This window comes from Neomonachus schauinslandi, chromosome 4 (genome assembly GCF_002201575.2).
Source record: "Neomonachus schauinslandi chromosome 4, ASM220157v2, whole genome shotgun sequence".
Lineage (NCBI taxonomy): Eukaryota > Metazoa > Chordata > Mammalia > Carnivora > Phocidae > Neomonachus > Neomonachus schauinslandi.
This window is the reverse complement of record NC_058406.1, coordinates 24,524,210-24,595,287: the sequence shown is the minus strand read 5'-3', so window position 1 is coordinate 24,595,287 and position 71,078 is coordinate 24,524,210. Positions and strand designations below refer to the sequence as shown.

Sequence of the window (71,078 nt, the reverse complement as noted above, 5' to 3'; positions counted from 1 at the left end):
CAGAGAAAGCTCCTTCCTAAAGATGCTTGGATGGAAATTGAGCCCCCAGAGTGAGCCCACTGACCACCCCACCACTCTCAGCCAGATTCTGCGCAGGGAGAACAAGAGAGAGCCAGGGAAGACTAGGAATGTTGTTTGATTGTTTGCCTTTTTAAAAAATTATAAAATAGGGCGCCTGGGTGGCTCAGTTGGTTAAGCGACTGCCTTCGGCTCAGGTCATGATCCTGGAGTCCCCGGATCGAGTCCCGCATCGGGCTCCCTGCTCGGCAGGGAGTCTGCTTCTCCCTCTGACCCTCCCCCCTCTCATGTGCTCTCTCTCATTCTCTCTCTCTCAAATAAATAAATAAAATCTTTAAAAAAAATTATAAAATAACTTCTGCTCATTGTTTAAAAATTCAAATAAATGTGAGACTATAAAGCAGAAAACTCCCTCATCTGGCTCCCAGAAGTCAACAGCTGTTAACAGTTTGGTTCAGATCCTTCCAGGCATTTTTGCTTATGCATAAACAAAAATAGAATTTTCTTTTATGAAAATAAGATCATTCTTCATGTTTCTATGTGTTCTGTGGAGTAAATTCCTACAAATGGAATTGTTGGTGAAAGGCTTGCTCGCTTAAAGTGTGTTGCTTTCTTGAGTAATTTTTTTTCTTATAACACGCTTATTATAGAAAATTGAGAAAATACAGTCAAGATATTACAAAGTAAAAATCATCCATCAGCCACTGTTCAGAGATAACCACTGATGGTGCTTTGGTGATAACATTTACAGTCTTTGTTCCCATGTGAGTGTGTTTATTTATAAAAGTCAGAACACAATCTCTTAGTGCGCCATAGCCTATTTTTCCCCCTTAATAACAGACTGTGTTCATTTTTCCATGTTGTCAAATAGTCTTCTGCAGCATCAGTTTAACACCTTAAGGGATGTTTGATCTCAGAGCCCCTGGCAGCCTGCTTTCCCTGACCCCCATTCTGAGTAGGGAGCCTGCTGCCACAGTTGCTCCAGGAAGTAACCTGGGTCTGCGCCTTGCCTTTCAGAAAGGGAAGGCCCTGGGAAGGCCTTGAGCACCTGCCACTTCCACCCCGCCTGAGCTGAGGCCCCGATAGCCCACTCATGGGCACAGAGCCTGCCTGCAACTTCTCCAGCACTGCCCACCGGTGCGGTAAGTAGAACCCTACCTCTTCCCTCTGCGACTTTCTTGAACACTGGGCTCCTCTGATCACGGGGTATGGAGGGCTTAGGTGGTCCTGATTTTGAGGCAGAGGAGGGCCTCTGGGCTCAAGGGGTCGGAGGGAGTTGGAGAAAAGTGCCACTTACCCTTGTACTTCAGCCAGCTCTTCAGCCAGCTTTCCCTCAGGCTTATGGGATGGGGAAGGAACAGCTGCAAGCCCGCGCCAGCAGTGGTGGGGACGGAACTGAGCCACTCGAACATTTTACGGTTCCCAAAGCAAATACCCAGCTTCCTGCCCAGGCCTGTGCTCTGCCCCAGGAATTTTCCAGCCAAATACTGTGGACTTGAGTGTGATCGTAGGCAAGACCCTTCTCCACTCCAAGGAGTCTCAGTGTCCTCACTCACATACCGTATGGTTCCTCAGGCACCTTCCCAACTCTGGAATTCTATAATTAAATTTGAAGCCATGTTTCCAAATGCTCTCTTTTCTCTCCAAGTACAAGGGTAAGTGGCACAGACCCAGGTTACTTCCTGGAGCAACTGTGGCAGCAGTAAGGATAGATATTATTATTCCTATTTCTCAGACAGGAAAATGGAGGCTAGGGAGGTGAAGTGTCTTGCCTAAGATCACCCAGCTGGGAAGTGGCAAGCCCAAGAGTCAAACCCAGGCTGACTCCCCTTTTCTCATGTCCACTAAGGCGCTTAGGTCGTAGAGGAATCCAGGACTCCTGCCTCAGTTTATGCAGCTGAAGAATAGGAAGGTGTCCTTGGAAAAGCAGTAACAGAGGGATCTTTAAAGGGCCATCCTATGAGAAGGAGGCCAGTCTTGTCTGGGGGACGCAGAGGACAGAGCTAGGACCAGTGGGGACGCAAGGGGACCCACATAAGGAAGGACCTCCTAATGATTATGGTCCGGTAGTGGGATGGGCTGTGGTAGAGCTAGTGAGCTCCCTGACACCAGACTTGTTTACCCAGGGATGCATGGTGTGGGAGACAGCAGGAATCACATTCTATGGGTTCTGTTGGTGTGGGGAACAATGTGGGAACTGCCAGCTTGCTGTACCTGTCCTCTCTGGGGCTCTTGAAATGAGGGAGTGAGGCTGAGCACTATGGCTCCAAAACAGCCCCCAGTGCTCCCAGGAGACTTCTCCCTTCTTCCGTCTTTCTCTCCAGCCCATGCTGCAGCTTTGCCAACCTTCTCCTTGCCTCCAGTTTTGCTCTACCGCATGCAAATATGACCTCACCTCTGCCCTGCATAAAACCTTGTCATGGCTCCACAGTGCCCTCAGATGTCTCACAGCATGGTGTGGCCCAGCCCTGCTTTCCTCTCCAGCTGCATTGCTCTGCCTTCTGTGTCACATTCAACCCTCTGTCGCATAACCCCATTTCTGGCCTCCTAACCCTTGCACATGCTGTTCCCTCTTCCTGGAACACTCTGCCAAGTTCTGACTCTTCCTGCAGGCCTCAGCTTCAGCAGAACCTCCTCCCACAGCCTCTTCTCTAGCCTTGCCTCTGTACATGAGCTGTGACTGCCTGGTCACTGTCAACACTTGGATAGAGACCTGGTATGCACCTGTCATTGCTTATCTCGGTGGTAGCACATAGTAGGCACTCTCTACAGGTTTGTTGGGTGAGTGATTGAATAAGAGAGAGAGAGTGGAGAGCACAGTGGGGAGAATGGAGAAGGATGGGGGCGGTCCTCTGGCCCTGCCCTCCCCCACTCCACAGGTAATGTCACCTTTTCTCCCTTTAAGACTTGCACAAAGTCAACACTTCTCTGGACTGAGCTTGGGGAGGGAGGACCCAGGCAGGGCTGAACAAACATGACCTTCCTCACCTGACCACCCCACCCCCATTCAGTTCTGGGCATTTGACTCCAACTCAAGGGCTGTGTCTGGTTCATCAGCTTCCCTCTTTGAAAATTAGCCAGTGCTGGGATGTCTGGGTGGCTCAGTCATTAAGCATTTGCCCTTGGCTAGGGTCATGATCCCAGGTCCTGGGATCTAGCCCCGCATCGGGCTCCCTGCTCTGCGGGAAGCCTGCTTCTCCCTCTCCCACTCCCCCTGCTTGTGTTCCCTCTCTCACTCTCTCTCTGTCAAATAAATAAATAAAATCTTTATTAAGGAAAAAAAAAAGAAAATTAGCCAGTGCTGGGCAGGAGGTGAGGGTAAGCTGGGAGGCACAAAGCCTGGACTTACCCAGCTCTGCCATGAACTTGCTGTTCGACCTTGAGGAATTTACCTCCCTTCTCTGGCCTCAGTTTCCCCAATTATAGCAAGGGGAGTTGATCCCTACACACATCACAGGGTGGTATGGGAATGGCAAGATAATGAGTCACACAGCCCTAAATCTGAACTCTAATTGGAAAATCATCTTAACTTTCTGGACTTAGTGTTCTTATCTGTAAAATGGGGATAAAAGTAGTACCTCCTCTCAGGCTTGTACTAAGGATTAATTGAGATGACTGCTAATAATAATTACTATGTTAATGATGTCTCAAACAAGGCCTGGTGCACAATTAGATCTTAGGCAAGACACTTCACCTCCCTAGCCTCCATTTTCCTGTCTGAGAAATAGGAATAATAATATCTATCCTTACTGTGAGGACCCAATGAGTCAAACTGATATTAATACCTAATGAGAGCTGGAATTTGTTGAGGGACTGTCATGCACCAGGTGTTGTCTTGCTGGGCTGGCCCACATGCCTGGCCCATTCTGGTTGGGAATCACGTGGACAACATGGAGACTCGGCAGCATGCAGACCTAAGTTCAAATCCTACCTCTGCCCCTTACTAACTTTTTAACCTCAGACAAGCCAGCCTTTGCATCTCAGCTTCTCCATCTGGTAGAGGGTAATATCACAGGCAGCTTGCCAGGTTGGATAAGACAAGGCATATAAAGCACCTGGTGTTATTAATATCGCTTCTCTCACTTAGAGTCCACAAAATTGGACCGAGTACAATGTACTTCTAAGCACCAACAGTGGGGGGTGGGGTGGGGGAAAGAACTATTGGCTACTTGCCCAAGGTCACTCAATCTTTGCCTCCAAGTCTGTTTTTGCCCTGTTCCTTGCCTCCTCCAGACCTGGGATCCCAACCTCGTGTGGGCACAGCTACTAAGGGCAGGGGAACAACCTGCCCCTGGGGAGCAGTCTGCTACCCCTGCCTTGACGCTTCAGTCTCTTTGGCCAGATGTGGGTGGCTTGCAGGCTGTGGTGATCATCATTCTACCCCTATTGTCCTCATCCACTCTGCTGATCCTCAGCTGCATGCTATGGAAGACATGCTACCGGCGGTCTCACGTCCCCCACTCCAGCCTGGCGTCCCCATCAGGAGCCCAGGTAAGCCACTCAAGGACTGAAAGACTGGGAAGTTTCCATTTCTGTTTATTCTCCATCTCCTCGTGCTTAACACTGGGGAAAAGCCCTATAACATCTGTATTGCCCAAAGGTGTGACATGTGACTCTTATGTCAAGAGAAGAAACCCCTTTACTCTCTTGAGGCAATAAGCAATAATGTGCTGAGCTAGATAAAGCCATGCAGAGATCACAACCTATGTGGTCTCATAGTCTCTGAACCCTTGTCCAGGTTCTGTTGGACATTACTCACAAAACCTTGGGTTAAGGAAGCCCATTCTGCAGCCCCTGTAACTGTGGCTCTGGGTGACTATGAGACCAAGGCTGCCCTTGGCCACACACTGCCCCCCTATCACCCTGAAAACCCCCCTTCCTGAGCTGGTGGGACCTCCACAGGGAACCTCACCAAGGAACAGGAAGTCCTGCTCCAGGGACTGAATGAGAGCATGAGGGTTCACCCCAGTTGGGGCGTGCCTTATCACATTATCCAAGGCTTGCTGTCCTTAGAATTTTCCACCTGTCATATATATTTTTTTAAGATTTTATTTATTTATTTGACAGAGAGAGAAGGAGAGAGCACAAGCAGGGGGAGTGGGAGAGGGAGAAGCAGGCTCCCCACTGAGCAGGGAGCCTGACGCGGGGCTCAATCTCAGGACCCTGGGATCATGACCTGAGCCGAAGGCAGAGGCTTAACCAAGGGAGCCACCCAGGTGTCCCCACCATTTGTCATGTCTTAAAACACACATCACCTGTGCTTTCCTGAGGTCATGGAGTTTCCGCTTATTACATGGTTTTTCTGGAGAACATGACCCTAAGCCCCTGACAGGCAAGGCTTGGATGGCATGAAAATTGCTGAGGCCCTGAACCCCTGCCCAGCCTGGAGCCTCCCCTCTACTCTATCCACTGCCTGATCTCTGGGATTCAGAGGGGCAACAAAGGGAGGAAATGGGTATCACACAGCTAATATAAAAGCCCAGAATTCTCACTGGTGCCCAAGATCTCAGACGTCTGTCCTATCTGCCAGCCACAGGTTCATGGCTTCTTCCACCCATCCAGTGATAACCAAGTATGTTGGGTGCTGGGTTCATAATGACAAATGAGACCCAGACTAGTAATCTGTGCTTGGAACAGAACAATGATAATGAGAAGTGCTTGGATGGTGTACAGGAGTTTGTGGAAGCATAGAGAAGAGACCATTAACCAGCCAGGGAAGGAGAGTTAAGAAGATTTCCAAGAAGAGGCATCTAAACCAAGAACTGAAGAATGACTAGCAACTTGTTAGAAGGAAGGTGGAAAAGGTAGAGGGAACAGGAAATGCAGTGTAGGGGTTGGCAGAATATGGCCCACTTCCTGGTTTTATAAATAAAGTTTTATTGGAACATAGTCATATCCATTCACTTATGTATTTGTCTCTGAGTGCTTTTGCTGTACACAGCAGAGTGAAATAGTTGTGACAGAGATACTATGGCTTGCAAAACATAAAATATTTACTACATGTCCCTTAACAGAAAAAGTTTGGTGACTCCTAGAGGTTACAGAACTCATGCTGCCCTTTAGGAACATAATGGCTGGAGGGTAGGGGGAGGAAATGTGCAGTAGGCAGCTCACAGTGAGTCCTTAATGGATTGACCCAGAAATAGACACATCTGATTTAAACTGATCTAATCAGGAGCACCTGCGTGGCTCAGTCTATTAAGCCTCCAACTCTTGATTTCAGCTGGGGTCCTGAGATCAGCCCCACATCAGCCTCCATGCTCAGTGGGGGAGCTGTGCTTGAGATCCTCCCTCCCTCTCCCTTTGCCCCTCCCCCCACTCGTGCTTGCTCTCTCTCTCTTTGTCTCTCTCTCTCAAATGAATAAACATCTTTTAAAAAATAAATGAACTGATCTAATCAGATTCTCTCTTCCTAGGAATGTGAAATGTGGAATATAAGACCCAGAAATGGAGCTGAGTTACAATAACATCTGTGAACCTCTGCTGATGGGCCCCCAGACTGATTAATCAACAATTCCTTTGAGTCAGAAGCCTCTTGCAATCAATTCCCCAAACTTTGAATTTTCATTTCTTTTCAAAGTCAGTTTCTGTTATTTTTAATAACTTTAAAATTCAGGGAGTAGAGAAAGTAGAAGCTGAAAGGGTATGTAGGTTTAATCAGCACAGTCCAATGTAAGTATAATATGAACCACATATGCAATTTCACATTTTCTAGTACGCACACTGAGGAAGGTAAAAAAATGAGTGAAATTAATTTTAATAACATATTTTACTTCACCCACTATATATAAATATTTCAGTATGTAGGCAATATTTAAAAACTGTTAATGAGATATTTTATATTCTCTTTGAATTACATCTTTGAAATCTGGGGTGGGGATGCCCCGGGTGGCTCAGTTGGTTAAGCGTCTGCCTTTGGCTCAGGTCATGATCCCAGGGTCCTGGGATCGAGTCCCATATGGGACTCCTTGCTCAGCAGGGATCCTGCTTCTCCCTCTGCCTGCCGTTTCCCCCTGCTTGTGCCCTCTCTCTTTCTCTCTGATAAATAAATAAATAAATAAATAAATAAATAATAAATCTTTGAAATCTGGGGTGTATCTTACATTTATAGCACATCTCAAATCAGACTGGCCACATTTTGAGCACTCCATAGCCACATGAGGTTGGTGGTTAACATAATGGACAGCGCAGATTTAGATCCTCAGGGCCTTGGAGGGGCAGCTAAAAAGTCCGGGCTTCATTCTGAAAGCAGTGGACATCCCCCAAAGAGATTCAAGCCAGGAAGTAACATGATTAAAAAAGATTCATTTTAGAAAGATCATTCTGACTTCCCCTTAAAGAATAGACTGGACAGAAGTTAAGGCTAGCGTTGGTGAGATCAGCTGGGAGGAGTTAAAGTCATCCAGATGAGAGATGAGGGATGATGATGACAGGATTTGGCAGCGGCAGCAGGAATACTGAGATACAATTGAATTCAAGAGATGTTTAGGAGACAGACGCAACATGCCTCATCATCACTGTTGCCCTGAAACATGAGTGCTGTATCCTACCTGCACACCTTTGTGTATCTCCTCCCCACCACCCCATCCCAAGTATCTTTTTTTTTCTCTCTGGCAACCAAAGAAGCAAATCCTCCCAATTTTTAAGGCTGTAGTCCATGGTAGCTACACATGCGGAATAGTTCACAGCAGGGGATCAATTAACAAATGTTTCCTTCCTCCCTCAAGAAAGTCTTTTCCAAGGGTGCCTGAATGACTCAATCCATAGAGCATGAGACTCTTGATCTCAGGTTCGTGAGTTCAAGCCCCACGTTTGGCTCACTTAAAACAAACAACTGAGGGGCACCTGGTGGCTCAGTCGTTAAGCGTCTGCCTTCGGCTCAGGTCATGATCCCAGGGTCCTGGGATCGAGCCCCGCATCGGCTCCCTGCTTGGTGGGAGACCTGCTTCTCCCTCTCCCGCTCCCACTGCTTGTGTTCCCTTTCTCACTGTGTCTCTCTCTGTCAAATAAATAAAATTTAAAAAAAAAAAACTGAAAAAAGAAAAAAAGAAAGAAAGTCTTCTCTGAATGCTCCTGCCCACACCTAACCCCCAAACCTGAAATATGAAAACCGGAAATATTGGTGTCCCCCCGCCCAACGAGGTAAGCTAAAGGTCCTGTTCTGGGAAGTTGTTGGCAACTCTGACAGGTGCAGTGATTTCAGCTGCATGAGTGAAGGTGGAGAGTTGTATTGAACCAGGGTTATGGTTTTGCCAAGAGAATACAACAGGGGCGCCTGGGTGGCTCAGTTGGTTAAGCGACTGCCTTCGGCTCAGGTCATGATCCTGGAGTCCCGGGATCGAGTCCCGCATCGGGCTCCCTGCTCGGCAGGGAGTCTGCTTCTCCCTCTGACCCTCCTCCCTCTCATGCTCTCTGTCTCTCATTCTCTCTCTCTCAAATAAATAAATAAAATCTTTAAAAAAAAAAAAATAAGAGAATACAACAAACAGAAAAGAGACAAGATTGTTGAGGGTGATCGTGAGAGAATGATGCTAAAGTTTGACCATGGAATTTAAGCTGGCACGGGAATCTTTAAGTGCTATTCGTAAGTATTCCAATTCTCCAACCTCAACCCTCCACCTCAACCTTCTGGACTTTGGGTAAAAATGCACTTTCCTGTTCACTTGACGTTAGGCATGGCCATGTGACTAATTTTGGCCAACTAGTAACAGATCCTAGCTGGAGCATATAATTGACAACAAAACCCTCAGAGTTCTCTTTTCCCTCTGACATAGTGACCACCATGACTTGAGATGTTGGCTTTTCTGTCAGCCTGGGTTTCTGACTACAATAAGCAGAGCCCCCTGTAAACCCACAAGGTTCAAGTTGTATGAGCAAGAAATAAAACCTTATTGTGTTAAAGCTTAAAATGTAAACCTTAAATGTAAGCCTAAAATTTTGGGATTGTTACTCCATTACCACTTAGCCTATCTTGACTGATATAGCTGGAAGAGAGATCATTAACAGAGAGAGGAAACGCAAAATATAGGATTACTAGATTTCAGTTCCTGGTATTAAACAATTGATGGAGTCAGAATAGGAGAGAGAATAACTGGAAAGATATGAGGTGTTGCTTAGAAAGTCAGATTCATGGCGAGGTCAGTGGATGACTATGAGTGAGTGGCTGAGATGAAAAGAAGACAAGATCTTTGAAGCAAGAAACGGAGAGGACAGAATGTTGGAAGGACCATCTCTGTGTATACTGAAATCATTAAAGAATGAAACAGAAGCAGTGTTGAAGAGAGTGACAGCCAGATGCTAAATATGGTATTGTTTCTCTTCCCACAAGCAAGACATGAATGCCATGAGGGCGGGGACTTTTGTGCTCATTTTTGTGTCCCCAGTGCCTGGAACAGTGCCCAGCACAGAGAAGGCACTTACTAAATATTTGCTGAATGAATGACTAGATGAAGAGGAGAGTAGCACCCCATACACTCTGACAACTAAATCTAACTCAAGGAAGAGAGTTCCCTCCAGTTCTCGCTTCCTTGACTCTATTTTACTATAGCACTTCTTCCCAAGACCACAGTAGTTGTTTTCTCTTTGTCCATCCTAGAGTCTGCTTGTTGACCTACCTTGTTGTGGCCAGAAGTCTTAAGGAACTACTCATCCCCATGGCCTGCATGCTAGCAACTCTAGCTAATACCATCCCCCACATTATTACCAAACAGTGACACTGTTCTCTCCTCTGCCTTCTCCCTCATTCCCACACCCAACTCCATTGGCAAATGTCTTCATTTTATTTCCAGACATATCTCAAATTCGTCCCCTGCTCTTCCACCCCACAGCCACTGTCCTGGTTCCGATTCTCATCATCTCTCCCCTGGCCTACAACAACAGTCTCCTCCTAATCTCCCTGCTTTCTCTCTTTGCTTCTCATCTCTCTATATTATCTAGTTAGCTATTGCTGCATAACAAAGTACTTAAAAATTTCATTAAAACTTAAAACCACAAACATATTATCCCATAGTTTCTTTTGGTCAGAAACGTGGTAGTGGCTTAACTGGGTAGCTCTGGCTCAGGGTCTGTCACATGGATGCCATCAGGAGTTGGCCATGGCCAAAATCATTCCAAGGACTGCCTGGGGAGGATCCACCTCCAAGCTCACTCACATGACTATTAGAAGTCCTCAATTCTTTGCTAGCTATTGGACAAAGACATCAGTTCTCTGACACATAGTCCTCTCCATAGAGCAGCTCATACCATGGCATATGTCTTCCCTAAGAAGAAATGAAACCAAGAGAAAGAGAGGGTACCCAAGACAAAAGCCATAGTTTTTGTAATCTAACCTCAGAAATAATAATCCATCACTTCTAACACGTTCTATTCATTAGAATGGAATAGAATCAATAAACACAGTCATGGAATCAATAAACACAGTCCATACTTAAAGGGGAAGGAATCTCACCAGGCTATGAATACTGGAGTTCAGGATCATTGGTGACATCTTAAGAGACTGCCTACCACATCCTCTTCACTGCCTCCTAGGGAGCCATGTAAAGGGCATAGCTGACCCTTTCTCTTTTCTGCGCAGAAACTTCTGTTGACCTGCTGATACCTCAAGGATGAAACATTCATAATATTCCCCAACCTCCATTTCATTCTCATCCTCCATCCAGTACTCCAGTTCCCAAGAAAGGACTCTAAATTATCACACTATTATTCCTTTGTACAGACCATTTCCCCTCCACCTCCCCTGACTTTTCTACCTGGCCAACTCCTACCCATCCATCAAAGCCCACTGCTTCTGTCCTAACCCTAGCAGGCAGTTACATCTATCCTTAATCAGACCTCCCTTGGCACCCTGTGCTTTCCACTAACACCACTTACCACACCTAATCATTATTATCCCCACTCGTAGATCTCACATGATCTTAAACTTAACATGTTCAGAAGTTCGTTTCTTTCTCTTTTTAAGATTTTATTTATTTATTTATTTATTTGAGAGAGAGAGAACAAGCAGAGGGAGGGACAGAGGGAGAGGGAGAAGCAGACTCCCAGCTGAGCAGCAAGCCTGCTGCGGGGCTTGATCCCAGGAACCCAAGATCATGACCTGATCCAAAGGCAGACCCTTAGCCGATTGAGCCACCCAGGTGCCCCCAGAAGTTCATTTCTGCTGATTTTCATATTGATGGGATTTAGCAGATGGATCTTGGAGCCTCACCCTCTTAATTGGAGACGTACAGAACAAGTTATTGAACTTCACCATCTTAATTGACGTTATTAAAATGCCCAGAGAGCAGCCATTTGGTAATAGGGTCCTACTAAATAGATACATATGCTACTGTAAAGGCAATTATGGTCCCCGCAGACTTCTATAGGGCTGGGTGGATACGATTGAGAGGTTCCTCCAGAGCTGGTCAAGATGCTTCCCAGCCTGCCTTCTGTTTTAGCCAAGCTACTTCCTATGGAAGCCTTAGTCTCCTAATTTGTAAATGGAAATAAGCAGTTGCTATGTTAGCAAGTCAGGTGCAGTTTTAAGTGCTTTAAATGTTTGTTAATTTTTTATTTATTTATTTATTTATTTATTAAAGATTTTATTTATTTATTCATGAGAGACAGAGAGAGAGAGGCAGAGGGAGAAGCAGGCTCCCAAGGAGCAGGGAGCCTGATGTGGGACTCGATCCCAGGACCCTGGGATCATGACCTGAGCCGAAGGCAGACGCTTAACCATCTGAGCCACCCAGGCGCCCAAATGTTTGTTAATTTAATCCTTAGAACAATGGTATGAGGTAAGTACAATTATTCCATTTCACAGACGCGGAAACTGTGGCACAAAATGTGAACTTGCCCCAGGAAACAGGCAATCATGACAGAACCAGGATTCCAACACAGGCAGTGAGGGGTCGGAATCTATCAAAATAACTTCACAGGCTTGTGCGGATTAAATGAAATAAAGCGAGTGAGAGGCAAGGCACACAGTACTCTTTACTATTTTAAAACGTAAAAACAGCTTGGCCTCCAGGTCAAGAATTCGTTCAAAGTCCCTGATTTTCCGCGTGAACTCATCAGGTGTCTCTCCCGGGTATGAAACGGGTGGGCAGGAAGGACACCTGAGACGAGGCTCCAAGCACCCTACAGCAATCGGGTCCTTTTCCTCTAGGATCCTCCCACTTTGTAAGTGAGGCGGAAGTAGCTGGTGGAAACAAACCCACTTCCGGTGTTACTTCGAGCCTTTCACGCCCGGCGGAGACCAGGTAGCCGCCTTCCCACGCCGCTGTCTTCCCGGGCTGACCCCTTTCCTGTGGGAGCCCCGCCCGCGGCGAAGGTTCGGTTTTCCATTGGTGGAGGGTGGTAGCTGCGTCGGTCTTTCAACCAATGGACTGCGCTCTCTCTTCCGTTTGGTAAGGTCAGCTCCTCCTCCGGGCCCGCAGAGAGCGCGAGAGCGCAGGGCTCGAAGCCTAGGAGGCTCTCTGGCACGGAAGGGACGTCACGCTACCGGAAATCCGCGGCCGCCGCGGCTGGAAGCCGGTCGTTTGAGATTCCGTGAGGCGGTGGCGGAGGGAATCGTTTCCGCCGCCGGCGGTCTCGTTTGTTCAGTGAGAAAACCGAGCTCCTTGCACGTATTCACTCGGCGTGAAACTCTCCCGAGACCAGCGCGCTCGCACACGACTTAGCAGAGGGACCGCCCCGGGGCCGGGGGTTGGGGGGCAGTTGCTCCGCCTTTGGAGTCCCCGAGGCCGGTCTTGCAGAAGTATCTCCGTTTCACAGACGGGGAAAGCGAAACCCAGAGAGAGACAGAGTAAGGTTACCAGCGTTAGTAAATACAATGCAGGACGCCCAGTAGAGCTGAATTTCGGTGTTATCCCTCCACAAGTAACGTCCGTCTGTAAGAATATCCCACGTATTTTCCGCGACGTAACGTTTCCTTAAAAAAAAATGTCCGTCGTTTGTCTGGATTCAGATCTATCCGGCAGGCCTAGGCCAAGCTCACCCAGCTGAGTGGAAGAGCAGAAAGAGCTATTGAGGCACCCTGTATGCCTTCCCTGCTAAGGCTCACCCGTGCGTCGACCTCACTCTGCCTGCGTGTACTGCTGAGGTGGCCTGCAGGGCCCCCAGCCCGTGCCAGTCTGCGGTCGGCCCTCTGCGGGATCCAGGCTGCTGTTCGGGAGCTGAGCCGAAGGGCCGGATGCCCACCCGCCTCCCCTCGCCCTCCAAAGCTTGTTTATTCAAAAGACGCTAAGCATCTACTCTCCCAGGCCCAAACCCAGGCTCCAGGTGACATTGGCAGTTAGGAGAAGCTCCCGTAGAGAAAAATTACCTTGTGATCAACTGTTCTTTAATACTGGTAGATATACAGGATACTGTGCATGTTTAAGCATTACCTAGCAAAAAGGGAGAGACCCCTAAGCTGAGACCTGAGAGAGTCCTTCCTTCAACCGTTATTTATGGAACAGCTATGTATAGAGCAGAGTCTAGGCACTGTGGACAGGCAGTGAACAAATCTCTACCTTTAAGAGCTTAATTCCAAATAAAATATATAGTATGTCAGATGGTGAGCTATGGGGGGCGGGGGGGAGAGTAAGGGTACCAATGGGTTACAAAATGCTGGGGTGGGAATGTTCGTTTTAAAGAGTGGTGGTCAGGAAGGCTTCACTGAGAAGGTGACATTTGAGCAAAGACCTGAAAGGGTGAGGGAGAGAGATCGTGGAGCTGTTCAGGGCTCTAAGGATTTTCAGGGATAATCTTGATGTGTTTCTTACCTTAAATAACGTTTTCAAGGATCTAATTCCTATAAAGTGTGACTCCACCTAACACAGATGGGGGACCACTTTGTATGGTATTCAGAAAAGGCCTTCCCAAGAAGGTGACATTTAAGGTGACCCTTTAAAATGAGAATGAGCTAGCCCAGAACAGCAGAGGGAACGGCAAGGGCAGAGGCCTGGAGGCAGGAAAGAACTCTGTAAATGTGAGGAACTGAAAAGAGGCCAGTAGGCTGGAGCATGGTGAGAGCAGAGAGGCATGAGAAGGGAGAGGTGGGCAGAGGCCTCAGGCAATTTCGCTTTTATTGGCATCACAGTGGGAATGAACTGAAGGGCTTTCAGCACAGGACTGACAAGATCAGGTTCAGATTTCAGTACAATCCCTCTGACTGCTAGAAGGCTGTATTGGATAATTTTGCTGGTTGAATTTACAAAAGTTTAGCTGCTCATCCCAGAGGTGCCAGGAAGAGGATTTAAAATGGAGCAAAGTGTTGGGGCGCCTGGGTGGCTCAGATGGTTGGGCATCTGCCTTAGGCTCAGGTCATGATTCCAGGGTCCTGGGATCGAGCCCCACATCGGGCTCCTGGCTCAGCGGGGAGCCTGCTTCTCCTTCTCCCTCTGCCTCTCTCCCTGCTCATGCTCTCTCTCTCTGTATCTCTGTGTCTCAAATGAATAAATAAAATCTTTAAAAAAGTTAAAAAATTAAAATAAAAATAAAATGGAGCAAAGTGTTGAGAGGGAAGTCCCATCCTGTGGCCTTCCTGTGGTCCCTGTACAACTGAATGAGCTGGCCTGAGCCTCCAAAGGGAGGGATGACACCCAGAGAGGCACAGTCTCCCTCCAGAACAGACATAGACAGGACAACTTGTATCCCTGGGACCTCCATAAGGTTCCCAGGCGGCCACCAGCCCACCAGCTCTTCTCCTTCTGCCCCTTTTGGATATACTTTCAATTATCTTCTCAAAGATCCTGTCATGTTTCTGTTCCAGAAGCATATGGGGCTCCCTACTGCCTACAGAATTAAGGTCAGACTCCTTACTCTCATTCAGGGTCCTTTATGACCCCACTGCACTGTGAATTCCTTGAGGACTCATCTCTGCATCACCAGCGTCTACTACAGGGCATGACCACAATAAATGCTCAAGGAATACCTTTCAGCATCTTTTACTTAGCACCTAATGATGTGCCAGGCTCTGAGCTGAGTACTTTATACCAATAGCCCTCTGAGGGAAATATATTTAGCAGCTCCATTTTACAAAGGAGGAAACAGATTCAGACAGGTCTGATGCTAGGTTTATTCACTTGTCCATTTGATATCCACTTTTTGAGCACTTACTTTGTTCTGAGTAGTGAAGACCTAGCAGTGAAAAAAGTAAAGTTCCTGCTGCCAAGCTCACATTCTGGAGGTGCTGACAGATGATGCACAGAACAACATGTAATGGAGTGTGGCGAGTGCTGATAGGTACTGTGAAGAAAAAGAAAACCAGTTGAGGGAGGTTTTCTAAAGACTGATCAGAGAAGCCTTTGCCTGGAGAAACCATTTGAGTAGAACCGGAAGTGAGTGAGCCCCACAGATAACCCGAGGAAGTTCATTTCAGAGAGCGGGGACAGCAAGTGCAGGCCCAGCATGGGTGCGATGTATGGAGTGTTTGAGGAATGGAGGGGCCAGTGTGTCTGCGGAGGAGTAAGGGAGGAGGAGAGGGAGCCAGAGAAGTAGCTGGATGAGGATTTTAAAGGTTATTCTCAATGAAATGGGAATCGCGGCGGCAAGTGGCTCCAGTGCTGAGCAGAGTGGACAGTAGAGGGGCAGGAGGGGGCCAGTCCCTGAGTGAGAGGGGTGGCAGCTTGGTCTGGGAGTGGCGGGAGCAGGTCCGTGAGCCTCCCAGAATGAGTGAGCGAGCGAGTGAGCCCACAGGAGAAGCCTCGGGAGGCACAGATGGGTTGTGGGGAGTTGTTGAGAGGAGGGTGTCCCTTAGGTGAGGTCCCAGGGCAGGGTGGGTCTGGCAGAGGCCAACAGGAAAGTGACCTCTGGGGCAGCCAGCATGGCATGCAAGTTCACTGCCAGTGGCCTGCTTAGGGAGGCGCTCAAAGGAGGCAAATGCCTGTGCAGCCCGGGCTCCTGGAGACCCAGGTCAGATTCCCCTGGAGAGGCCTGAGGGCCTTCACATCCTCCACCTGTTTACTACTCTTCTCTTCACAAAAAGATGGAAATGACAGACGAAAACAACTGAAATGACTGTTTATTATTCTCAAGCAAATCACAGCAACCTCTGTGTATATCTTTCTCAGAAAAGTATAAATTTCACACTCTTGCAGCAAATGGAACATGAAACATTTGAAAGGCTCCAATGAGAAATCCGTTCAAACTCCGTGCCAGCCGCTGTCGCTTTAAAAGCCACAGAAGCGTCTCCCCAGCGAATCTGCCTGAAGCAGCCTCGGATGGGGCCTAGGCGATGGGCTATGCCTGGATCTCCCTGCAGCCAGCGGTCTTAGCAGTGCATCTGCTGCCTTTGGAAGCAGATGGCTGGTTCCAGCAGAACCTGTGTTTGCCCTCCTTCCCTCTCCTCCAAAGGAGGAGCATGAGCGGGTCCAGATCTGCTCGGGCATCAAAACGGAAGAAGTCTCAGAAACAGCCTCACGCACGAGGGCAGAGCCTGGCACGGGAAGATGAAAAACCTGGTGGTGGGTAGAGAACCAGCGGGCAGTACAGTGACCCTCTCTGCTTGGTCCCCGAGTCTCTTGGGGCCCTGACCTTTCAGCCTGTTTATTGTCGAAGTACTACAAACTAGGCCCAGCCTGGAAAAGGCATCTCTGCTTTTGACAAGCGCCCAGTTCACTCAGAACACGTTGCCTCATGAGGTGACCTCGGAGCCACATGCAGGACCCAGGATTGGCTGAGACGCTGAAACTGGCTACCAGGTACGATATTGTGACTTACAATAACAGACATGTTTTGTTTTCATCCCCATTCCTGGCACAGAGATCCTAAAACTTCCTAAGTGCCAAGAGCGACAAAGGTGTCTTTTGTGATTTCCTACCCTCAAGCCCTGGGGAGGGGAGGAGGCTGGAGATTAAGTTCAGTCACTGATGCCAGTGATGTAATCAGTCCTGCCTAGGTAATGAAGCCTCCATAAAAGCCCACAGGACAGGGTTCGGGGAGCTTCCAGGCCGGTGAACACTTGGGAGTGCTAGAAGAGTGATGCCTAGGGGGCGCGGGAGCTCTGCACCCTTTCTCCAGAGCTTGCCCCGTGCAGCTCCTTCTCTGGCTATTTCCTTTCATAATAAACCAGTAACATAGTAAGTCAAGTGTTGCCCTGAGTTCCGTGAGCCAGTCTAGCATATTAATTGAACCCAAGGAAGGGGGTTATTGGAAGCTCCAATCTAGAGCCGGTTGGTCCAAACACAGGTCACGACCTGGACTTGGAGATCGGTGTCTGAAGTGGGGGGAGAGTGGGGCGGTCTTGTAGGACCGAGTCCTTAACCTGTGGGATCTGAAGATATCTCTGGGTAGATAGTGTCAGAATCGAGTTGAATTGCGGGACACCCAGCTTGTGTCAGAGGACTGCTTGGCAGCGTGGGGAAAAAACCCCATGTCCCAGGCTTACCCAGAGAGAAGCTCAAGTGAAGGTATAAAAACATTCATAATGATATGTCCAGAACAGGCCAGGCCACAGGGATGGGCAGTAGATTAGTGACTGCCAGGGGCTGGAGGAAGGGGGAAATGAGGCGTGAATGCTAATGGGCACAGGGTTCCTCTTCGAGGTAATGAACATGTTCTGGGATTGGACAGTAGTGATGGTTGTACAGACTCTGTGAATATACTAAAAACCATTGAATTCTGTACTTGGAAAGGGTAGGTTTTAAGGTATGTGAATTTTATACTTCAATTTTTTTTAATTGCAGAAGAAAAAAATCTTTCAGGTCCCCTGTAGCAGCTGGGGCAACTCTAACATCTGATCTCCTTTGCTAAGCAGCTCACCCCCCCGCCTCCAGTGCATCGCCTGGGACCATAGCAGTGACAATGAACTTCCAGTTGAGGGGACATCAGTGTCAGGGCCCTTGGCACTGGACGTGGTGGTGCTCTGTGGCCAGCCCTGCTTTGGCAGTTACTGCCTGAATAAGCGAACCCAATCACCCATCTCTGCATTACTCTTATTGCCTTGCAGACCTGCAAGGACAATAAGGGTGCAGGGTCTCTTCAGAACGTCTCTGACACCCATCTCTTTGCTCTTTATCTTTGGTATGAATTTCCAAAGCTGTGTCAGGTACTCAGTCGCCCTCACGTTGGGCCAGGCCTTAGGCGGGGTGTTGGGTTCACATAGAGGCCCCCCACCAGTCGGGAGCTGCAGCTCCAGGGCTGAAGGATGGCATCTCTGACCCCTGCCTCAACCCCTAACAGCTCACTCTTCCTCATGACACCAGGCATAGCGGCCTGTGCAGAGGACAGAGATGAGTCAGAGAAGCCGGGTGCTGGTGGGAGATGTCCACGCTGCAGCTGGGTCAGGACTGAAGCAGAGGGCATGGGGTCATCAGTGTGGGGTGGGAAAGTCTCGGCCCTGGCCTAGCCCAGGCTGCTTTGTGAATTGAACTGCTAGATTCCACTGGAGTATTAAAAAAAAAACCTAAATATTTATTTGCTTCATATTTACAAAGGTAAGAAGGAGACCAAGGGAGACCCCAAGAACACCCCCACACCTGGCTGACCAGGCCCCTTGCGCTGCAGAGGAGGCAGACACAGCTGGAAGGGACAGGATTTATGTTGCATACTTGAACTACAGCGAGTGTAAGACTGGTCCTATTTAGAGGGCAGAAACACTACAGGTGGAGCGTGGGGGGCAGCAGAGTGAGCACCGGAGTCCTGGCCGAAGGGTGCCCCTGCTTGCTGCCTTCCCCACGTCTCCCAGAGGCATCTCTGCGGCCCCGCTGGAGTTCTCCAGGGGGAAACGGGGTCCGCTCACATGATGCTCGCCGGGGTGAAGACAGGGCCCACGCACAAGGTGTCTGTGATCTCCCAGCCACAGGACAGAGGCTTGCACATGCCCTCAGTGTCCTCGTCCTGTTCTGCAGGCAGCAGCTGCCCTCGAAGCGCTTCCCTGCGGGTGAGAGAGGGGCACTGGAGGCAGCTAGCATGGAGCCCACAGGCCAGGGGCTCCTGAAGGCCCCTGCACCAGAAGAGCCAGCCCGCTCTGTATATATGGTTCCCACCTGGCCCCAGAGCACAGCCTAGGGCAGGAGCAGGGGTGGGTCTGCTGACCTCTTCCCCCACCGCTCTCTTCTCCCCTGTGGCCCACCTCTACAACAAGGGAAAAAGAACCCACATTTATTACTTACTACAGGCCACACATTGTGCCAGGCACCTTACTTACAGCATCTAATTGTGTCCTCCCCCAAACCATGTAAGGGCTTTATTATCCCCATTTTACCAATGAGGAAATTGAGGCCGAGAGAGAAGTGACCTGCATAAGGTCACATCCCTAGAAGGTGGCAGAACTAGGATTCAACACAACTCTCTCAGTCCAAAGCCCACATTCTTTATATCCCAGGCTTAGGACTTCAAAAAAAAATCCTCTCCTGCTCCCCTCAAAAATCCTACAAACCTACCTACCCAGGTTGATAAATGGCCCCACCGTCTGACCAGCTGCTCAGTCACAAGTCTGGAATCTTGTTCCCGTGCCCAGTCCATTCCTGCCGAGCCCAGCTCCTGAACTTCCTTATTCCTCTCTCCATTCCCAGGGCCACCACCATCTCTAGCCAGGGCTACACAGTCTCCCTGCTCTGCTCCTGCCTCCTCCAGACAATTCTGGCCCAGGTTCATTTCTCCAGGAGGCGCATTCCTGCGCTTGAGCAGCCAGCAGCTTCCGTCTGCTCTCAGGCCCTGCCCAGCCCAGGCTCCCACCTGCAGGAAGGCCTCCCTCCTTGCTGACGTGTACACTTCAACAGCAAGTCAGTGGTCAGGCTGTTCTTTCTGGTGGGAAGCTCCCAAGGCCAGGCACCCTGCACCCTCTGTCTATCTCCTTATCTCTCAAAATGGGTTGGTCCAATTTCTTAAAAAAGCATCAATGACAGACTTCCCACTGCCTTCGAGATCAAGTCCAACCTGGGCCTCCAGGGTCCTTCTTCATCCAGTCTTCTGCACAGGCCACTCCAGCCCGATGCAACTATTTGCAGTTCTTTGAATGAACGGGACTCAAACCCCCACCTCCCTCAGCCTGGACCACCCCCGTCAGCCTTCCTGCAGCTGGCTAACACCTTCTAGCCCTGACCACCCCTCCGCACCTCGCTGTCCCTTGCTCCCCAGTGACCTTTCTGCTCTCTGCGCCAGAGTCTGTGTGTGCAGGTCACCACGCCATCTCGGGTTCCCTTGTCCCCCTGAGACCTGGCCCAGAGCCAGGCTCTAAAGCATGGTGTTTGGGTGGGACACCTTTGATATGGATGGGACGCACAGCCATTTTAATACATCAAAATGTTCTGTTTCTAGCAATGAATAAACGGACTCCCCGTACCTCCTGTGCCAGTGTTTGCTTATGATGGAGCGGGGATGGTATAAGGAGGCCTGTGTGGTTGGCTTTTTAAGTTTGGTTCAGGCCTTGTCACAACACCCCTGATGTCACAGTGGCGGCATCAGCCCAATCCTGTGCCCCCGCGGGGAGTAGACACAACAAAGGTCTGTTGACTGGATGAATGAAATGCGACTTTGAGACTGAGCCCCATCAGGCTGGGGGTTGGCAGCATTGTTGGGGAGTGGAGTGCTCAAGCACCCAGCACGTCCCCCAGAACACAGGCTGCACTCACTCCTGAGGCCTGGCACAGAAGTCCCATCAACTGCTGCTGCCCCTGCAGGGCGCCTCCCAGCCCCCAGAGGGGCTCATCTCCACTGACCAAACCTCTCTCTTTGTGATAGCACGATTCTGTGCAGGTGAGAGGAGATGCCTGACAGAAGGCCAGACAGGAGGGCTCAACAAAAGTGACTTCTGTCTGTCTCGTGCCCCTCTTGCCTAACTGGATCCCAGCACTGGCCCGGTGAGGCAAGTGGGGCGAGTGTTGTGTGCATTTCCTAAGGAGGCTCAGCCAGCAGGCAAGTCTTTCCCAGGCCACAGAGCTCAATCCACGTCTGCCCTTGTCCTCCCTTATTGTCCCCAGTAGCCAGAGTGGTCTTTCTAAAATCCAAACCAGACCATGTCACTCCCCTGCTTCAAATCAGTCCATGCTTCCCACTGCTCAGAGCCCTTCACTTGGCCTTCAAGGCCCTTCCCAGCTCCAGCCCTGCTCCCTCTCTAGCCACAACCAACCTCAGGTAGTTTCTTGAAGACAGCATGCTCACTCCCTGTTCTTTCTGCCCGGAACCCCAGGCTGCCTCTTGCTGATTAACTCCCACTCATCTACCATTTTCCTTCCTCTGGGAGGTCAGTCTGGGCTCTCAGGTTCCACAGCCCGCCCTCACCCCCCCCTCCCCCCGTATTATCAGGAGTGACTGTCTCCTCCTCTGTCTCTCACAGGGTGCTGAGCTTCTCAAGGGAAGCTCCGTCTCATTCACGGCCACGGCCAGGTGCCAAGCGCAGGCCTCACTTGGAATCGATAGCCAAGAGCTCCTTGTCAAACTGGGTTACACGGAAACCAGTCTCAAATCTCAGATTTCTCTTGTTCCCCGCCTGCTCCCTTCTCCTCCCCCACTCCCTTCTCAGCAGGGCCCCCTTACCAGGCCACCCGGGACATGGCATAGGTGACTCGGCAGGTCTGGGTCCCCCCAAGGGAGGAAGCCATGCCCACGGTGTAGGCGCCCATGTTCTCAAAGACCAGCCAGTCCCCTACGTGTAGTTGCGGCAGCCACAGGCCCTCAGCCACGCGGTCACGGCCATCGGCCATAGGGCCCCACAGGCTGCTGCTGTACAGGGACTGCTCCGCGGATGATCTCTGCAGGAGAGAGGCACAGTCACATTCAGCTTTCCTGGGCACACCCTTAGCACTCCCTCCCTCAAAAGCTTTCCATGGCTCCCATAACCAGTACAATAAAGACGGGAGGGGCCTTCTAGCCTGGCATCTAAGCCCCTCCTGCTTCTCTGCATTCATTGCCTTGTACATTCTGAAGCCACAATGCCTGGTCTTCAGTCCAGGCTCCAACACTTACTAGATATGTGACCTTGGGCAAGGTACTTAATCCCTCTGAACCTCCATTTGCTCGTTTGTAAAATGGGAATAACTATAGTATCTACCTCGTAGGATCACTGAAAGGACAAATGAGTGTATGTAGGGCATTTAGGCCAGCGTCTGGCACATGGCAAGAGCCCAGTAAGATAGCGCTATCATTATTGTTGTCATTGTTACTACCTCTCTGCTTTGGTCTTCACTGGCCTATCTGCCACCTTCCAGACCCTGGGTCTGTCCACACCTCTCCAGCCCTTCCCCCTCCCTCAAATCCAGCTTGGCCTCTGGGCCCAGCCCTGGGGCTTCCTCTTCTGTGAAGGCCTCCCAGATGCCCTCTCATTCCATGCCAGGCCCCATCATAGGAGCCAGAAGTACACAGGTGAGTTAGACCCTCCCCACCTTGGCTCTCAGTCTGGGGAGAAAGATGGGCCTCCAACAGATAATCACAGGGTGACCTGGCAGAGGTCACAGAGGAACCCATGGGGTAGACAAAATTCTTCCCATTTCAGGAAAACTGAGGCTCTGAGAGGTTATGTGACTTGCCCAAAGACACAACTACCAATTACATAAAATTAAACTTTTTTTCTTAAATGACTTAAAAATGCAGAAAAGGAATCTGTAGCACAGACCATTTGCTGACAACCAGTGCAATCTGTCACGGTGTGGGATTCTGCCAGGCAGGTCCTAGAGGAGGAGTCCTGACTGAAAGGTGGATACGGAGGAACCCTGACTGTGCCCTTTGGTCCCCTTGTCCATCCCCGCTGTGCTACTGTGTTCCAGCCACTCCCGATGCTCTGGGCTCCCAGGGAAACCTCGCTTCCCTTCCCCCAACCCCAGCCCCCCCGCTCTTCCCTGAGGCCCCAACCCCACCAACTCCTAACTTCCCTTTAGATCTCAGCTACAACAGCTTCATGAAAACCTTTCCTAAAGCTCCATGCTGGGGCACCTGGGTGGCTCAGTCGTTAGGCGTCTGCCTTCGGCTCAGGTCACGATCCCGGGGTCCTGGGATCGAGCCCCGCATCGGGCTCCCTGCTCCGCGGGAAGCCTGCTTCTCCCTCTCCCACTCCCCCTGCTTGTGTTTCCTCTCTCACTGTGTCTCTCTCCATCAAATAAATAAATAAAATCTTTAAAACAACAACAACAACCATTTTCAAGGGGCACCTGGGTGGCTCAGTCATTAAGCGTCTGCCTTCGGCTCAGGTCATGGTCCCAGGGTCCTGGGATCGAGCCCCACATCGGGCTCCCTGCTCTGCGGGAAGCCTGCTTCTCCCTCTCCCATTCCCCCTGCTTGTAGTCCCTCTCTCACTGTGTCTCTCTCTGTCAAATAAATAAATAAAATCTTTAAAAAAAAAAAAAAAGCTCCATGCTCCCCCCAACAAGCTTAGCCTTCATTTGTCATAATTTATAATAAGTATTTGTGAAATGTACCTGCTCAGGCCTGTGTTCCCGTCAGACTCTAAATTCCATGACCCCAGAGATCATGACCATCTTGTTCACCCCTGTCTCCCCCATGCCTAACAGTCTGGCATAGAGTAGGTGCTTTTTTGAATAATATCTTTTAAGTGAATGAATGAATGAATGAATAGGAAATACATGAGTGATAGAGAAAGAACCAGAAGAAAGAAAGAAAAAAAAGAGAGGGAGGGAGGAAGAAAGGAAGAAGAGATTAATAGAAGCCATCTAGAGTCTAGAAGGAGGTAATGGAGAAGACCAACAGGGGAAAAAGAAAGTTATAACACCATAGCCAGCAGCAGGGATGAGTAAAATTGAGAAAGAAAAGCCACAGATTGCAGAAGCAGAAATAATATTCATGTATATGATAAAAAGCTAATAAGCCATTAGTCTCAATAAAGAAAAACATGCACATATTAAAGTAAAATATTAAAGCTATCCATATTCATTAATTGAGTCATTCAACAAATACTTATTGAGTACCTACTATGTACCAGGCTTCAGTCTAGGAGCTGGGAAGTATATATTCTGGAAAAGGGAGACAGATATATCCTTGTTCATATAACTTAATGTTCTTGTTTATGAGCTTTCTGTTAATAAATAAAATTACTCTCAGTTGCTCTGAATTATTTCCCTTAGCTCCACTTCTTAAAAAGCATTAAGCTAACTTTTAAAGCTTTTGGGGGGAAATGCTATATAAATGAATCCATGAGGATCCTGAGAAACGAGGTTCCAAAGTTTTTCCACAATTAAGTAGAAAGAAAAGACACCCTTGCATTATAATAAGAGTTCTCTTCTTATTAGTGGCATAAATAAAAATCAGTGGAAAAAAATTTTAACTTCTCGGGAAATAATGCAAAGCTACCCTTTTGCCATTTAAAGCCCCCCACCCCCACCCCGGGATGCCTGGGTGACTCAGTCAGTTAAGCGTCTGCCTTCCGTTCAGGTCATGGTCCCAGGGTCCTGGGATCGAGCCACATTGGGCTCCTTGCTCAGCGGGGAGCCTGCTTCTCCCTCTGCCTGCAGCTTCCCCTGCTTGGGTTCTCTCTCTCTCTGATCAATCAATCTTAAAAAAAATAAAGCCCCCCCTTCTTTAAGAAAAAAGTAAACCAAAAAAATCTGCAAAATAAATATTCCAAAAGCATGTGGCAACAGGCTTATTAAGTCTTAGCTCTTTTTAATGAGTGTGAAAACTGAGTGGAAATGGACAAGCCTCTGTAAAAATACAAGCTGCCCAATCTGCTACCAGGCCCTCTCCCTGAGAGAGGGCAGGGAGTTTACAGAGCATGCCCACCATTGCCTCACACCACATCTGGGAGGCAGCTGCAGATCCCATTTTACAGATGAGAAAAGTCAGAGAATGGAAGTGAAGGTACTTAATCCCTCTGATTAAGCTCTAGGTTCTGGAGGGAGTTAGTAGCAGAACTCCAGAGTGGTCCCAGACAAGGTGCCTCCTAGCTGCACCAACTGGCTGCCCTCCTCAAACAGGCCCAGTAAGTGAGTGGATCCACACAAGAAACAAGGTCAAACATTTAAAATATCTTCTGGCCCTGATGGAGTCCTTAAATAATTCCCCAACTTTTAAAGAATAAGTCAATAATCCCTATTCTACATAAAGAGCACAAAAATATTTTAAAAAGAAAAAAATGGAGTGAACCAGGGCAGCACATAAAAAGGAAAGAAAAAAGAACAAAAACATATGGACAGAATTTAACTTGTGAACATACAGGAAAATCTGAAATGAAACCGTAACTAACCAAATCTGCACTCGTAGCCAAAGATTCACCTTCAGTGATTTACCTCTATATGGAACAATATGGACAATTTACCCCTTTGGAAGACAGGAACAATATGAGCAAGGTGACCCCTGGCTTCATCATAATATGGAAAATATAAATCTACAATTCAAATCTAATTTTCCCAGTACATGTCAATATGGCATTCAATAGCCTATAGCATCTATTCCTGATTAAAACTACAGACAGAACAAAGTCAAACCCTGCAATGCAGAGAGACTATTTAAAATAAAGAGGCAACTCTAACTTAATGGAAATACGTTAGAATGGCCTCATTTCAGAACCAGAACTAACCTTAGTAATTAAGTTCAGCCCTTCATTTTCCAGATGAAGAAACGGGAGAAACAGGGTCCGAGAGATTAAGTTAACTTGCCTAAAGTTACTCATCAGCTACTATATGGTAAAGTCAGGACTCTAACCCATGTCTTCTGACTACCAAGTCTGAAGCTTTCTGTCACCATTCCTATTTTATATATCATGAGAAATGTGGTCAATAGCTATTGGGGGGAGGGGGGGAAGAAACAAAAAGGTATAATATATAGAAAATGAAAAAAATATACATTGCAGATGACATGTTTCCCTACCTGAAAAATCCAAAGGGAAGGGGTAGTTTTGGGGGGAAATCAGTGAGTCTCAACATGCAAGCCATTGTCTCAGCTCAGAAACACAGGGAAATGTTTCCACTCACGATAGTAATGAAAGCATTATGTTATTAAATTCTTGGATGTACTTGAGCCACAATAACTTATTCAAAGAAAATAAGAAAACCTTAATGAGAGAAATAAAATACAAGAGCTCTACCTCTCCTAGCTGGAAAAACTTAATAAAGCAAAAAAGAGAATTCTCCCCAATTTAATAAATAGATTAAGTAGGCTATTACTAATTAAAATTCTCAAGATATTTTTCTGAATGTTAGAAGTGGCATGATAAAAGAATAAATGTGAGGGGCGCCTGGGTGGCTCAGTCGTTGAGTGTCTGCCTTAGGCTCAGGTCATGATCCCAGGGTCCTGGGATCGAGCCCCACATCGGGCTCCCTGCTCAGCGGGAAGCCTGCTTCTCTCTCTCCCACTTATCCTGCTTGTGTTCTCTCTCTGGCTGTCTCTCTGTCAAATAAATAAATAAAATCTTAAAAAAAAAAAAAGAATAAATGTGAGCCTATCAAAGAATACTAATAAGCAATAATGACAGACTCAATTTTTGTTAAATAATTCCTACAAAAATATTTGTACCACATGTAAGATATAAAGAATAACAATAGGGCGCCTGGGTGGCTCAGATGGTTGGGCGTCTGCCTTCGGCTCAGGTCATGATCTCAGGGTCCTGGGATCGAGTCCCGCATCGGGCTCCCTGCTCCTTGGGAGCCTGTTTCTCCCTCTGCCTTTCTCTCTCGCTCTGTCTCTCATGAATAAAAAAAAAAAAAAAAAATCTTTAAAAAAAAAAAATTTAAAAAAAAATAAAAAAAAAAAAAAGAATAACAATAAAATGAATATCTGTGTACCCACCACTGGCTAAATAAATATAAAATTTCCAAGATCTTTGAAACTCCCATGTGGTCTACCCCAATGACATGCTGCTTCCCTAACCCCTCCAGAGGTACCTATTATCCTGAATTTTGTTTTCATTATTCTCCTGCTCTGTTTGGCACAATATTTAGTACACTTTTGAAATTTGTGTAAAATGAAATTATAGAGTACGTAATCTCTGCAACTTGCTTTTTTTGTTGTTGAAACCCACACTCCCAAGATTCATCCAACTGATATATGTGGCCATAATTCACAATATGCTGCACCGAATTCATTATATGGAACACACCGTAATTTATTTATTACCCTGCCAACAAATGTTAATGTTGTTTCCAATGTTTTATATTCTAAAAATAGCTCCTGTGAACATTCTTATATATATCCTCAAATACACGTGCCAAGAGTTTCTTTTCAATATATATCTAAGAACTTGCTGGAAGGTAGGGTATACACATGTCTAACTTTATGAGTAATGCCAACTTGTTTCCCAAAATAGAAATAGCAACTCCTACCTGCCAGTGTCTAAGAGATCCAACTACTCTATACCCTCACCAACTCTTGATATTGTCATGCCTTTAATTTTTTTCTAATCTAGTCAGTAGAAAATGGTGTCTCCTTTTCATTTGAATTTATGTTTCCTCGATTACCAATGAGGTTGAGCACTTTTTCATTTTCTTTTTTTTTTTTTAAGATTTTATTTATTTATTTGACAGAGAGAGGGAGAGACAGCAAGAGAGGGAACACAAGTAGGGGGAGCGGGAGAGGGAGAAGCAGGCTTCCCGCTGAGCAGGGAGCCCGATGCGGGGCTCAATCCCAGGACCCTGGGATCATGCATGACCTGAGCCAAAGGTAGATGCTTAACGACTCAGCCACCCAGGCTCCCCAACTTTTTCATTTTCTATTTGGATTTCCTCTCCTGTGAACTGCCTATTAAAGTCTTAGGTCTATATTTCTATTGCTTTCTATTTTTTACTGCTTTTCTTCTTATTTTCTTAAGATTGTTGTGTAAGAATCCTTCATATCGGGTCATGATCTCGGGGTCCTAGGATCGAGTCCCACATCAGGCTTTCTGCTCAGCGGGGAGTCTGCTTCTCTCTCTCACTCTCCTTCAGTGTGCGCACTCTCTCTCTCAAATAAATAAAATACTAAAAAAAAAAAAAAAGAATCCTTCATAAACTCTGTGTACTGATCCCTTATCCAGTTGTATATGTGTTTCCATATTTTCTCCCAGGGTGTGATTGCCTCTTTCCTTTTGCTAACAGATGAACAGAGGCTCTTCATTTTAATGTAGACAGACATCAGTCTTTTCCTTTTTTGGTTTGTAAGAGATTCTTTACTGTTCTTCCCTGTTTTAAGGTCAAACAGATATTCTCCTATATGGATGTCTGGGATTTATATTCACATGTGCATTGAGATAGGGATTCAACTTCATTTTTTGCATGTGGACAATCAGGTGTCCCAGGATCATATATTAAACAATCCCCGGTGATCTGCTTTGCAAGCCCTGTTGAAAATCAAGTTTCTAGATATATATGGGTTTTTCCTGTGCTCTCAACTATGTTCTTTGTCTATTTTTTTTATGCTGGTATCTAAAATAAACCATTTTAATTACCTTCAATGTTGGCAATTATATTATCTACTTATATAGATACATATTTCTATTACATATAATTTATTATCCATTATATTATCTATATTTATTATCTTATGGTTACTCTAAACATATACATTTTAACATGCATGCCTAACTTAAAGTCTAAAATTAATCAATATCTTCCTCTCAGTTAAAAAACTGACAACACCAGCTTGGTTCCTTTACCTCCCAATTTATATTCTATTGCTGTCCAGTGTTTTAGTTGATCTTATTTGTGGCAGAGGATGCTAATTGCCTACCCCAGCAATTCCAACCCTCCATTTTTGCTAGGCACATGACCACCTAGAATAAAGACCATGTTTGCTAACTTTCCTTGCAGGTAGTTATGGCCATGGGACTAAGATCTTAGCCCAATGGCTATGGGATAAGAACATAAGTATTATGTGGCTACTTTCAGGAAGTTTCCTTAAAAGACAACTGCACATGGGCTTCACCTCTTCCTTCCTTCCTATAATGGCTGGCACTTCGTGTTGTACCTAGCACGATGAGGCTGACTCATCTTGCTAGGTACAACTGGAAGCAATGTGGTTCCACATGACTTTAAACCACTATACCAGCTCAGAATTGCCTGTATTGAGACATTTACATAAGAGTGAAATAAGCCTCGATATCTTGTTCAAGTCATGTATTTGGGATCTGCTACTCACAGCTGAACCTAATCATAATTGAAAACTTTTTTTTAAGATTTTATTTATTTATTTGACAGAGAGAGAAAGGGAGCACAAGCTGGGGGAGTGGCAGGCAGAGGGAGAGGGAGAAGCAGGCTTCCTGCTGAGCAAGGAACCTGATGTGGGGCTCGATCCCAGGACCCCAGGATCATGACCTAAGCTGAAGGCAGACGCTTCACCGAATGAGTCACCCAGATGCCCATGAAAATTGTTTTTAACCCCATGAATTAAATGTTATTGGTGGTGGTGGTGGTGACAGTCAGTGATCCTTTGGATGTACCCACATATTTAGCTATCTTTGGTCACCATTCCTTCTTGCAATACAGACCATTCCTCTGGAATCATTTTCCTTATACCTGAAATATATCCTTTAGATTTTCTGTTAAGGAAGCTCTGTCTCTCAGTATTTGCTTGTCTGAAAATGCCTACATTTCATACTCATTCTTGAAAAACATTTTGCTGGAGACAAAATTCTAGGTTGATATATTAAAGCTGCTATTCCAGTATCTCCTACCTTCCATTGTTATGGGAGAAAAGCTCTAAATCTGTCATTCTTCTACAGGTAGTCTTCTATCTGTCTCATTAGTCTCACTAGTTTTAAGATCTTCTCTTTTTCTTTGGTGTTCAGTTTCACTAATATGTTGTCTAAGTATGGGATTTGTTGGATTTCCTAAATCTGAAGATAGGTCTTCCTCTCTCCCATCTATTGACTCTCTGCCAGTTATTAACTTTTTGCCTCTCAGTCCCAATCCACCCTTCTTTGTCTTGCTTTGTGGTACTGGAGCTGAACCCTATAGACATTCCTTCTTTGCCAGGTAGCTCTATGTTAGGCTTTGTCAACAGAAGTTGCTAGAAAGACATATCAGGAAGAAGAGACTTTCCCTCTTCCAGTGTGCTGTTTCCTGTGTGGCCTCTATGGCTCAGCATATGAGGGTCTGGTAGCCTTCACCTCAACAGTCCACACAGTGCAGCCTTGGCCCACACCCTCCAGCAAGCTTCCCTTCCACTCAGCAGCAGGCTGCTCCTATTATCCAGTTGTGCTGGGCACCCTCTGACAAGTTACTTTGCCACTGGCAGGCTGCACGTCTCTGTGACAGTCACAGCCTTTCTTCAAAGGTTTCAACCTCAGCCTTGCAGGGAGGAGCTCTCCTCTAAGGTACTTCCTTGTTCACTCTCCATTACCAGCAGTAGTAACTGCTTTTGCCCCTTTTAGTAATCAACCACCTTTAAAGTTGCCAATTCTTTATATTAAAATTTGCCTGCTCAAATTACTGGTATGGTTTCTGTATCCTCATGCAATCTCTTCCTAAAACTCTAATTAGACGTTGTGTCTGATGTGTGCTCATTCTGTCTGCCATTTCCCGTGCCTTTCTTATTTTTTATCTCCCTGTCTTTGTGCTGCATTAGCATCAGTTCTTTAGGTCTATCTTCCCACTCTCTAATTTTCTCTTCAACTGTCTCTAAGAGCTTGCTTACTCTGTGCACTCTTTCAATTTTCATATTTTTTTTTTAGAAGCTCTATTTAATCCTTTTAAAAATCTGCTGGAGAGGTGCCTGGGTGGTTCAGCTGGTTAATCAGCCGACTCTTGATCTCAACTCAGGTCTTGATATCAGGGTCATAAGTTCAAGCCCCGCATTGGGCTCCATGCTTGGCGCGGAGCCTACTTCAAAAAAAATCTGCTAGAACATATTTTTATATTTGTTTACTCTTTGACCACATTTTCTTTCTTTCTTTTTTTTTTATTCTTACGTTAATCCCCATACATTACATCATTAGTTTTAGATGTAGTGTTCCATGATTCATTGTTTGTGCATAACACCCAGTGCTCCATACAGAATGTGCCCTCCTCAATACCCATCACCAGGCTAACCCATCCTCCCACCCCCCTCCCCTCTAGAACCCTCAGTTTGTTTTTCAGAGTCCATCGTCTCTCATGGTTCGTCTACCCCTCCGATTTCCCCCCCCTTCATTCTTCCCCTCCTGCTACCTTCTTCTTCTTCTTTTTTTTTTTCTTAACATATATTGCATTATTTGTTTCAGAGGTACAGATCTGAGATTCAACAGTCTTGCACAATTCACAGCACTTACCGGAGCACATACCTTCCCCAGTGTCTATCACCCAGTCACCCCATCCCTCCCACCCCACCCCCCACTCCAGCAACCCTCAGTTTGTTTCCTGCAATTAAGAATTCCTCATATCAGTGAGGTCATATGATACATGTCTTTCTCTGTTTGACTTATTTCGCTCAACATAAAAAAATATGGAACGCTTCATGAATTTGTGTGTCATCCTTGTGCAGGGGCCATGCTAATCTTCTCTGTATCATTCCAATTTTAGTATATGTGCTGCCGAAGCGAGCACCTTTTTTTTTTTTAAGCGAGAGCACACAAGTTGGGGAGGAGGGGCAGAAGGAGAAGGAGAGAGAATTTTAAGCAGGCTCCAGGTCCAGCATGGAGCCCGATGCGGAGCTCAATGTGGACCTGATCTCATGACCTGAACCAAAATCAAGAGTTGGAGGCTTAACCAACTAAGCTACCCAGGTACCCCTTGGTCACATTTTCAATTTCTTATTTCTTTAAACATTGTAAACATTCTGTTTTATCTTTAACATCTGATAATTCTAATACATGAAATAATTGCAGGTCTGGTTTTGCTGTTTCTTACTTCTGCAGGTTTGCCCTCATGGTGACCTGGTTCTTTGTGTTTTGTGATTTTTGACTGCAAGCCCATGTACTTTGGCACTTTACTTGTGAGAATTCTTAGAAGTCTAGGCTGAAGATTTCCACTCCAGAGAGACGTTGTGTTTGCTTCTGCAAGATAAAATAAATTCTAGCCTTGAGGTTTTTCAGACAACACAGTTAATATGAATTTGGACAACAAACCCGAGAAAAGGCTAGCTTATGGCTGTAAAGTCTCAATTTTATGCCCTCTTCCAACCACTACCAAGATCTAAAAGACATGGGTTTTGTGGGGTTTTTGTTTGTTTGTTTGTTTGTTTGTTTGCTTGCTGTCCTCCTCTGTGGGATAGGTGTTTTTCTGGTTTCCCCTTACACTAATGATGATGTCCTTTTGGGAAGTTCCTAGGTTTGTGCGAGGGATCGTATCAGACTCCCCATCCTGACTGAGCCCCTAGGAACGCATGCAGCTATCAAAGCTGAAGATCAATGCCACAAAGGTTCGGCATACACTCCCAGAGAGAAAGCCAGTTTCAGAGTTAGGTTTTCTCTCTGGGTTAATGAATTCATTTACCACATATTTGAATAGTCATGATTTTACATGCTTGCAACACACTAGTGAACCAAGTAGACAAAGTCCTTGTCTTCATAGTGTTTACAGTGCAGCAGGAGGGAGGCAAACAACAAAATAAAGAAGTAAATTATATAGTAAATTAGGAGATAATAAGTGGCACTGCATAAAAGAAAGAACAGAGCAGGGGGGAGGGGCAGGTGGCAGGATTAAATAAAGCATAGGCCTCACTGAGAAGATGACCTTCAGGCAAAGATGCAAAGGAGGTCAAGGAGTGAGCCTGGGTGGTACCTGGAAGAAAGATGATCCAGGCAGAAGGAAAAGCTGGTGCAAAGGTGCAAAGGTGCAAAGGCAGGACAGTGCCTGGGGGAGCTCGAGGAACTGCAGGGAGGCTGCCATGACTGATGGGATGAGCAGGAGGGAGAGTGGGGAGGGAGGGAATCAGAGAGGAGACGGGGCAGATCATAAAGGGCCTTAGAAGCCCTCGGAGGACTTTGGCTTTAATTTGGAGTGAGACGGGAGCCAGCACAGGGTTTTAGGCAGTTTTAATAAAACTAGACATGATTTGACTTACATTTTAAAAGAATCCCTCTGGCTAGTGGGTGGAGAATAGGCTGGCTTTTACTCTAAGTGGAGATGCCTGCTTTCACTTAATTTTGACCTCTGAAGTATCCCCCGCTTTCTTGTAAGGCAGGATACAGTTTTCTTTGTTGTCAGTGGGGAGGCTGTTCAGAGTATCTAGACTGCCACATTGCTGGAAATAGAAGGCACCCTACCGGTTTTCTAAACACAGCACAAAGCTATAGCCAAAACGCTACGGAATATGCCAAACAAAGGAAAAAAAATATCAAAAGGACAGGATAAAGACAAGAGATGAAAAAAATAAAACCAGTGTACATTATGGCAAAGCAGTAATAAAACAAAAAAAGCATTAAAGATCATTACTTAAGAATTCTTAAGACAAGAACTAACCAGATCCACGCTTGACAAATGCTATTGCAGTATACTCAAAACAGAGTCACACTTTGTAACCACAAATCACTAGAATAAAATACAATAGCAAGTTAGAAAGCCCAATCCTGTCAACAGAGAGAGAGGCTCTGGACAGAGTGGAGTGATGGAAGCTTGTACTCTGAAATTTGGTTCCCAAGATTCTTATAAAACTCCTGGGGTACTTGCCCTATCTGGGTCCCTCCCCACACCCAACTCTACCTTGCATTTATAAAGTGCCAATACACAGTTACTAAATTGTATCTTTAACCCTAAATATATGTCATTTTAGACCACTCAATCAACATTTAAAGTGTTTATATATTAAAAAGTTCACCTAAATATCCGTATTGAAAGAAAACCACATCTCCCAATATGTTATTTTAAAAGTTAAAAACAATGTGTACTATGACACTTAAAAAAAAAGGAATCAAAGTAAATTTTAACAATAATCATCTCTGTATGGTGGGATTAAGGGATCACTTTATATGGCTGTTTGTACTAGATTTTCCCCAATTAACATTCCCTCTCTCTCTTTTTTAATTTATAGGACACTTCACAAATTTGCATATCATCCTTGCACAGGGGCCATGCTAATCTTCTGTTTCGTTCCAATTTTAGTATATGTGCTGCCGAAGCAAGCACTACACATTCTATTTCTACAACAGAAAAAATATGTATAAAATAAAGGCAATCTATAACTCGCAGAGCACAAAAGGTAAAGAGGGACAAATTCCCTCACTATTAATTGCAGAGCACTTAGTGAAGACACATGATAGTATGTTGAAACTTTTATGAAAGAATAACAAAGAATCACAAAACTAGAATAAGACCAACCGATTGACCAAAAAAAACTATTTGTATCAAATACTATATGAAATACACACATATCCCTATGCAAGCTTATCTTCATTTGTAAGAAAAAACTCTAAATTAGGTAAATGGAGAATATAAAAAGATATTGACATCAAAGGACATAAAACAATAAACAAAATGCTTTATCCTTGTCAAGAAGACAGAAATGAAAGAAATACTGAGGTATATACCATTTCAGATACATTAGCCAACAAGAAACAGTCACAGTGTGCACTGCTAGTGAGCTTCCTACGAAATGAGCACAGCTGCTACAGTATAGACTGGGCCAAGCTTTGAGGAAAACAATCTGGCAATTATGTATCAAGAGACCTAAAAGTGCTCAGGCGCCTGGGTGGCTCAGTCGGTTAAGCGACTGCCTTTGGCTCAGGTCATGATCCTGGAGTCCCGGGATCGAGTCCCGCATCGGGCTCCCTGCTCGGCGGGGAGCCTGCTTCTCCCTCTGACCCTCTCCTCTCTCATGCTGTTTCTCTTTCGCTCGCTCTCAGATAAATAAATAAATAAATAAAATCTTTAAAAAAAAAAAAAAGAGAGAGACCTAAAAGTGCTCATATCTTTTTACCTGGTAATCCTATTCTAGGGACTCATCATAAGAAAAGAGTTTTTTATTTTATTTTATTTTTTTAAAGATTTTATTTATTTATTTGAGACAGGGAGAATGAGAGAGAGAGAGCACATGAGAGGGGGGAGGGTCAGAGGCAGAAGCAGGGAGCCCAATGTGGGACTCGATCCAGGGACTCCAGGATCATGACCTGAGCCGAAGGCAGTCGCTTAACCAACTGAGCCACCCAGGCGCCCTATTTTTTTTTTTTTAAGATTTTATTTATTTGACAGCGAGAGAGGGAACACAAGCAGGGGGAGTGGGAGAGGGAGAAGCAGGCTTCCCGCTGAGCAGGGAACCCGATGCGGGGCTCAATCCCAGGAACCTGGGATCATGACCAGAGCTGAAGGCAGACGCTTAACGACTGAGCCACCCAGGCTCCCCGAAAAGAGTTTTTTAAAGGGAACCCACTTTCAGTGGGTAACTTGAGCCAGCCATGCAAAGAGACTCACAAAGCACATCCTAGGCGGAGGTAATACTCGTGGATACATGAATGAACATAACCAAAAATTAGCGATGTTCAGGGCGCCTGGGTGACTCAGTTGGTTAAGCGTCCAACTCTTGGTTTGGGCACAGGTCATGATCTCAGGGTCGAGGGATCGAGTCCTGCATCAGGCTCCGTGCTCAGCAGGGAGTCTGCTTCCCCTCTCCTTCTCCCGTCGTCCCTCCCCCCTCTCTCTCCATTAGCAATATCCAAATGCCCAGTGATGGGAAGATTTTATCTGGAGGCAATAATTTTATAGGAAAGTAGTTAAGAGCTTGTTCTCCAGTGACACCCAGATAACTGAAGACAAATAAGCCATGCACCATACCTCCAAGCAGCTCCCAGGCTGCAGTTTAAAAATTGTACCCTTCATTAGCGTGCGACTTTGAGCAAGTTGCTTCACCACCCCATGCCTCAGTTTTCTCATCTGTAAAATGGGTCTGATAATAGCATCCACCGTATAGGATTATTATAAAGATTACATGAGTAATGCCATGTGAAGTGCTTCATACAGCATGTGCTACAGTAAGTACATGGTGGCTTCAGCTGCCACCACTGAGCATGAGGCTTGCAGCCATGCACCACTCGGTGTGTCTGGTGAAAGAGGGGTGACATTATGGATAAATTAGGGTAGAAGACTGCAGAGCTTCTCCCTCCTTTGTTCCTTTAAAATTTTAGGTTGCTCCCATAATTTTTAAAGATTGATTCCATTCCAACATAGAGCACCTACTATGTGCCAGGTCCTGTACTGGGGAAACAGCTTCTGCCTTCAAGGGGCTCACAGTATAGTGGGTGATCCATTCATTCATCATTCATTCAACAAGTAGTTATCAAGCACCTACTTATGGACCAGGCGCTGCGCCAGGTGCTGGGAATGCAGAGGTAATGAGTAGACAAAGTGGCCGCCCCCACAGAGCCTGTGTGCTAGTGGGGAAGGCAGATGATAAGCAAGGAAACAAAATCAAATAAGAATAATCACAGATTCTGACACATTATGAAGAAAATCAACAGGGTGACAATATTATCTGAGGGGGAGAAGCAAGCCCCCTTGAGAGAGAGCAGTCAGGAAAGGTTTCCCCAAAGAGGTGACATCTGACCTAAGACATATCAGAAAAGAATAAGGAAATCAACTCAGGAGCAAGGGGAAGAGCCTTCGGGCAGGTGAATACAATGGTCCATAGGGCTGAAGGAGCTTAGGTGTTCCAGGAGCAGAAAGGAGGCCACTGGGACTGGAGCAGGTGAGTGAGGGGCTCAGTGGGGACAGATGCAGCTAAAGATGTGGGCAGGAGCCTTGCCAGCCAGGGTGAGGAGTCTGGATTCTATTCTGAGAGTAACAGGGAGCCACTGAAAGTTTTAAGCAGAGGAGAGATATGATCTTTGGGTATTTAAAAAAATCACTGTGTCTACAGTGTAGAAAATAGATAGTAGGAAGGCAGGAGTCGGGGCGAGAAGACCAGTTAGTGATTGCCACACTAGCCCAGGAAGGGGTGATGGCATTTTGTGCCCTGCCATGGTGGCAGGGAAGAAATTAGATGGATTCCAAGTGTATTTTGGAATTAGACTGAAAAATTGCAGGTGAACTGTGTGTGGGAAGAGAAGAAAGCAAGAATCGAGAATAATGCCAAAGTATTACAGCTTGAACAGCTGGCTGGCTGGCTGTGCTGTTTGCTGAGAGAAAACTGTGCGAAGGAAGAAGTTTGGGTTGGAAATCAAGAGTTCATTTCTGAACAAGTTAAATTTGAGTGCCTGTGAGACAGCCAGTAGAAATGGCAAGTGGGTAGGTGGATACACGAGTCTGGAGCTCAGGGGAACAGTCCAGACCAGAGAAATAAATTTGAAAATGATGAGACTGTAGGAGATATTGAAAGCCTCAGCCTGGAAGAGCTCACCTAGGAAATGCGTGCAGGCAGAGAAGAGGATCGTGAATGGAGGCCTTAGAGTCGACATTCAGGGGGTGAAGCCACGGGGAACGTGCCAGAGAGGCAAGGTAAGAATGACAGAGGAAGAGGCAAAGCCAAGAGCATGAAGGTGGAGGAAGATCAGTTGCTGAAGACAGAAGTGCCACCTCTGGGCTGGCCACACACAAGGAACTTTCAAGAGCATCTTCTGTATGGTTGTGCGATCAATATCCCACTGGAAAGGTTCGAAGAAGGAATGAGAGCTGAGGGACCAAGGGCAGCGAGCGCAGGCCGCTGGCTGGAGAGCGTTGGACGCGAAGGGTAGTAACTGAAGGGAAGGTTACAAAGTCTCTGACAGAAGAGAAAATATGTATGTCCAATAAATGTACAAAGAGATATCCGACTTCATTAGTAATCAGGGACATGCACATCAAGACAGGAGAAACCATCTCACATCCATTCAATTGGGAGAATGTTTGAAGTCTGACAATGCCAAGCGTTGGGGAAAACGTGGATCTACCCAGCCTCTCCCGGGGGACCGCCAAGTGGTACAACCACTTTGGAAAACTGTCTGGCACTGTCTCATGAGGCGGAACAATCATGTGCTCTATCTATGCCCAGCGACTCCACAGAGTCACACACAAGAATATTCAGAGCGGCAGATCTCACAGTAATGAAGACCTAGAAACAGCCCAGCACCTGGAGAGGAAAGTGGACGGCCGGCCACAGCATGCTCACTGACAGGGTGAAACAGCAGTCCAAGGATGGGCCTCAGGTACACACAGCAGCGGTGGTGCATCTTAGACTGTGACAGCACAATTTTTAAAAAGTCTAAAAAGGGGGGCGCCTGGGTGGCTCAGTTGTTAAGCGTCTGCCTTCGGCTCAGGTCATGATCCCAGGGTCCTGGGATTGAGTCCTGATCAGCGGGGAGCCTGCTTCTCCCTCTCCCACTCCCCATGCTTGTGTTCCCTCTCTTGCTGTCTCTCTATCAAATAAATAAATAAATAGGGGCGCCTGGGTGGCTCTTTTGTTAAGTGTCTGCCTTCGGCTCAGGTCGTGATCCTGGGGTCCTGGGATCGAGCCCCGCATCAGGCTCCCTGCTCAGCAGGAAGCCTGCTTCCCCCTCTCCCCCTCCCCCTGCTTGTGTTCCCTCTCTCACTGTGTGTCTCTCTGTCAAATAAATAAATAAAATCGTTAAAATAAATAAATAAATAAATAAATATCTTTAAAAAAAAATTTAAAAGAAGAAGTCCAAAAAGGTTACATCATTAGAACAGCCTTTTTGTAAAGTTAAAAAAAAAAAAACCAAATTATAAATACATTGAGGAATAAACTTTGATGTGACAAAACTACGTGAAAGAAGCCATACAAATGGCAAAAAGGCACATGAAAAGAGGCTCAACATCATTAATCATAAAAGAAATACAAGTCAAAACCACAGTGAAATGTCACCTCACACCTGTTAGGATGGCTGTTAGCAAAAAAAACAAAAGACAACCGGTGTTGACAAAGTCGTAGAGAAACTGGAACCCCGGTATGCTGCCGGAGGGAATGCAGCGTGATGCGGACGCTGTGGAAAACAGGATGGTGCTTCCTCAAAAAATTCAGTGTGATCCAGCAATTCTACTTCTGGGTATTCCCCCAAAAGAATTGAAATCAAGATCTCTAAGAGGGATAAGCACTCCCATGTTCATCGCAGCACTATTAACAGCTGCCAAGACCTAAATGTCCATGGATGGATGAATGGATTAAAAAAATGCAGCATATCCGTATAATGGAACATGATCAGCCTTATCAAAGAAGGAAATCCTGCAATATGCAGCAGCATGAATGAATGTTGAGGACATTATGCTAACTGAAATGAGCTAGTCACAGAAGGACACACACTGCATGCTTGCATTTATATGAGGTATCTAATAGTCAAACTCATGGAACAAAGAATAGAAGTATGGGTGTCGGGGGTTGATGGGAGGGGGAAATGGGAAGTTGATAATCAAAGGACATAAAGTTTCCACTCTACAAGATGAACAAGTTCTAGAGATCTGCTATAGCACACCTGTAGCTAATATACAGGATCATACACTTAACCATGTGTTACAAGAGTAGATCTTAATGTTAAGTATTCTTACCGCAATAGAAAAAAAAAACAAACTATATTTTAAAAAAAAAGAAAAAACCTATATGAAAAAAATGGTAACAGATGAGTCTAAATCGTGGGTACTTTGCATGGGAAGAGACAAAGGAATGAGGCGGTAAAATGACAAGAATGCTTATTTTACTAAAAAAAAAAAACAAAGACAAGTCCTCCCATGAAACTTTTTTACCCCAAAACTGATTAGGGATCTACTGAAACCATGAAATCTAACTATCTAGTTTCAAAGAAATACAGGGCATGGAATAATATATTTGATAATACCGAAGGGAAATCCAGGGAATCCACAAATCAGGAATATCCAGAATGCAGGAAACTTCAGGACCAACAACTCAGTTTCATCAACAAATAATGAAAAAAAAAAAAAAAAAGAGTGAGTTTGGGGAAACCAATAGGTTAAGAGAGAGACAATCGACCAAATGCAGTATGTGGACCTTTTTTGGCTGCTGATTTCAGCAAATCAACTAGAAAAACCATTGATGAGGAGGATGATGGGGGATACTATGGAATTGTTCATTTTTAATTTGATAATGGTATTATTTTTCTCAAGTCCTTTCCTTTTAAATATATTAAAATATTTTTGAAAAAATTCCAGCAACACTTCTTCTGTAGTTTTCTGTGCTTTTTTCATGACACTGTTATAGCCTGCGTACTGCTCACCACATGCACATGCGCACACACACACACACACACACACACACACACCCCTACCGAGCAGGACTACATTTCCAGAGCGTAGACAATTCTGTCTCACCTACTGTCCTGTGCAGGCCTCAGGGTAGGGCTTTGCATACTGAGAGTACTCAAATGTTTATTAAATTTTTAAAAAGAAAGAAAGAAAACAAAAAAGAGCCAGGAAGGCTCCAGCGATAAGAAGTATACTTTGAACCAAGGATTGATTATGTTTAATGGGACTTTCTGTGCCTGAGGTCCAAACACAAAGTCCTGGGGAACGAAGAGCAGGGATGCAAAGCTGCCACCATGACTCGTGAAGGGGACCTTCCTTGGGGGAGAAGATGCAGATACCCCCAGCCAGGCTGGGTCCCTCTAACACACACCCAACACAACTGCAGCTAATTTACTGTGTGTGTCGTCAACTGCCTCCACCACCAGACAGGGGCCCCACCCTGGATCTGGTCACATGGCTGGACCTGGTAAGTGGTTGACAGCCCAAAGTATGAAACTTCAACAGCGTCCAGAGGAGGAACAGGACTGATCACAAAGAGGGTCAGTAACATCCTTGTGTCCAAGGCAGGAATACCAACTGGAGATTAATCAAAATGGAGACCCTGAATGGGGGGTGTGGTAATGAGCTGGGCCCACAGTCCTGCTCATCTGAGTTGCTGATGAAGGGAATGCGGAGTGGGTCATGGACGGCATGTGACAGGAAAAGGGGCACTGGAAGGTGGAGGGGGTCTGGAGGGGGACAGGACCTGGGAAGCAGCTGCCGCCTGCTGTGTGACCTGAGGCTCGGCTGGCCTAGGCCAACCTGGTTCTTTCTCAGTGCGGTCGGATGTGGGAAACCACAAGAATGCAGGCAGGACCGGTGCATCACGGTGGAAAACTGAATTTCTGAGCACATCAGGGAGGCTTACTCAGACTAGCTGGAGGAAACCACATTGAACAACCCAGCTATGGAACGAGGACATAATCAAGTCATGGCATGGGCAGGTGGAGGTGGAGGTCGGGGGGGGGCTCCTTCTGCCTGTGATAGATAAGGGGCAGGAAGAGCTACAAAGAGGAGCTGACATTTGAGTGGGTCTTAAAAAACTAGACAGGGTGGAAAAAGAGAGAAAAACAAAAACACACTGAGAGCTCATGATGATCTGGGTGCCCGTTAGGCACCGAAGTTCCCTTCCAGAAAAGGGGCCACACAACAAAGGCCTGGAGATGAGAAACTACAATGGTATGTCTGATTTTCTTTCCCCTCTTTGTCCATTCCTGTTCCCTTGTCACCCTGGAAAAACCCATTAAAGATGAACTGTTTCTTTTTGCTTCTAGAAATTCACTCCAGGGCTTGATCAGACATGGACGTCAAGATAGATATACTCACAACGCTTGAAAATAGCAAACCAACTACTAGGTTAGATGGATTAAAATACTATGTAGTCTTCAAAAAGCATGTTGTCAAAGGTTAGCTGACGGCATGGAAAGAGCTATACCCATACTGAGTGGAAAAAAGCAGTTACAAAACAATACAATCCAACTTTATTTTTAAAAATAGAATACATTTTTTTAAAGACTAAAAAGAAATCTAATGTTCAAAGAGTCTATCTCTACATGGTGGGATTACGGGTGATCTTCATCATCCCGCCATTTTCTACAATGAATACGTTTTACTTGTTTAAAATGAGATAAAAACACCCCCAGAATGTTATTTAAACACACACACACACACGATTGAAAAGAGGCCCACGTGGGGTAGGCTCACCTTCTGCAGGATGGGGGTAGGGCACGTGTTGTCAAACAGGACTGAGTTGAAGATTCCATACACGCCCTCACCGAGGTGGTACACGATGGTCTTGGGGGTGGAACCATTTTCCTCTGTGGGGAGGGGAGGGGTCAGGGGCAGCACAAGCAGCAGTGTGAGGGGGTGGGAGCGGGGTGCTGGCACAATGGGAGGCTCAGCAAGGATGATGGGTAACTGAAGCAAAAAGGCTGCCCCTTCCTCAGCTATGGGGTGGGTCCTGCTGCCTCCTATGACATGAGGTTCACGTGGTGCACTCACCCCTGCAGGTGAGCACCCCTGCACAGGACATACTTCCTGCCTGCATCTGAGCTCCTGGATGCCCCAGCAAAGGCCAAAGAGCAGCCCACCCAAACTCGATACCCCAAGAGGTTAAGCCGCTCGCTCAGACTTGCAACTATAGCAAGTCCTCAGTATGTAAACCCCCCTCACAGCCCCCTCATGGGGCAATGCATGAGCTGAAATGAGAAACCAGGTCTCCTGGCTGGACTAATACGGTAATTATCCAGATTTATAAAGGAAGCCAGAAGAATGTCATCTCTACACACACACACACACACACACAGAAGACATTCTACCTGGAGCCCACCACCCCTCCAAATGGATTCTCAGGGGAAGACACACCTCAGCTCTCCTGCCTGGGACCCTGGAGCAGAAGGCTCCAAGATCAGAGCCCCAGACCCCACTCACTCAAGGGGCTGCTGGAAGGACTGATCTCTCTGGAAGGGCAGGCATGAGTGCTGATGTTGCAATGTGGGCAGAGAACCCTGAGTCAGCCCGGCCTGAGCTTGAATCCAGGCATTGCCCCTCACCAGCTATGTGACTTTGGGCTAGTGACTCAACTATGTTCTGTCATCTATAAAGTAGGCTTAGACAAATATAAGTTGTCATTAATTATTTTCATTATGTTATGAGCAGCAGTAGGATGAGTAAGAGCCTATACTTTGGAGAGGAGACAGACATGGGGTCAAATGCAGGCTGTACTTTTTACTATTAAGCAATTCACTTGTATTCTCTTTGGCTCTCAATTTTCTCATCTGTACAATGGGTTAATACAGTATCTGTTCTCCCTAAGGTTGTTTTGATCTCAATCTTCATAAAATGTAAACGTGCATAGGAAAAACTAACACTAAATAAGTGTCTTGGGGGTAAGGGGACTTGGTTGTAAGTTTCCCTAAAGAAAGGATCCATCCTCCAGATTCCCATCCCCTAAAACCAGACCTTGCTCAGCCAGCCACTGTCCCTAGCTTCGGGAAAAAACGGGGCTCTGCTGCCCACCTGGCACCTACCCTCCCTTCCAGGCTGGTCCAGAAGAACCTCCTTCTTGGCAATGATGCTGACTGCCAAGGTGAAGGCCGAAGTCACGTAGTAACGCCCCAGCCTGGCAAGGATGTCCACGCCACAGCCCTCTGGGAAGTACAGGTCCAAGGCTGAGTTGATCACAGAAGCAATCTGGTGGGACAGGGATGGGGGACAATGACATGTGTGAAATGGGGGGTTTACATACTGAGGACTTGCTATAGCTGCAAGTCTATTTCTTGAAAGCTTCTTTGATTTCAGAAAGAGGCACTTGGCAGCTACTAAGGCCCCAGACTGGGGACTAGAGACAGTTGGTCAGGCTTCCTGACGTAGGAGGCAGACGGAGCTGGGTCAAGACCCTTATGCTTGTGTAAATCACCTTCCTCAACGCCCCCACAATGGGAAGAGGTGTTCTTTTTTTTTTTTTTTTTTAAAGATTTTATTTATTTATTCATGAGAGACAGAGAGAGAGAGAGAGAGAGAGGCAGAGGGAGAAGCAGGCTCCCAAGGAGCAGGGAGCCTGATGTGGGACTCGATCCCAGGACCCCGGGATCATGACCTGAGCTGAAGGCAGACGCTTAACCATCTGAGCCACCCAGGAGCCCGGGAAGAGGTGTTCTTAACATAATACTTGGTACTCGGGTTCCAGAAGCCCTGATGTAGATCTTTCATAAATGACCAATGTGTTAAATGACACATTTTTCACAGAAAATACAGAGAAGAATGAAAATCAAAATCACCCGCAATTCTATCATCCAGATTGTTAATCACTGTTAACTTTTTGGAGTAGTTCCTTTAATTCTTTTTCTATACAAACACTGTTTTTTATTATAAACATGATAAGGCTATACATGTTTTATAACCTGTTTTACTCAACAGACTTCCGTGAATGATCTCACATGGGAGTCATACGAATGTACCATAATTTAACAACTTCCCGAGTGTTAGACGGACCAGGAAAGTCCACTGGGTTTTTGTTATGAACACTGCTACGATGCTCATCTTTGGGGCTAACTCATTGCGTCTGTGGGGGATTATTTTCTTAGGGTCAGTCCTGAGATGCGGATGTCCCAGGACTTGGCTCTTATTAGGGAGAGGCGGCCCCTAGTGGTTGGAATGGGGATTGCGGGGGCACATTTTTCTTGATTTCATCTCAGATGGAAAGAAGCAGACAGAAGGTGGGCTTTTCCTTTCCCTGCCCTCCCGTTTGATTTCTCATCAGCTCACCTGAGGGAGAATAGAGCATGCCAGGCCCTCAGAGAGTTTCAGGACTTATGCAAATAGGCCTGGTTAAGTTTCAAATATGTGCATGGACTAGAGTCAGAGAGTGTTGGATGTGTGGCCAGCTCTGCCGTAGACTCAGAAAGTGACATAACCTCGAGGAGCCTCAGTTTGCTCAGCTGTAACATGGGGCTAATAATAAGATGATCCGGGTAAAGCATCAAGCACAGCATGCCGTGCCTGGGACCCACTCAACAGTGCCGGGTATGCCCACCCCACCTCCTGCAGAGCCCAGTACCACACTTCTGACCCCGGGTTACCTCTTCGAATCTCACTTTGGCCCCCTCCAATCCAGGGAAGCCACCGCCAAGGTCCAGGATGTGCATCCCATGGCCCAGCTCAGCACCCATTTCAAACACAAGCCGGGCGTCTGCGATGGACTGAGTGTAGGCATGAAGGTCAGGACAGCCGCTGCCGACGTGAAAACTGGGAAGGGAGGAAGACCCTCGGCTTACATGCAAGGCCCCAGGTGCCACCGCCTCAGCCCCCACCGGGAGCAGCCTTGGACAGGCACAATGGGCATCATGCCCATTCTGCAGATATAGTGACTGAGGGCCCCGGAGGGTAAATGCATTGCCAAGGGTCATGGGGCAAATGAGGGGTGGGCAAGAGACTAGATCCGAGGTCCCTTAGCACTTGGTGTCCCTCCCACCCCCTCATGCTGCCACTGGGGCTAAGCCTTCTGGGATGAGGAGCAGGGCCCGAGTCAGCCAGGTCCGTACGTTCCTCTCAGTCAGCGCTGTGCTTTCATTTCCCCATCTATAAAGTAGGGATAAGGTCCCACAAGGCTGTGGGATAATGTTTCTGAATCGTTTAGCACAGTGCCTGGCATATCCTAAGCACAGAATAAATGAAAGCTATACTATTACGTCATTATCATGACTTCATCCCTATCCCTGCGAGCAAAGAAGCACAGCAGCAAAGATGTGGCTGCACAACCTGTAGCCTATAATAAGTTGGTATAACTCCTGCAAATCCAGGTACCTCCTGGGGCCTCCTGGGACAAGATCTTCTGGGGAACCATGGGGTTGAGGCAATGGGACACTCCAAACTTTCTTTCCAAAGAGAGGAAACTCTCCAATGGCAGGATTCTAGGCCCAGGGACAGGCCTTCCTTGGAGGCCCTGACGGAGGTCTCATAGAGAATGGATTCACTCCTGGGAAATGACAGCGTATTGGTGTCAGGGATGACACCAATGACACCAATGACAGGGATGGTGGGGCTTCCGGGCACTCACCTCACCCCCACCACCTCCACGTGGCTCCTCTTGGCATTTTCCAGCAGGTGTCTGCAGGATTTCAGCGACGCTCCAAACTTGAAGCTCAGGGGGCTCAGGGAGTGAGATTCATCGGTAGCAATGCACAGAACCATCCTGAGGAGATACACAGCGCACTTCTGCCGCGTGGACCCCACCCCCCCGACCCCAACCACGTCCTCTCGGAGAACAGGGGTATAAACTCAGAGCCGCCCACCCCACGGGGCCCTCACCCCTTCCTGTCCCTGCACTGCCAGTCAGCCTCCGAGGCCCGTCCTTTCCATTCCCTAAACGTCTCTGGGCCCATCCCGCGGCCCCTGCCCTGGTCCCGACCTCACCAGCTCTCCCCGGCAGCTCCACTTCCTCCGAATCAGCCTCTACACCGGCCAGGCTTTTCCAACTTTTCTTGTATGAGGGGAACCATTTTTTAAACACAGTCTTATTGAGAACCCCAATATCACGTAAAACCAACAAAATGGAAGCTGCTTTGGGTGAACCAGAGTGGCCCCCCCCGGGCCTCCCCATCGCCCCGAGGAGGCCCTCCCTGGAGCCCCTGACAGCATCAGGCGACCGCATGAAAGCCTCAGCCAGAGCAAAATGTCCAGCCCTGACCCCCGCCAAAGCCCCTGTGCATCAGGTCCCTGCCCTGGGACCGTGACCCACCAGCCATCACGGTTGCCCTCACCCCTCGCACAGGGTCTGTTCCGGCCACACCAAATTTCTGCTCATCCCTCACACGCCCCCAGCCGCTTCTGACCTCCTCTCATTCTGTGCTTTGATGCGCTCCGCTAATTCCACTCCCTCCTCGGGCCCACCTTGAAGGCCACGTCCTCCATGCAGCTTTCCTGACCACCCTCCTCTTGCTCCCTCAGCCTGTGACTTTGACTCCCAGAATCTCTGCCTTGGCCCTCATCAGGCCCTGGCTCGCTGGGTCCAGTCCAGGAGCGCCCGCCCCAGACTCCTGGGAATGTGGCCGGGTCCAGGGCAGGGTCCTCTGCTCCAGCGCCACTCCTCCCTCCCCCTCTGCCCTCACAGTCAGTACAGCCCTCCCCACGAGTGGTTCTCTGCTTACTTGGCACTGGGGTGGCTCTTTACCACCTTGGCCAGCTCCGCCTCGTTGTCAAAGCTCAGCAGCTGGACCCCATGCTTGGCAGCGTACTTGATCTGTGCGATTTGCTTACAGGGGTTGGCGTAGATGATCTTACTGGCAGGGACACCAATACGCTGGACCAACTCCATCTCTGCCTGTGGGGTCCCAAAGGTGATGGTGAGGAGGCTCAGGGCCTACCAGGCCCACGGAAGTCGAGGAAGCACAAATGAGGGGCAGAGTCATAGCTATGCAGGGGGAGGTCCCTAAGAAGTGGGCCTCATTTGTACACAACAGATATGTGAAAATCAGGACTCACGCCGGTTCACCATTCTTTGACAGACAAGGCTGCCGTAGACAGCTGTGCAGGTGGCGCACTGTAAAATTGAGAGGAGGGAGGTCCCATTCATAGAGAATCCACTATAGATTTATATATTTGTTACAACTTCCTGGCAGTAAAGCATCTCAGTCTCACAAAATCAGTATATTCATTATAATAAGTGCCTCAAGGATGGGTACATTTTCTAATTCACTCAAAGACATTACATGGAGTCATGATAGCCCTAACAATAGGCACCTGACACATTTTCCTGACAGATTTAATGTTTAAAGAATATTCCTGGGGTGCCTGGGTGGCTCAGTCATTAAGCGTCTGCCTTCGGCTCAGGTCGTGATCCCAGGGTCTTGGGATGGAGCCCCGCATCGGGCTCCCTGCTCAGCGGGAAGCCTGTTTCTCCCTCTCCCACTCCCCCTGCTTGTGTTCCCTCTCTCGCTCTGTCTCTGTCAAATAAATAAATAAATAAATCTTTTAAAAATAAATAAATAGACTATTCCCTGTTGGGGACACCTGGGTGGCTCTGTCGGTTAAGAATCTGCCTTCGGCTCAGGGGAGGGGGGTGGGAGGATGGGTTAGCCTGGTGGTGGGTATTGAGGAGGGCACATTCTGCATGGAGCACAGGGTGTTATGCACAAACAATGAATCATGGAACACTACATCTAAAACTAATGATGTAATGTATTGGGAGAGAGAGCACCTCTGAGCTTATGCACAAGCCACAAGCAGGGAGAGAGGCAGAGGGGCAGAGGGGGAGGGACAGGAAGAGAGAATCCAAAGCAGACTCCATGCCAGGCAGAGAGCCCAGCGTGGAGCTTGATCTCACAACCGTGAGATCATGACCTGAGCCAAAACCAAGAGCCAGACACTCAACAGACTGAGCCACCCAGACGCCCTGGCCATATAGGTTCCGTGACATCTATTCAACACTAAGGCAGCCAGACAGGGTGCATGAGTGAATGAGTGTGGCTGTGATCCAATAGAACTTGACAGAATCAGGCAGTGGCCTGGATCTGGTGACCATCCATCGTCTGCGAACCCTTGCTTTGGATTCACTGCTTTATCTACTCCTTACAGTAACCCCGTCAGAGGGGCCTGGCTCCGCTCTAGAGAGAAGGAACCTGGTACTCAGCGAGACGACGCAGCAGGGAGGAGGCAGACCCAGCTTGCAAACTCAAGTCTGAGATGATGGAGGGCAGGAAGTCAAGAGGAAGCCTGTTCTGAAACACCGTGGGAGACACAGGGCCATCTTTAGCCATCCTGAGTTTCTAATAAGACTAATTTTAATGTAGCAACTTCTCAGCACGGGGTACTTACGTGCATTCTCACGTGATGCCTGAACTGTCCCGTGAGGTATGCATTGGCCACACGTTACAGAGGACCACACTGAGTTCAGAGAAGTCCACCTGCCTGCAGAGACACAGCCAGCAAGCAGCAGAGTGGGACGAAGCTGGAGTTGCTGCCCCCACAGCTGGCTTCCAAAGTCCCTGAGTCTGAGTGGATGTGCAAATGCGATTTTGCTCCCAGCTTCACCATATGACGTAAGAGGAGGAAGCCACGGTAGCAATCTGGGGCTTGTGATTTAGCTCTGATTAGAAACACTTACACGGGGCGCCTGGGTGGCTCAGATGGTTAAGCATCTGCCTTCAGCTCAGGTCATAATCCCAGGGTCCTGGGATCGAGTCCCGCATCGGGCTCTCTGCTCCTTGGGAGCCTGCTTCTCCCTCTGCCTCTCTCTCTCTCTCTCTCTCTGTCTCTCATGAATAAATAAATAAAATCTTAAAAAAAAAAAAAGAAACACTTACACAATAACTAGTGTTATTCACTGAAGGATTTCCATATGACAGCCATAGCATTAAATATTTTATGTACATCTTTATTTAATCCTCATGATAATTTTATGAGGCAGGAAGCAGAGGCTCAGAGGTGAAGTGACTTGTCCAAAGTCACACAGCTTGTAAGTGGCCCAGCTGGGATTCTAACCCAGGACTGTCAGACTTCAGCACACGAGCTCTTAACCACAGTACTGTGATGGAGAATTCAACCTCGAAGCTGAGCTGACAAGTGTTTCTTGAGCAACCATTGAGATGCCAGGCTCTGTCCTGGTGCTAAAGAAAACAAGTGGTGAGTAAAGTAGACAAATTTCTGACTCTGTGGAACTTTCAGGCAGTGGGGAAAATAGGTAAGAACAAATGAGCGATAAATAATGAAGGAGTTACAAACGCAGAGCCCTGAGGAAAAAGCACAGGATACTAGAGAGCCGGATGGGGGACCCGGATGTGAGGAGCCAAGGACAGCCTTTCTGAGGGTCAGAAAGTTAAGCTGAGCTCCACAGGAGGCCTCGTCCAGGCCCAGAGGGAAGGAAAGAATGGTTCTGGCAGCAGGAAGCAGTCTGGACTGAGGGGCTGAGGCAGAATGTGCTCAGCCTGGTCAAGGAACAGGGAACACTGGAGTGACCTGGGCAGAGGGAGCACCACGGGGGAAGATAAGGTTGCAGGGAGGTGGGCAGAGCCAACAGGGAGACCAAGATGGCTGATGTGGATTTATATTTCATCCGGCAAGTCAAGGGAATCCGTTGGAAGGGTTTCAAGGAGGGAAATGGCACAGTCAGATTTGCACCTTAACTGCAAGGTTTAAACGCACATCACTCTGGCTACCGTGTGAACACGGACGCAGGAAGGGCCGAGAAGATTCTGGGGGGACTGGTCGCAATCGTCTGGGGTGAGGGAACAGATGGGGGAGAGGTGATCTGGGGGCAGGGCCGGCAAGCCTAGTGGTAGCTGGCTTGTGGGGCTGTCTGACTCCATGCCCAGCAGGCCAAGCAGCCCTTCTCCAAGGGGAAGATGGTGAGCGTGTTGGAACACACCGGGTTCCAGGCATCCTGTGGGATCCCGGCAGCTGCTGGAGATATAAGGTCTGGGCTGGAGATCAAAATGTGGGAGGTGGCGGCATACTGATGGTATTTACAGTGGTGGGAGGAGATGAAATTACCCTAAGAGGAGGGAGAGTTTACAAGAGAAAGGGAGCCTGAGACAGAATCCAGAGGAGCTCTCTCATTGAGAGAGAGGGAAGTCGGGTACCCAGGACCTGCAGAGAGGGGAGGAAGAAGGACACGTCCAGAAGAGGGGGAACAGCACATAGATTATATATTCTTGTCACGGCACAACCAACAGAATGGGAGAAGATATTTGCAAATGACATATCAGATAAAGGGCTAGTATCCAAAATCTATAAAGAACTTATCAAACTCAACACCCAAAGAACAAATAACCCAATCAAGAAATGGGCAGAAGACATGAACAGACATTTCTGCAAAAAAGACATCCAAATGGCCAACAGACACATGGAAAAGTGCTCAACATCACTCAGCATCAGGCAAATACGACTCAAAACCACAATGATACCACCTCACACCAGTCAGAATGGCTAAAATTAACAAGTCAGGAAACGACAGATGTTGGCGGGGATGCAGAGAAAGGGGAACCCTCCTACACTGTTGGTGGGAATGCAAGCTGGTGCAGCCACTCTGGAAAACAGTATGGAGGTTCCTCAAAAAGTTGAAAATAGAGCTACCCTACAACCCAGCAATTGCACTACTGGGTATTTACCCCAAAGATACAAATGTAGTGATCCAAAGGGGCACATGCACCCTGATGTTTATAGCAGCAATGTCCACAATAGCCAAACTGTGGGAAGAGCTTAGATGTCCATCAACAGATGAATGGATAAAAAAGAGGTGGTATATATATACAATGGAATATTATGCAGCCATCAAAAAATGAAATCTTGCCATTTGCAATGACGTGGATGGAACTAGAGGGTATTATGCTAAGTGAAATAAGTCAATCAGAGAAAGACAAGTATTATATGATCTCACTGATAGGAGGAATTTGAGAAACAAGACAGAGGATCACAGGGGAAGGGAGGGAAAAATGAAACAAGACAAAACCGGAGAGGGAGACAAACCATAAGAGACTCTTAATGTCAGGAAACAAACTGAGCGTTGCTGGAGTGGAGGGGGGTGGGATGGGGTGGCTGGGTGATGGACACTGGGGAGGGTATGTGCTATGGTGAGCGTTGTGAATTGCGTAAGACTGATGAATCACAGACCTGTACCCCTGAAACAAATAATACATTATATGTTAATAAAAAAATAAATTACATATATATATATATATATATATATATATATATATATATATTCTTGTCATGGCAAACCTTGTCTTGCAACCCCTGTCTGTACAGAGGGAAGGTGTCGACTCTCCCAGGGGTCGGGGGGCAGGTACAGAGCAGCACTCCCATTCAGCTGATTGACATCTGAAGTCTTTAAAACTAGCAGCATAGGTTATTGTTGAGTGTCTTTAAAAAGAATCTGTCACAAATGGGGAGTTGCTCTTCAGTGGGTATAAAGTTCCTGTCCTGCAAGACGAAGGAAGTCCTAGAGATCTGCAGAACCGTGTTTATAGTCAACAATACTGTGCTGTACACACAAATATGTGTTAAGAGGGTAGATCTCAAGGTTAGTGTTCCTTTTTTTTTTTTTAAGATTTTATTTGTTTGAGAGAGAGAGAGAGGGTGCATGTGCACGCACAAGCAGGGAGATGGGGCAGAGGGAGAGGGAGAAGCAGACTCCCCGCTGAGCAGGGAGCCCAACGTGGGGCTCGATCCCAGGACCTGGGATCATGACCTGAGCTGAAGGCAGACGCTTAACGACTGAGCCAGCCAGGCGCCCCTCACATTCAATGTTCTTACTACAACAACAGTCGCTGTGTTGAATGTTACTGAGAGTCCGAAAAATAAGAGGACCAAGGAGTGTCCCTGACAAGGTCTAAATGCATGGACACGATGGACAGATCTTCAACACCTGCCGAGTTTAAAGCTATTGCGACACAGTACCCACCACATAAACATCTTTTACATTTAATACATTTTCTATGGATCATAGTTGTACCTAGTTTTTAAACACCATATACCCACCAAACTCAAACTCATAACGGTGATTATCTCTGGAAACAGAAAGCTGAAGGCCTACATGTGTGTGTGAATGAATCAATGCATTCTTTGAATAATTCAAAATGCATGTTTAAAATCAAGTACTTACTACTGAATCTTGGAGATCGCTGGGGATGTTAGTAAGAGATTCCTTGGAGTAGTGACAGTGGAAATGGGGACGCATGGCTCAGATGCCGGGGCTAAGGGAAACAGCCAGGTGCACACATACAGGCGAGTGTAGACAACTCTGGCCTCAAAGAGGGAGCATGGGACTGGGCTAGGGGATGGGAGGATGCTGATAGAGACAGCAAGAGAAGGCAGGATGGGGGCAGGGGAGGTGACATAAAGTCCTTGGGAAGGTGGGTGGGTGGACCAGAGCCCCACGCAAGGTGTGGCTTGTGCCCTTGACCTGTCCATGGCATAACTACCGCCCCGCTCACACCGGCCCTGGGTCAATGTCGGCCAATGTTAAGCGGAGCCACTAGGGATGGCCAACCAGAAGAGGGCAGCGTCGGCCTTTCAAGAGAAGCTGTGCATCTCGATCCACCTCTCAGTAAGCCGGCTCCTCCCACCTGCAGGGAGGGGGCGTGGCCTCTGTCGGCCCTGGGGGTTAGGAAGACAATCGTCACCAGCTGGGGCTGAGCTCTGCCCTGCCCTCCCCAAGGGAAAGATGCAGTGAGAGAGTTGGAGACCCCACTGCTGCTGGCCCTACTCACGTGGCCACTTCCCAGCGAGTCGCTCTCCCCCTGCGCCCCCTTGCCAGTCTGTTAAATGCTTCCTCACTGGGCTGTTGTCAGAATCAGGGCAGTAATAATTACCTCACAGGGTTGTTGCGAGAATAAAATGAGATCATATACAGAAAACGATCGGCAAAGGGCCTGGCAGGACAGAAGCACTCAGCAACAGTACATGCTTTTAACATCCCTGCGGACTTCAAGGTCTAAGCCCTTAACACCCTCTAACTCTGCTCTTTGGAGGCCAGCCCTGAGGCCAGACGGCCAAGCACAGGGCCCCACCTCTGGGTTTCCAGACACACAGGACTAGTCAGGGGGTTTGAGTCCTGTTCTTCACCCCTAGACCAAGAAGGCTGGGAAAGGAGCCCCGCCCTCTTCTCCCAGAGCTGAGCCCCGGCATGCCCGCAGGGGGACGTCCAGGCTCTGCTACCAGCAAGCTGCGCGCGGTTGGCCCCCAGTCTCCTCGACTGTAAAATGGCCATCTCTCTCCCTACGCACCTCACGGGCTTGATGTGAGACACACGTGAATCTAGGTGTGCAAAGCAAGGGCTAATGCAAGGGGGTTTTGAGGTGACAATGGGGAGAGACTCACCTATCACTAAGAGCGTTACCGTCGTCTTTGAGAAAGGTTAACCTGCTTGTTCTCACCATCCCACCATGGTGCACACCTCTTTCCCACCCAGAATCCCTCCACCCCTGTCATCCCGCCCAGGCTAGCTCTCCTCCTTTCTCCTCCAGGGTCCCTTTCTAGAATCCTCCTCACAACACTCAACCATGCTGTTGACCAGGATTTGAAAGGAGTTCCCCTCAAAACAATCATTACTAACCATTAAAAAAAATAATAGTAATGACAATATCACAAAGCAACGCCCACCAGGTTTGTTCTCACCTCAGGGCCTTTGCACTTGCTGTGCCCTCTGCCTGGAAGCTCTTCCCCTAGTTATCCACCTGGCTTGATCCTTTGCTTCCTTCGGGTCTGTATTCAAATTTCAGCAAAGCTTTCCCTGGCCAGACTACATGAAAGTAGAATCCTCCTTCCCAACATTTCCTACTTCCCTTCCCCACTTTAACTTTCTCCCTACCATTGACCATCTAAAATAATATAGATTTTCATTGTTTAACTTATTTGGTTTTTAGAAAGCAAGTTCCCTGAAAGAAGAGCCTTTTTTGTTTGGCTTGGTTTGGTTTGTTCACTTGCTAAATCCCCACCTGGAATAGAACGTGCCCCCCTGGTAGGTACTCAAAAAAGGTTTGCTGAATGAATAAATATGTCCAAAGCGGTACTCTGAGGAAACTTTGTAAGCTTGAAGCCTTTCATCAACTAAGAACAGGAAGAAAACAGATGAGCGAAGCATTCAACTCCAAGACAGCAGAGGCTGTCTTACTCAACACTGTATTGTCAACCTAGTTATACACTGACCCGCACACTGGAGTTCAACGACTAGAGAACGACAGTAAATAAGCAAAGTAAATCTAGAGAGAGCAGGAGGGGAATTAAGTCAACAGCATTAATCTCATTAGAAAGGCAGAAAAATTGGCAACACAACAGAATTCTCAAAGGATTAGTTGAGAAAATGTACTGTCACACATTACTAAGACTATAAAAGAAAAAAAACAATGATAAGAAGGTATTTTTGTTGTTTTGTCTTGTTTTAATTAGAAGAATACCATGTATAGCTCTATGCCAAGAAGCTTGAAAATCTCCATTAAAAAGGTGACCCACCTACCCAGAGACACACACGGCTTCCCGTTTAGAACTTCCATGCTTGTTTCTCCCTCCCTCATCCCTTCAACACCCCTCCCAAGTGGGTGGCCCGTCCCAGGGGGCAGGGGCCAATGGCACGTCACCCCTGCTTCCCCAGGGCCCGCAGGCAGCACCCCAACCTCGTGCATGCTGAGCAGGCAGCGAGGGCCATTGTGCCGGCGGGGGGCAGGGGCTCACCTTGTTGGCACAGCTGAAGCCCAGGCCCAGCTCGGCCAGGACCTTCAGCACACCGGGGCTGCTGTTGCACTTGACCGTGTAAAAGGGCCGGACTCGAGGCAGGCACTTCAGGAAGCAGAAGTGCTTCCTCACCACAGCACCCAGGTCGGCCACGAAGAAGGCAGCGACGTCACCCTGCGCGAGAAGAGTGAATGTGAGACCCTCGCTCGGCTCCCTCCTGGTGCGTGCCATCTGCCGTCCTCCCGGCGAACCTGCCCCAGGCCCGGCTCTGGCCACCAAGCCACCCGGCTCTACAATCCTCTGCACAGAAGGCCTGCATTCTGGGTTCTGTGATCTGGCTCCCGCCCCTCCTCCACTCACCGCAGCTCCAGCTCCAGCCCCACACTGCTGCGTTTCCCCACCTCCAAGCTCTTGCTGCCATCATGCCCTTCGCGCAGAATCCCCTTGCCCCCACTCGGGTCTGGCAAATTCCCAGTCTACCTTCAAGTTTCACCTCCCCCAAACAATAAGGCCGTTAACTCTGCCTTTAATGCTCTCACTGCATTTTGCACATGCTTTCAAAGTATCGGAACTTTATATACATTCATCTTCTCCAGAAAAAGATAGATTCCTTGCAGGCCAAAGCTATGGCCTGCAGCCCACGGCCTTCCACACGTAGGCGCTCGCTGAAGCCTTGCGTGAGTCCCACCGCCACTGTGACCCATGCCCGTGAGCAACCGGTCATCACAGATTTGCTGAGGGCAAAACATGTACGAGGCTCTGGGTGAGACAGCATTACTTCAGCCCTCGCTGGAACTGTTTCCCTTTTATGCTACACTTCTTTTTACTGAAGCCCACTTGGTGTCTGACATGATGCTAAGGGACAGAGCTGACCAGACAGGGTTCCAGCCCTGAAGGGGCTTGGGTCTTGAAGACAGCCAACGCTTTGAGCAATGACAGGCCCATTCAATAAATGCTCCGCGGGAGTTCCTCCACAAGGCAGTGGAGGCCACAGAGAAAAGGAAATACAAAATCGGCCTGGGAGATTAGGACAAAGTGACACTGATGAGTAATGAGGAAGGACAGAAATAGATAAGGGCGAGAGAGGCCGGCAGAAGGGCATTCCAGGCAGAGGGAATAGCCTGGGCAGAGGGGTGATAACAGCACATGGTGTCATCGGGAAACAGAGCGGTCGTTTGGTCGGCTCCCACGGAGCATGGTCCGCTGTGGGCAAAGCCGGGAGCGGGGCTGTGAAGGCAGAGCTCGGGCTTGACCCTGCAGGCGGTGGGGGACCGCCAGACAATTCTGAGCTTGAGCATGGCTGTGATGGAGTCGGAGCCGGTGGGATGAGGCAGGGAGAAGGTCAGTGGGCCCCTAGAGAGATGAGGTCTGAACTACAAAGCCAGGGCCGGGCAGAGCACCCCGGCGGGTGGTGTAAGGAGCTTGGTGGTGCCCTGATGACAGGGGAAGCCGGACTCCCAGGTTTCTGACCTAGAGGGCTGGGTAGATAGTGGTGGTGCTGTTCATCAGGGCAGGGCAGGCAGGAAGAACAAAGTTTGGGGCAAAAACAAGGAAATGGGGGTCAAATGAGCCCGTCTCTGGCCAACAGCAAGGACTGAACGCCAAATATGAAGGAAGATGAGGGCCACAGGGGTCCTTCCAGAGAAGGCAGCGGGGCCTGCACAGGGAACAAAAGACCCACCCCCACTCCCAGTCCCTCACCGCGGTGGCCTGTGAGGCCCCCAGAGTGAGCTCCTCCAACAGTTCTCGGGTGCTGAAGCCCTCCTCCACCATCACAAAGTCTGTTTTGCTCAAGTAGCCAGCCATGCCGAGGAGGAGGAGCCGATGGGCTGGATGAAGCCGCCGCCAGGCCGCCTTAGAAAGTATGCAACACACTGCAGGGGGAAGGGGGTTGGTAAAGTGAGGGGGCCCGCTGGGGGGGCTGCCCTCCGCTGCCCCTCTGACCTCCCCAAGCCGGGGCGCCCGGTCCTGACACACCCCACCGCCAGCACAAGCCTGCGGAGTTTAGGTCCCCTGGGAAGGGTGGGGACGACCAGGAATCCTGACTGGGACAAGGCATAACATGCCTAAGATGTCACTGCCTCTCCGAGCCTCAGTTTCCCCATCTGTAAAATGGATGGATTATTTTGGAGATCCTTTCCAGTTATGAAATTCGGGTTTTAGCAAAAAGGAAAAGAACGAGAGGGAGCAGGAAAGCCAAGAAGCTCGGGTGGGGAAGTTTTCAGCGGACCCTCAGTCTTGACCACGCCCAACTAAAGAGGCTGGGAGTGGCCCCACCAAGGAGTCTCAGCCCCAGAGCAGGAGTTTAGGTTCGAGTCCGCCCCCGCTCCGTGACCTTGGGTACGCCCTGTCCCCTCTCCGAGCCTCAGTTTCACCGTTTGTAAATGGGGGGGGGCAGGTCCTGACGTGCTAGGATTCTAAGCGTGCATGGGGCCACATGGTGGGTAGGGGTCGTGGGCTCCCGGGCGGGAACCGAAGGCTGAGGTTCTGCCCGGGTGAGCCTTCCCGAGTGCAGGGCCGAGGACCCGCCCCCCACACCCCCTTACCAAGCCCCGTCCTCCTTCGCGGGGGCCAGAGCCAGGCGCGCTGCTAGGGGGGGTCGCCGGTGACCTCGAAACTTGTGCAACACCCCAAGGAGGAGTGGCAGTTGCGGAGCCGAGGCCCCTGCTGAGAGGAGGCAAGGGGGCCGGGGGCAGGTCAGCACTGGAGCCGAGGGCGCCTGCCCCCGGAGGCTCCCCGAGCCACTCCCCGCACTCGCCTTAAAACGCATTTACACGGCTTCGGCCCATAGGTCTCCCCAGCGAGTGAATCGGATCCTCGGCGCCTCCGCTCGCCGGCTCCCCCCGGCTCGGGCCCCGCGGCCTGCGCCCCGCCCGCCCAGCAGCCACCGACCCCACGCCCCGCCTGCCGCCTGCCGCCCGCTTATATAAGCCCCGCCCGGGCCCCGCCCCTGGCGCCCAGGCCCCGCCCCGCTCCGTAGCCCTGGCAACCGGGTGCCGCCACCCCATTGGTCGATTCCGACATAAAGCATTCAGCTCTGCCACCCTGCTCGGCAAACCTGAGTAAGCTTCAATCCTCCCAGCCCGGCGGGCTCCACCGCTACCCCACACCGTGAAGTGGGACCTGCAGAGCCGCCGCCTCAGAATCCCGAGCGCCTACACGCTGGGAAGCTTAGGTCCTGGATCTTGCATCTTAGCGAGCGGGCAGGAAGCCAGGAGGTTTCCTGATTGCTCTGGGAAATCTCTGACTACCTCCTCTCCCGGGTGCCTCTCACCTCTACTCTGGTGATCTGCTCATTCCATCCCTCAAAGCCCATGTCAAATGTCATCTCCTTCTGTTACTTTTCTAATAAAATCCTTCTTATTTAATGACCTCTCCCAGCATCTTCTCTGATTCCTCCAACTCAAAACCCAGCTAAAATGTCTTCAGAGATGTGACTTTCCCAGCTCAGGGCAATCTTTCCCTTCATCCCACCTTCTGAATGGGGCAAACTCCTACTCACCTTCAAATAAAATGTCTCCTCCAAGGTGCATTCTCTGACTTCCTCAACTCAAAGCATTTTTTCTCTTCTACACCTGACAAACTCCTCCTGCTCACCTATCAAAGTACAGTGTAATGTCACCTTCCCTGTCGAGCATCCCATGACTTTCCTAGCCTGGAGGGACAATGGAACTCACAGCAGATATATCTGTGTGGACTCCTCACTCATTTGGCTCTTGTTACCCAGAGCATGAGATTCCTGTTGTTGCTTTACACCTCTTGTTTGGTTACACTTCCCAGCTATTTTGTGAGCTCCCAAGGGCAGGAACTGAGTGCCTGACTCCTCAGAGTGCCCAGTGCCTGGCTGAAGAAGATTCAGTACGTGTGTTACTCAAAAGCTAATCCAAAAGTTCATCTGAAACAGTGATTGTACATGAATAGCTAAGACATCTTTGAAAAAAAAAAAAGAAGAAGAAGAAGAAAGAAAGAGGATTTCTTCGACCAGATATCAAAATATTTTATAAAGCTATGGTCTTTAAAACATCATGGTGCTCTGCAGAAAGAGACGGCAGTAAAACAGAACAGAATCTAGAATAATCTCATGCATATTGGAGAACTTGATAGGTAATGGGGGCAGCATTTCAAATCCGTGGGGCCAAAGAGCTCTTTAGTCTAACATATGTATTTATGTTCTCTGTCGGGCTGTAGGCTTCTTGGAAGCCCGAGGCACTTCTTGTCCTGCCTCAGTATCTCCCTAGGGCATTGTGCGCAACCTAATCAGAAGGTGTTTAGCATATATATGGTGTAGACCTTGAGAGTATGGAAGATCCATTTTCTGCTCCCCACTCGCCTGGCCACATGACCGCTGGGTGTCCTTGGCTGGGTCATCCTGCTTCGACCAAGTTCCCTCTGCCTGGCTTGGTTTCCCCACTGTGAACTGAGAGGGTTCAGACTGAATGAATTCTCTAGGCCCTTCTGCCTGGTAACTTCTTGCTTTCTATGCATTGGAGCACCCTTTCAGGGGCAGTCCGCTTTACAGGATGGGTCATTGCAGGTCCTGGCAGGTCCATGCTTTGAGAGATTTGTAGTCATTTGCACCATAATATGAATTATGACTGAGGTCTTCCTGAGACTAAACATCTACTGATTAGGAGGGGGTAGATCGACATAGCTATGGCAGAAACCTCAAAGGGAGCCCTCAAGAAAAGATGACAGTAAGAGAAGAGGAGGGGCACTCAAAAAAACTGGCTCTATTTTTTAAAATTATTCTTTGAGCTAGCTGTATTTGGATGCCATGGTCTAAGTCCACCTCACTAGCTTTTTTCATCACCTGGTACATAGTTAAGTGCATAGTGGGGCCCATTCAGTATTCTTACTGAATGAATCAAAAAAGGTAAGAAGGAACAAGCCTGAATCTACTCTGTACATTTGTAATTTGTCAAGGGTTAGTAGAGCAGAAAAATCTGTAACGCTGCACTGCATACAAATTTATCTTTTTCCCTCCTGGGTATGTGATGTCACTGAATCTCCATGACAACGCTATGTCATAGGGGCTATAATTGTTCCCATTTTAGAGATGACGAATCTGAAATTCAGAGAAGTTCGGTAACCTGCCCAGGGTTACATAGCAAGTAAAGGGGGAGCCCAGATTTAAACCCATCCGTCCCAATTCAGCCTTTATGCTTACCTGCCGACCGGTGCCTGAGCGTTTGGGCCCCAGCTCAACAAAAGTCACGCAGTCATCCTGCTGGCATCCAGACCAGAGGCTGGTGACTCCTCTCCTGACAGTCTCCGGTACCGCTCTTACCCATGCACAGCCCTCAGAACCACGCTGCTGAAGCAGAACAAAGAGCCTCTCATCTCTGGCCAGGATCGTGTCAGGCAATTTCAACCCATTCTTCCTAAACCAATCATAATTACAGTCACAACCACCGCAAAAATATAAATGCCTTACGTGTGTAGAGAACTGGAGAGTTTACAAAATACTTTCTGGTTCATCATTTCATTCAGGCTTCCCAGTGCTTCACGGGATTGGACATCGGCTCAGTTTAGGCTTGGCTGAGGAAAATAAAAGGTCAAAACTCACAAAGCGGGACGCCTGGGTGGCTCAGTTGGTTGAGCGTCTACCTTTGGCTCAGGTCATGATCCCAGGGTCCTGGCATCGAGTCCCGCATGGGGCTCCTTGCTCAGCGGGGAGTTGGCTTCTCCCTCTGCCCCTCCCCCCATACTCGCTCTCTCACTCTCTTTCTCCCTCTCTCTCTCTCTCCTGAAAAAATAAATAAATAAAACATTTTTTAAGAAAATATTTTATTTATTTAAGAGAGAGAGAGCAGAGCAAGAGAGAGAACACGGGCAGGGAGGAGGGGCAAGGGGAGAGGCAGAAGGAGAAGGAGAAGCAGGCTCCCCACTGAACAGGGAGCCAAGTGGACTGGATCCCAGGACGCTGAGATCATGATCTGAGCCGAAGGCAGACGCTTAACTGACTGAGCCACCCAGGTGCCCCTATTAGTCCCATGTTACCGATGAGAAAATTGGGGTTAAATCCTTTGTCTAAGGTCACACGGCTAGTGAGTAACAGAGCGGGGACTTAACAACTCTGGTCTGGCAAATTTGATGCCTATGAAATTGGCCCCGGGAATGGGGCAGGAAGCCTAAACAAAGAAGGCAAAGACCAGGCCAAGAGCAAACAACAGGAGACCCAAGAGAGGCTGGAACTGAGAGTCAGACACAAGATGAACTGGCAGAAAGGGCACGAACTGCAAACTCCCAGGAGGCATCAGTGAGATGGAGACTCTGAAACAAGGAAGCAGAAGCTGGAAGTAAGGTCAGAGCTGTCTTCAAGTTGAGGATGGAAATGCATAATACCAGTGGCCACCATGGATTGAGCATCTTCTAGGCCCCAGGCATGGTATTATGCGCTTAATGACAATAATAGCTGACATTGCCAGAGTACTTGCCCTCACGAGGCCTTGTGGTAAGATGGTTATAACCCCTAACCTCACAGCTGCCCTATACGGTGTGTGCTTGTTGGTAGTAGAGGGGAGGTGACATGCAGGAGATGCTAAACTCCTCAAGGTCACACAGTGTGTGTGTGGCACCACTAAGCTACATACATTTCCTCCAACCTCACCACAAGCCTGCAAGGTGAGAATTATTACTCTCATTTCATGGATGGAGGAATCTGAGGCCCAGAGAGGCCAAGTGATTTTCCCAAGACCACACAGCTGACAGATGGCAGAGCCTGACTCCAACTCAAGGCTGTACAGTGAGGAAATTGGAACAGTGTAGCCCTGGGTCATGTGGGAGCAGACTTTGGACCCCAACCCTGGGAACCCAGAATTCTAGTTATTAGTGAGGTGTCTGTGTCCCCTGACACAGAAGCTCGAGTGTGTTGACTGAAGATGGGATTATCGTCACACCCCTTCCCTAGACAGACAAGGTGTTGAGAGGCTGAATTTGGTAGTTTGGATCTCTTTACGTTTATTTTCACTCTCTTTTAGGCTGAACACGAATGTGAAAAAATAGTAATAATGTGTGACAGTTAAGGAATTCACACACCCTCTCTCAAGCCGGACCTGAGTCATTTCTGACAAATGTGATAGGAAAACAATAACAGCCAAATAAAAACTACTCGGCTGAAAATTCTCCCTTTCTCCAGCTGCTGTCCCCGGAGCCTCTGGGAGGGGACGGAAAAGGCTGTGGCCTCCCCCGCCTTCGCCTTCTCCGGTAGCTCTCAGATGGATGCGCATCACGATTACCTGGAGGCCTTGTTCGAACAAATGTCTGGGCCTCGCCCCAGAGTTTCAGATTCGGTAAGTCTGCGATGGGCTCGACAGTATGCATTTCTGACAAGTTCCCAGGGCCTGCTGAGGCTACTGGCCCAGGGACCACACTTTGAGAACCCCTGCTTCAACGAACTTGAAGCACAGCCGGCAAAGAGGTCAAAGCTGAGTACTCTTGAAAGAAGAGCATCAGGTTCTCATCCCGAGAGGTAGGATGGGGCAAAAACCAACCCGGGCTGAACGGCCGTACCGTCTCTGGATAACAAGAGAACACATTTCAGGGGTGGATAAGCTTCAGTCCATCTCCTGGCTGTGTGACCTTGGCAAACTTACTTATCCTATGTGAATACCCCCTTTATTCATCTGTGAAATGGGCACAAGAATGCCTACTTCCTAGAACTGGTGTAAGGAATTCACGAGTGTGTAAAAGCTTTTGCCTAGTGCCTGGCACATACATTCACAAATGCATCCTAAGTGGTAGCAGTTAGTATTATTACCCTGAGTCAGGGGTGCAGGAGGCCAGAGGAGAAAATCCAGAAATGTATCAGAAGGACATTGCTGGGGCAGAGTGGGAGAAGCAGCCCCACAGGGAGGTTTGTCTGGGGACCTGGGCTGAGGGACACCCAGCAGCAGTCAGAGGCTCAGGGAGAGTCAGCCCAGTGTGAGGGGGTGGGTGGTGGAATTCCATTCCATTCCCCCAAGAAATTGGGACCGAGGCCCATGTGCTGAGCACTGAGTCATGCAAGCCTGACCCAAGCTGGGCCTCTTTCTAAATTACTGTAGTAGTCATGTTCTCCTCTGGAAAACTGCTCACTCACCCCCAGGAAGAGTGGAGCCAGGCAGCCATGTCTGTACCTCAGGGCACTCTGCTCCCCTCCCCCGCTGCTGACTAAACATCCCCACAGCCTTAGGCCTCCAGCGAACACACCAATCAGAGACACAGAGACTGTGCTCAGGTGATAGGTCAGAGCCACGGTCAATGGCATCCACTCTAGAGGGAGCCAGAGGCTTCTAGTCCCTCCTGGAGTCTGAGAGAGACTCTGGGTCCTTTGGGCAGGCTCCTTCACAGAGGTCACATAGCAGCGTCCTTAATGACATGGACACCAGGCCTCCTGCCCTTGAAAGGCACAGTGTCACTTCCTCTGCATTCTATTGGCTAAAATGGGTCACCGAGCTGACCCAGATTCAATGTGGGATGAGGCTGGTTCATTGTGGCCATCTTGGGAGACTAGGTGCCCCCAAAGCCATCCAGTCTCTGTCCTGCCCACTGCCCCAACTCTGAGTCGTGTCCATCATCTCTAGCCTGGAGGTCTGCAATAATTTTCCAAGTAATCCCCTGTGCTTCTCTTCCCTCCTGTCAATCTAGGCCCCACACAGCCCCCAGAGTGTTATTAAAATGCAAATAATGTCAAAATGCAAATTAAGTCAGTCCCTATTTCAAACACTGCCAGACTATCCTGGTTGCTAATGGGGTCAAGTCCCGGACCCTTGAAAACGCCTGGGAGGCCCTCCGTGAGGGACCCAGCTCCTCACTCTCCCTGCCCCCACCATGCCCACTGCCCCATAGCTCCTCCAACCTGCTTTGCCCTTTCCTTTCCTGGGCCTTGCCGCTCGCAGGTCCCTCGGCCTGGAACATTTTCCCCACCTCTTCACCTGCGCCCCGGCTGCTCATCCTCCAGGTCCCTGCGTAAACGTCCTTTCCTCAGAGAGGCTGTCCCCGACACTTGGGAGCAGTCAACACATTTTTTGTTGCGACTAAGAAAAAATCTGGCTCAAGCAGAAAGGGAATTTCTTTTTGCCTCACGTACCGAAGTCACTGGAGGGTAAAACTTCAGATGCAGACTTCGCGTCAGGTCTCGGCTCTGCCTTCCTCGGGACTGGTTTCCTCCTCAGGCGGGCTCTTACCCCACCACCAGTCCTGGACCCCAGGACTGTCTCCTCGGCTCTGCCTCTGACTGGCCGGGTCTGGGTCCAGAGCCACCCAAATAAATAAAATGAAATCCCCCCCCCAAAAAAGAATATAAATCCTTTAAAACAATATTTTATTTTAAAAATTCATACAGAAAAATTCTAAAAATAGTACATACCCTTCACCCAGACTCCCCAAATATTAACATTTAGCACTATTTTTATTTTTATTTTTTTTTTTTTTTTTAAGATTTTATTTATTTATTTGACAGCAAGAGAGACAGCGAGAGAGGGAACACAAGCAGGGGGAGTGGGAGAGGCAGAAGCAGGCTTCCCGCGGAGCAGGGAGCCCGATGCGGGGCTCAATCCCAGGACCCTGGGATCATGACCTGAGCCGAAGGCAGACGCTCAACGACTGAGCCACCCAGGTGCCCCAACACTATTTTTATCATTCTTTTTCTCATGTATATTTATATATGTGTCCATACACATGCATATTGTGTATCTGTACCTATGTGTCCGTATAATTTATTTTTTTCTGAATTGTGTGAGAGTAAGTTGCAGACCTAATTTCCCTTTACCCCTAGTATATCAGTGTGTATTTTGCCAGGAATGTGCTTTGTCCAGCTGTCCGTGGGGCTCACTTGGATATGGCACACCTCACCTCCTTCAAGTCTTCGATCAAAAGAAACTTCCTCAGGGAGGCCGACACAATCCACCTTATAAAGATGTCAACCCACCCCCTCCATATGCACTGTTTTGACTTCACTCTCAGGTCCTACCCCCTCTTTACTTTTTCTTCTTTTACAGCACCTTTCACTTTCTAAGATACGTTGGAATTTATATATTGTCTATGTATGGTGAACTTCATAAGGACGAGGATCTTGTGTTCACTAAAATATCCCATGCTCCTAAAACAGTACTTAGCAGATAGCAGATGGTCAACAAATACTCATGGAATGAATGAATGAATGAATGAATGAATAGGGCAATCTAATGTCAGAGCAAATGAGTAACACAGTGCTTTTCAGCAGGTCCTGCCACAAGCCAGGCACGTTCTCAGAGTTGTTCTGTGATGTCCTCTGGGGCTTCCGAGGCTCTCAATGGGACCATCTGTGATGCTGATTCACAGAGCCCCTAGCCATTGCGGGGTTGACCCAAGACAAAGTTAGCAGACCTCAATTTTGCCATTGTTACCTTTGGCTTCCCTTTCTCTCTCATTCCCCTCCCCCAAAGCCCTCCTTTACCCTATTGCGCTTCTCCCACACAGTGACGATTCCCCTCCGTCTGGCAGAGACAGGACAGTGCCGTACAGAGAGCACAGGGCTGGAGTCCTTGGAAAAGTCGCTTCCCTCTCTGGATCTCAGTTCCCTCTGTGACTCCTGTGATCTCTGAGATTCTTGGCGCTGGGATATCACCATCGCCCCCGTCTCTTTATATCATTGCCCTGGGGAATCTGGACTGAGATTGTGGCCTTCTCTCTGACAGAAGAATGCACGTGGGTTTTTTCTCACAGGGAGTAGATAAGAAAAATATTTTCAGGTCTGGGGTTTGCTGCTTCCCGGCCTCTCAGCGAGGGGAACTAGACAAATCTGGATTGAAGTCTAGAGCAGCCACGCCCTAGTAGCTCTAGGACCCGGGCAGCTGGCTTCAGGGCAGCAAGCTCAGTTTTTTCTGCTGTAAAATGGGTTTAGAAATACCTAATATGGTGGGAAGAGTAAATTAAAAGATGCACGCCAGGCACTTTGCATATCACCTGACACCCAAAAAGTGTTCCAAAAATAGTAGCTGTGATTAGCTTCAGAGCCCTGTGTGGATTCCTGCAGGTGCACCTGGGCATGAGGCCGGGGTGTGGGAGGGGGATGGAGGAGCAGTTCTGGGGTCTTCTCCCCATGGCAGGTGTGGGGGGCGGGGCGCTGGGTGCAGGTGTTTCGGAGCTGGTGCGGTGGGTGGGTAGAAGCTGTAGCTATGTTGAAGACGCCAACTCCTGATGTCTAGACAGAGCTCCAGGCCACTCATCTCCCTGTTCCGGAGACTGAGCCCAGAAGTCTGAGTCACAGAAAGCGCTTGAAAGTCCCCGGGAAAGCCAGCTGGGCCAAGAGCACTTAGAAGTTGTTTTCCTCACATGTTTAGTTTATTGAAATACCATATTCATCATTTATAGCTGCAGAACAAATAACTCCCAAAACGTCATAGTTTAAAGCAACAAGCATTTATTATCCCACACAACTTCTGAGAGGCAGAATCAGGAGGCAGCTTAGTTCAGAGTCTCTCATGAGTTTGTGGTCAAGCAGCGAGCCAGGGCTGCAGACACCTGAAGGCTTTAACTGGGACGGAAGGACCCCCTTACCGTAAGCTCGCGCACATCGCTCTTGACAGGAGGCTTCAATTCCTCTGCCACACGCCCTTCTCCACAGAGATGCTCAGCACATGGCCTCTTCCAGAACAAGCCATGAGAGAGAGAGAGAGAGAGAGAGACTAAGATGGAACAGCAAAGTCTTTTATACCCCAATCTCAGCAGGGACTCACCATCCCTTCTGCCATATTCTACAGGCCACAGAGACCAACCTGACACCATCTAGGGGACAGGGTTTGCACTAGGGCATGCACACCAGGAGGCAAGGGTCCCCGGGGCTATTTTGAATGCTGCCCACCACAGGTATAATCTACACATGATGAAACTCACAGATCTTAGGCGAACCGCTCAGCTTTAACAAGCAAATATTCTCATGTGACCCACACTCCTATCAAGGTTTAGAACATTTTCACCACCTCAGACTATTCCTCATCCTCAGAACACTGCAGGACATCCATCACCTCCTGCCTCGTCCCAGCCACCCCACCCCCACCCCCAAGCGACTACTGATCTTACTTATATCTCTTTATAAACCTGGCCTAGAGCTTTATAAAGATGGGATCATACAGTCTGGACTCTTTTGTTCTGCATGATGATCCAGAGATTCATCCATGTTGTTGCTTTTTATCATTGAGTTTGCACCTCTTACCTTTGTGATGCCTACCCTTATTCAACGTGCCCTTGACCTGACACCGGGCAGTTAACACTTCACGTTTCTCCTCCCGCTAGACTGTGACCTGCTCGAGGACAGAGGCTGTATCTCACTTATTTCTGGATCCCCAACATGAGCTCAGTGTCTGGCAGGCAGTAGGCGCTGGGAACTGTCCCATTCTGGGATCTGGAGGTGTGGCAGTATGGGAAGTAGGGGTCACAGGGAAAGGAGGGGCCAGGCAAGCTGGACACTGGCCAGAGACATGTTCACTGGGGCCGGAAATCACTCCGAGACCCAGCATCCATGGGTCCCAGGAGCTCAGAGGGCTCTCCGACCAGAAGCTCCAGGACAGAGAGGGGGTTTCAGTCCTACAAATGCAGAGGGGTAGTGAGTCCAAGGCTGTCACCCTGGAGGTCACCCTCTGGCCCCTGGAAAACTCACTAACTGGGGACAGGCCTGAAAAGAAGGTAAAAATGGATTCTTCCTTTACTTGTTTCTCCTGCCCTTTCACCCAACAGCACACCTGACAACTAGCCCAAACCCTCTGGCAGAGTCCATCCCCTCCCCCTCACACTGCTCACACTGGCCTCGCCCTCAGCAGGGCCCCGAGGAGACCAGGGCTAAGGCTCCGATGGCCGATGCCCGGTAGGCTTTCTGGAATCCCAGGGCCCTAGAGCCTGGATTTTGGGGTCAGGGGGCCAAGTCCCTGCTCTACCACTTCCGGCTATGTGACCTTGGTCAGATTACTTCCTGCTCTGCAAAAGCAGGAAGTCCTAATTCTCAGCTAGTAGATGAGTACAGGACTGAATGAGGGAAACTGGTTAGCACTGTAGCTGGTAGGGAGAGGGTGGTGGGCCTTGGTGGGAGAAGGTGCCCGCTGGGACCTTCCTTGTTTATCCAGAAAGGGAAATGAGCCCCAGAATCCAGAGTTGAGAAGAAAAGGCATGCACTGCTCTACCTTCCAAGCTCAGAGGATGACTGGCTCCTCCCAGGGCTTGATAGGAAGCGCCACTTCAGCAGAACCAGCACTCTTCCAAGGGTGTTGGAGGCGTGTTGCCAGTAAAAAGCCACATATCCCTCTCTCCTGAGGGGCAGACCAATGGACTGGCTCCTCCCCTGAGGCAGGGCCCCAGCTGTATTTTGCAAGGATGGCCATCATATCTCCCATCCCACTTGTTCTTCTGCAATGTGACCTTATCACTCCTCCATCAAGAGAACCAGTTAAATCCCATCCTCTGGAATCTGGACTGGCCTTGGTGACTCACCTATGACAACAGAATACAGTGGAACTTACCCTGCTTGACTTGGAGGCAAGGCCAAAAGATCTCTCAGAAAGCTTACTCTACAGACACTCCTTCTCATGGCCCAGCTACTATGCCATGAGAAGCCACGCCACGTGGACAGGCCACATGCCAACCCTCCAGGTGACAAGGCCGACAGAGCCTTTGAGCCATCCCAGCTAAGGCTCCAGCCACCGGAATGAAGCAGCCTCCAAGAGATCCCAGCCCCCCACCATTTGAGTCCTCTCAGCTCAGGGCACAGACATCCTGGAGCAGTGTATCAGCTACCTAATGCCGCATAACAAATGACTCCAAAGTGTAACAACTTCAAACAATAAACAGTTATCCTCTGCCACAGTTTCTGACAGCCGGGAATCCGAGAGCGGCATACCTGGGTGGTTCTGGCTCATGCTGTCTCACAGAGTCACAGTCTGGCTGTCAGCCAAGGGCTGCGGTCGTCTTAGACTTTCCCTAGGGCCAGAGGAGCCATGGCCACGTCCAAGCTCCCTCACATGGCCACTGGTGGGAGGCCTCTGTTCCTCTCCAGGCTGGCCTCTCCATGGATGAGTGTCCTAATGACACAGCAGCTGGCTTCCCCCCAAGTGATCCAAAAGACAGAAAGGCAGAAACCACAATATCTTTTATAACCTAGCCTCAAAAGTGACATATGATCCCTTCTGCCATATTTGACTAGCCACAGAGACCCACCTTGATACAGAGTGAGAGTGGACGAACACACAAGGGCATGAGTCCTGGGAGGCATCTCGGAGGCTGCCTACCTCCATCAGAGTCCAGCCATGCCCCCTGCATCCTTTCAAATTCCTGGCCCACAGAATCTGCAAGGATGGTAAAATTCGTGGTTGTTTATGCCACGAAGTTCAGGGTGGTCTAGTACACAGCACAGGACAAGTGGAGCAGAGTCCAGAGAAGTATTCTTCAAGTTTGGGGTGCCAATGGGGGGAATGGCCTCACATTCCCGTGGGTGTCGGCTGAAGCCACTGTACTTCTGACCCACCTCGGTGCTAACTGAAGTAGGGCAAAGGGCACCCGAGAGAGAAGGCCGAGGGTGTGACTGGGTGGCCAGTGGGTGGGAAGGAGTGTCTGTAGAGTAAGCTTTCTGAGAGACCTTGTCCATAGGCTCCGGGATTGGGGCCACACAGGGTAGATGTGATGGGCGCAGCAGGCCTGCTGGGGGCAAAGAGGTGAGCCTGAGGCCACCAGAGGAGGAGAGCACTTTTGCACCGAGTCCTTTCTCAGCATGGCCTGTGCAGGGCCCAGCCCCACACTCCATGTCTATAGACAATGAGCTGAGCAGCTGTGACGACAGGAAATCAGCCCCCTTACAAGCTGTGAAGAAGGGGCCCGACAAGGGTCAGCAGGGGACACCTAAGTTTTCCTTCTCTTCCTCCCCACCAGAGGGCGGAGAGGAGAGGGCAGACCATGACCACCTCCCCTCTCACCACAAGTCCTGTCTGCTGGGACTTGGAGTCCAGTACGAGATTAATATTTGAAAATAGGCAAAAAAAGGACAAAGAAAGGAGGAAGGAGTGAGAGAGAAGAAAGAGGAGGAGGAAGGGGAGGAAGAGGAATAGGAAAGAGGGAGGAAAGGAAGGAAGGAAGGAGGAGGGAGGAATTAGAAAGACCAAGTTAATGCCCAAAAGAAGAGACTGCATTAATAACTAAAAATGACTGAAAGTTTCGGAACCAGCTGGAGGACCAGTGGGTAGCAGTTATTTTTCTAAAAAAAATATATATATATTTGATATTTACCTTTAAGTGTTGATATTCCTCTGTCAAGTTAGTTCCAGGAGCCATTATTATTACTCTTGCTGTCCTTGGCTCCTGCTCTCACCTCGTACATTCACGCTCTCGTAAGCACTTACTATATGCTGGTCACAGCCCTGTGCTAAGTACAGTGAATTAGATGTGTGTCTAAGTACAGTTGGTCCCTGTGTCCTGGTCCGTTCAACCTCCAACTCTCTCCTAAGCCTCTGTCTACTTCCTCCACTGCAGATGTCTCTGCCTCGGTTCAGGCCTCGGTAGCTCTCACTTGGATGATTTCCTTGGCCCTGGTCCCTTGCCATCCAGACCTTCCTCCTTCTCCCTTTCCCAGAGAGATCTTTCCAAAAGGCAAAGAGGATCGTCGCTCCCTGTTGAAGACAGCTGGTTGTTTCCCAGCCTCCATCCTTCCTTTAGTAATAGAGCCTCTGCCTTTTAGCCAAACACATGTCTGCCCAGAATAGAAACTACATTTCCCAGCAGCCCAGCCGATAGCCGAGGCCATGCGACTGAATTCTGGGTAGTACGATGTGAATGAAAGTGATGTGGGCAATTCCTGGGTTATGCCTTTCCAGGGAAGGGGTAAGTCTGCCACATCCCTCGTGCTTTTGCCTGCTGCCTGAAATGCAGAATTGATGGTGGGAGCCGGAGGTGCCCTCTTGGACCGCAAGAAGGAAGCCGTGCGTTGTATAAGATGTCAAAGCAACAAACCAGAAGGAACCAGGGTCCCTCACCATTGTGGAGCCACCATGCCCACTCTGGCTTGCCTATCTGGGTTTTTACATAAGCAAGAAGTAAACGTCTATCTTGTTTAAGCCACTGTTAGTTTAGTGTTTTTGTTACTGTACCTCAGCCTGTTTCCTAACTAATAAACACTCCAGCTCAAAACTCTTGCAAGGGCTCCTTCTGTCTTCAGGTTAAGTCCAAGCACCGAAAGCCAGCATCCAAGACCCTTTGAGATGTCGCCCCTGTTAGCCTGGTCTCTCGCCTTCTCTGTTGTTCCTCTTTAGTTTAAACTCTCTGCTTTAGTCAGACTAAACTGTTTGCACTTAGCAAACGTGCTAAGCTGATTCATGCTTCCAGGCCTTTGCTTCAAGGGTTCCCTCTGCCTGGAATGCCCTTCCCCCTTCTTTGCTGCCTCCTTCCTGCTCATCCTTCAGGACTCTCTTCTGGAGTCACGTTCTTAATAAAGTTACCCTAGAACCACAC

At 48.4% G+C, this 71,078-nt stretch overlaps 1 protein-coding gene and 2 non-coding genes across 6 annotated transcripts; all 3 read right to left on the bottom strand.

Moving 5' to 3' along the window:
- Positions 1–18,331: 18,331 nt before the first annotated feature.
- On the bottom strand, positions 18,332–57,536 carry AZIN2 (antizyme inhibitor 2). 4 transcript variants are annotated; one of them, XM_044913955.1, is made up of 11 exons: positions 57,391–57,536; positions 57,179–57,296; positions 56,334–56,506; positions 54,633–54,806; positions 46,616–46,788; positions 45,526–45,660; positions 44,549–44,714; positions 42,998–43,160; positions 41,673–41,785; positions 21,457–21,671; positions 18,332–18,853 (listed from the first exon to the last, which is right to left on the bottom strand). In XM_044913955.1, exons 3-11 carry the CDS (start codon positions 56,436–56,438, stop codon positions 18,715–18,717), a joined length of 1,383 nt encoding a protein of 460 aa, XP_044769890.1. In that variant the 5' UTR covers positions 56,439–56,506; positions 57,179–57,296; positions 57,391–57,536; the 3' UTR covers positions 18,332–18,714. The 4 variants fall into 4 exon arrangements, with proteins under 4 accessions (XP_044769890.1, XP_044769889.1, XP_021539346.1 ...); XM_044913954.1 differs by having other exon boundaries at positions 57,179–57,299; positions 57,391–57,527; XM_021683671.2 differs by having other exon boundaries at positions 57,179–57,479.
- Positions 31,252–31,358, bottom strand: LOC123324641. Its single transcript, XR_006539919.1, has one exon. It is a non-coding gene; the product is annotated as a U6 spliceosomal RNA (small nuclear RNA).
- Positions 33,774–33,878, bottom strand: LOC123324672. Its single transcript, XR_006539949.1, has one exon. It is a non-coding gene; the product is annotated as a U6 spliceosomal RNA (small nuclear RNA).
- Positions 57,537–71,078: the final 13,542 nt, after the last annotated feature.

Coding starts and splice junctions, on each gene's coding strand:
- AZIN2 (XM_044913955.1), bottom strand. CDS start 56,438: ATGGCTGGCTACTTGAGCAAAACAGACTTTGTGATGGTGGAGGAGGGC. Junction 54,807..56,333: donor GGGCCTCACAGGCCACCGCG/GTGAGGGACTGG, acceptor CTTCTCGCGCAG/GGTGACGTCGCTGCCTTCTT. Junction 43,161..44,548: donor CCAAAGTGAGATTCGAAGAG/GTAACCCGGGGT, acceptor CTGTCCCACCAG/ATTGCTTCTGTGATCAACTC.